Source organism: Adiantum capillus-veneris, chromosome 3 (assembly GCF_014529385.1).
Source record: "Adiantum capillus-veneris isolate H3 chromosome 3, ASM1452938v2, whole genome shotgun sequence".
NCBI lineage: Eukaryota > Viridiplantae > Streptophyta > Polypodiopsida > Polypodiales > Pteridaceae > Adiantum > Adiantum capillus-veneris.
In genome coordinates, this window is record NC_140933.1 from 6871116 (window position 1) to 6943204 (window position 72089).

Here is a 72089-nt window from a genome sequence, read left to right on the forward strand (position 1 = left end):
AGCTTTTCGTCGATTTTCTTTCGCATGAGCAATTGCCTCTGCATCTCGAACTTTGTAGATGGGATCTTTGTGTTGTCTATCTTACTTTCGAGACCTTCGTGACTGTGAACCCATGCTTAGTTAGAAAAATGAGTGTTAGAATAGTTAGTGATTAAATCAAAGGGGCATAAAGGCTCCAAAACTCACTCACGCTCAAATTCTCAAATGAAGTGCGCTAAGAAAAAGGGAGTTTTACATACATTGGCTCCCTAATGTAATCCAAAAAAGTGTACATCTTGATGAGATCACACCAATCAAATTTTAGAAAAATGATTTATATAAAATTTTAGTTATCTTTTGAGTTAAATAATTATCTTAAGTGAATTCTTTTTAAGAAAAAAATCATATGCTTAAGTTCTCATCCAATAATAATGTTAATCAAATTAAAAAACCATAACATTATAAAATAACAAAGTAATAAATAAATTAAAGTTAATTTATGTTGAATGGCACTTTAATAATTATGCTATATTATTTATATATTTTGATCATTTTTAAAACTTATTAAAGTTAGAAATAAATGACGTGGCTCTTGAGGTGGCCATGCATGGATGACATGGTCATTTATGTGGCGAGGTTATGTCAATGGTTGAGGACATGGACTGCAAAGGTGGCAAGATGATGTGGCAGTGGGGATCCCCCTCAACTGCCATGTCATTGTGTGACATGGAAAAATGGTGAGATGGAATGTTTAGGTGGCAAAAAGGTGGATGGTGAGTTGGAGAGTTGGTGATATGGCATGCTTAGTGGATTATGAGGTGGTAAGTGATGTGGCAAGATATGAAAGCACCACAAACAAGTGATACAAGAGGTGGTGGATGACATGGCAATGAGGTGGAATTTAGGGTGATGTGGTACACCAAGGGTAAGGTCAAACTTTTGACGGTGATGTGAAAGGTGACATGGACTAGAGTACTTTTCAATTATCGTTGTAATGACATGGACTTTTGGTGATGTGGTAGCCTCCTTGTATGAGGTGGAATAGACAAGTAGGATTGGGAGAGAGAGACCGAACCATGGTTTATGGACAAGTGTCAAAATTCTAGGCTTCACATTGTACCAAACCTAGGTGGCAAAAAGGTGGATGGTGAGTTGGAGAGTTGGTGATGTGGCATGCTTAGTGGATTATGAGGTGGCAAGTGACGTGGCAATCCATGAAAGCACCACAAACAAGTGACACGAGAGGTGGTGGATGACATGGCAATGATATGGCATTTAGGGTGATGTGGCACGCCAAGTGTAATGTCAAACTTTTGACTTTGGTGATGTGGAAGGTGACATGGACTAGAGTACTTTTTAATTATCTTTGGTAATGACATGGACTTTTGGTGATGTGGTAGCCTCCTTATATGAGGTGGAATAGACAAATAGGATTGGGAGAGAGAGACCAAACCATGGTATATGGACAAGTGTCAAAATTCTAGGCTTCACACTGTACCAAACCTAAGGAGGCACACCTTAAGTGAATCGTGCAAGTAAACAAAATTAAAATAGTAAAAAAGTATCTTTGTCTAACTCAAATTGACTCAATTTGTTTCCCATGAGTATACATGAAAATCAAATTGATTGGCAATATACATTATTTATTATATATTTTACAAAAAAAACTTCCTCAAGATCCTCTGAGCAGTCTTTGTTATTTTTCAAGCTAGATCTAAGAAAATGAACCGTTGAAGATTCTGCTTATTTGCATGGTCCCATTCGATGGGTCATAATCTATCAAATGGATCTTGAAAAATTATCTATACATCATTAGAGATCTGGTGTAAAAAATTGAGGCTTTTCTAAATAGCAATTCTAACAAAGAAAAATAAACAATAATTACATAGAGACCCAAAAAATTATCAAAAATTCAAGTTAAATTAATCGTTAAGTGAAAAATTGATGTGCAAGGGCAAGTTAAGCAAACAAATCTATATAAAGATATAGGCAATTGTTCATCAAGGTCATAGTGTTGTGACATGGCGTGACAAGCTAGACCATAGTACTTCTTGCACACTAAAATTTCAATTGTGGTTTTGAAAATTGAAGGTTAGAACTTTTCATAGTGTTTAATACTATGTATTTTGTGGGGCCACTAAATCTTGTGGTGAGGGAGATTGTTGAAAGTGGGTACACCTTATCATGCATACACCCATTTGATTGTACAATTATCAATCAATAATTACTATAGCTAATTCTACTATATATTGGCGCTTCCATAGAACCTATTTTGGCTATCTACATCCTCCTCCCCTTTCTTGAATTTTGACATATTTCCAAAATTACATATTCTGCCCTAATATCAGTTTCTACCTTTTCACATTTGATGACTACCTCGGCTTTAACTCATGTTGAGAACGACATGAAATAAGAGGGGGGGAGTGTTTGAAGATTCCAACAACAACAAAGACCAACTATGTAAAGAAGGTGCCAAGGAGAATTTTCATCTTTTAGTGGAAGCTCGTTGTTGTAATATTTTTGCCCAAAATCCTTACCCCGTGATCATCTTGGATTTATGGAGAAGTTGAGATTATGAGCCCCAAGGTGTAATTCTTGCTATTATTAAAGCAAATTCAGTATTTCTACATAAAACTTGAAGCAGGGGTGTAAAAAGAAATGTTGTAAAGTTTTGGAATTATAAATAAAATGAGCAGATAAGGTCTTTTTTTTTAGACGTCATGTGCTTTTTTCTTTCTATTGTGACCTTATCCCTTTGCAGTACACCACATGATTGTTGCATTGAAATTTTGAGGGCACCACTGTTTTAGTCTCATTGAGCTCTATGCATGGATATCTGCATTGCAAGCGCTTTCGAGATCCAAGCAACGACTTCCTCAACTTTCCAGGTGACTTATCTCACCACTTGAGTGTTGTATTGAGATTTTATTGATTATACAAGGTTCTCAACACTTAGGAGAACCCAATAGGCATGTCTAGTACTTGATTTGATGACCTGCAATCAGATTGCAAAAAAAAAAGAAGGTTTTTTTTCTCTTGCTCTGATTGTAAGTCTGATGACATAGATGTGTTCCTGATAATGTAAGGATGTTGCCTATATAGTTTGGAGTTTTTTTGCTGGTGGATTTGCATGTGGATGGAATAAGAGGGAAGAACCTAGATTTTTCGTAGATAAAATGCACATTGACCATCAAAGTGAAGTGTATTGTGTTCAGACAAGAGATTGAACCTCTTGGTGTGCCTCCATGCCCTAGTCAAGTCACTTGCTTCCCGAGATTGACATTTTCATCTTGGTTCCATCTCTTTCCAAGATGTGATAGGTGTTGACCGTTTGGTTTCAAGACATTGGTACCATTGCTGGGGAACAAGTACCTAGACTAGTGTAAAGATGTATCCAATAGAGTTGCCTTAGGTAGATTAGTAGATACATTAGAAGGAGAGGAGATTAGGGTTTACTTGGTCTTTGTGTTGTTGTGGTGAGTTTCTTGCTGCAGGAGTTTTAAATAGTTAGGGTAAGTGTTTTTGATACGTTTAGAGCCTGATGGAAGGCTTTATTGGTTGTCAAAGTGGTGAAGTTTGCATTAGGCAAGAAAAACGCAAGAAAAAGAGCTTGAGTGTGTGAATGCACAGCCACAATCCGATTCCTATAGAGATTAATGGCCAATTTTTTGTAAAATCAGATTGTGGTTGTGCATTCACACACTCTAATGTAAGTCACAAATTTGCAAAGATGCACTATTTTCCTCGGAATTTCACCACTTACACAACAAGGTCTTTTTAGTATCATGCAGATCCAAAATGATGTACTTGTCAAAAACTGTCTACTTACTCTACTCCTACACCATATGAAAATAAATCAAAAGAAACAACTCAAAATTATTGCAAGAAAATCTCTAAAGTTTGCATTCTCTTTCTTGCACTTTTTGCACCTAATGAAAACTTCACCGCTTTGATAGCCCCATTAAAGCCTTGCACCAAGCTCTAAACACATCAAAATTATTTACCCTAACTGTCTAACACTCTTGTGGCAAGAAAATCACCACAACAACACAAAGACCAAGGAAATCTTGATCTCATCTTCTTCTAATTTATCTACTAACCTACCTAGGGCAACTCTGTGGGATATGTCTTTCATCACACTAGTCTAGATACTCGTTCCTCCCTCGAAATGGCGCCAATGTCTAGGGACCAAATGGTCAACACCTATCACATCTATAAAATAGACATAACCAAGACTAAATCCCGAGAAGCAAGTGACTCAACTAGGGCATGGAGGCATGCCAAGAGGTTGTCAGTCTTTCGTCTAAACATAGTACAGCCCGCTCTGACAATGAATGTGCATTTTATTTATGGAAAATTTGGGCTCTTCCCTCTTATTTCTTTACACATCCACATGCAAATCCACAAGAAAAACAACTCCAAATGTCTTCAAACATAATAGATAAGTTATGACATCCTTACATTATCAGGAATACATCTAGGTCATCAAACTTACACTTTGAGCATGGGGAAAAAATGTGATTCTTTCTTGCAGTCTAATTGTAAGTCACCATATCAAGTACTAGACACACCCAAATATTGGGAACCTCTTATAATCAACAGAATCTCAATACAACACTCGGGTGGTGAGATACGTCACATAGAAAGTTGCGAAAGTCGGTGCTCAAATCTCACAAAGTGCTTGCAATGTAGATATCCATGCGTAGAGCTCAATAAGACTAACATAGTGGTGTCCTCGGAATTTTGATGCCACAAATGTGCAATGTAGTGCAAAGAGACAAGATCACATTAGAAATAAATAAGCACATGACATATAGAAGAAGACCTTATCTGCTCATTTCATTTATAATTCCAAAACTTTACAACATTTCCTTTTATACCATGGCTCCATGTTTCATGTACAAAGGCTGATTTTTCTTTAGTAATTGTAGGAATTACAACTTTGGGCTCATAGTCTCAACATCTCCAGAATTACAAGAGGATCATGGGGTAAGGGTTTTGGGAAAAAATATTACAATCAGTTTCCCGTACAAAGATAAAAATTCTCCTCGGCACCTTCTTTACATAGTTGGTCTTTGTTGTTATTGGAATCTTCCAACATGCTCTCTCTTTAAAAAGAAGCCGTCGATGAAGTCTTCCGTCGCCAGACAAAAGTGTTGAAATGAAAATGTTAGCAGATGAACCCAACGTGCACCCTCCTGGTCGGCCACATCACCACGGGGCCAATATTTTTTTAATCCTGTTGTTTTTTCAAGAAAGCCTTGTAAAAAAGAGCAGCTATGATTACTGAGCCACATCATTGCAAAATTTGAGTTGTAATCTTTTTGTTTAAAGCTCTTAACTTTGTAAACCGTCCACTGACCAAATGAGCCCTAAGTTTAAGTTTCAAATTTTCAAGTCTGAACAACCTTTTGTATCATTATCTAAAGTTTGGGAGAGCTTTTTTGCTACAATTGAGAGCAGCTACTCTCAAGCACTTTGTAATCCATTTTTCTCCAACTCTGGTAATCAAATTTTGATTTTGTCAAGTGCATCGTTTTCCTTGTCTCGTGTTCTTTAAGTAATCATTCGCAGTTTTGTTGTGGTTTGTGATTGCCTATCTACAAGATAAATCTACTATTATGTGTGCATAAATGGTTATTTTTTGATGTTTCAACCATAAGAGAGTGTTCCTAGACCATAGGGAAACCTTTATGGATAGTCCTATTGCAGTTTTCAAGACCTTGATCATGATGAACTGTGATTTTGATACCTTTCCAGATTGCGATCAGACTTTGTAGGATAGTGTCCCTAGACCTCTTAAACCTCCTCCTAAAGTTTCATTGCATTTCGAGTTCATTCTAGTGCCGAAATGGCATGAGGACCAAGAGCTGTGAGCTAGGACATATGAAGATTGCCTGAGTAGAGAGTGATAGGTTTCCTAGTGCTAAGGATAGCTTCATTTTGTAGGTTCGTTTCTTGAGTTTGACACCTTCAAAGAGTCTTCGTGCCCCATCAAGTCACATCAAGTCACTTCCTTGAGTATTAACAATATATTAGTGCCAGAAAGCTATGCTACAGATGTTCGATCGTGACAACCCGCTAGCATTGGCACCATTGTCGGGGACAATGATCCTTAGGTGGTGAGTGAACTCGTTGTAGCCTTAGCCTTTGTCTCTTTAGAATTTAATAACCATTTCATTTACATCTTAGCAGTCAAGCAACTAGACAAGGGGTTTAGTGCTTGGTAGAGGCTAGAATTCAAAGACTTGCTAGATCTACTCTTGAGAGGCATATGAGTTGTGAGTGAGTTATGAAAGGAATTTCATGCTGCATTTTTCTCAATGCTTTGAAAGTATTGTTCCATCATCCATTCCACTTTCAAATTTGCATTGTTTGTTTGTTTGTTTTTGTTCTTAGTTCATTTCACCACTTAGGAGTAGGTTAAGTAGCAACTATAACCATCAAATTGGGCTGAAAAGTTCTGGGCAAAAATTACACAGATCCATATTTTGGTAAGTGAGACCATAACTCTGAAAATTTGAAAATTTGATGGTCAAATCTTGAAAGCTGATCAAAACCAAAAATTTGTGCAAAAAGGGGATAACAAAACCCATAAGTAGCAATTTGGAAAGTTTCATCATGTTTGGTTGAGGAACATGGATCATGATCCATGTACCTTTGTGTCACAGTTTGACCAAAGACTGATACAAGTGGGTCAAGTCTGGTTCCTAGCAACTCAATACTCAATTTTAGAGTGAAATTAACACTAAAAACACTCTCAAAATCAAGAAATTGGACAAAATCTACAAAGGCTTTGAAATTTGACTAAAATTTGAGGGGTTTCAACTTTAGGAGATCCAAAATCAAAAACACATGAGAATTGACCTCTACAGGGTATAAACATTCTTTTGACCAAGTTTCATGCCAAAAGGCTGTCAAACATAGATCATGATCCATGTACGTACCTTTTGAGCATCTGAGGCTAAGATTTGAGCACTAGATATCGAACATCTTTTCTAACAACTTTCTTAAGAGGCTTTATAGCAAAAAGTGCAAAAAATTTGGTCAAATTATCAAATAGCTACTCAAAAACCATAGGCAAACTCAAAAATCTTCTTTTGATTGACAAAAAGTTGTTCAAATCCAAAACAAAGTGGTGGAATAGACTACTAACACTGCAAATAATCATCATACCAAATTTGGGGTCCAAATCTGAGGGAACATGGATTGCATCCATGTACCTTTTCTGATGTTGGACAGAGACCATACAAGCTTGTAGAAGAGAACATTACAAACAAAACTTCCAAAAGCAAGGTAGCCAAAAAAGTTCAAAAAGTGGATCAAAAGGGGGGTAAGAGTACTTCAAGACCAAAAAATTGCCAATCAGACCTAGGGTTTGACTTTTGGGTGACCAAAATTGATCCAAATCACATAAAAATCATATACTTGTGATCAATTGACCAAGGGAAAGTTGTGTACCAAGTTTCAGTAAGTTTTGACTCAATGGTACATGGATCGCAATCGATGTTCCGTTGTCACAGATTGAGCTTAGACTTGTACCATAGCTAGAACTAGTCTTAAGAATGTTAGCTGCTCAGCTAGAAAAAGGACATCATTCTTATTTTTACCCTCATTGATTGTATCACAACTTTATCTATTAATGAGAAATCCCGTGAAAGTCCAAAGCCGTTGTATTATCATTGACTGTTAAAGAGTGTAAAAGGGAAAAGGGCTTCCAAATTTGTAACTATATTCAGTTCCTAAGCCTTGTTATTGAGCCCAATTAGCTAGGAATCCATTTCTTAAACCTTGGCTAACATATAAAAGCCAATTTTTGGAACCTAAGTTTTTGGATAATCAAAGTGAACGTACGCTGTAGTCGAGTATTGTGAGACCTATGTTTCTTTTGATTGTTCGTGTCTCCCTCGTGCGGTGTTGCATTGTAAATCTGAGCATACCAACGCGCTCGCATGAGAGAGCTCTCTCATTCTACGTAAGTTTCTCGTGATGAAGTTGTGCTTTTAGGTGTCCCCTCTATGAGCTATTTAAATTTCCTATGCACAATACACGCATCTAAACTTATTTTTTACCATAGGGATAGATAGAGAATGTCCTAAGGAAGCTATAGAGTGCTTTGGGAGCTGAAACTAACCTGCCCATAATATGTTGTTTATCTTAGGCACAATTTTGAGCATATGGGGATGTTGAGGATACTCTGCACATTCTAGGTAGTAAGTTTCATTACATTTGGAGAATCATAGCTATACAAAATCATTGGGTAAAGCTTGCAATAAGGAAAGTTTCTTTTGATGTTTCTGAGATTGATTTAGACAATAGCACATAGGACTTGGGTTTTTTGAGAGATTTTCTATCTCTTGTAGCCTCCATGCACTAGTTGGTTCAACTACATCCCACAGATTGACATGTTATGTTTGTGGTTCTCGCTTTTTTATCATCGATATGGTGAGGTTTGGCAGCCGACCAACATTTTAGCATTGTTGTGATGGGGACGAGGCAACCTAGACTAGAGAAAAACCCAATGCATTCACTTGAAATTCCATTACTTCCTCTAGTTTTGGCTAGAGTAATACATTTTTTGACTTTATCATGATTGAGAGGTGCTTGAGAGTAGGGATACTCGGTAAGTGCTCACTCAAATGTGGGATATTCCCGATCTGACCTGCCAGATTCTCACAAAGATTGCCAGGATGATCATAACCTGCATGCAGGCATTTGAAGATATAGAGGCCTTTGAACACCCATGGCAAGTATTTCTCAAAGTCACGCAGGGCATTGCATGGAGCCTGGCGATCGAGATACCCAGGAGAAACATCATTATGGGGATGTATGCTCGAGTCATGTTTTTGCCTTTGCACTACATGTAGACCTTTGATGAGGCATTCACATGACCTGGTTTTTTGAGATGGACTCCACCATCTTCAACCAACTGACAAAGGATCTGCAAGGGTACCACATAGCTTATCATAGCACAATACTCAACAACCCTTTCAAAGATCTAGCCATTCAAGTAGATATGGTGGCTTGGGCAAAGAAGTTCAGGATGTTTACCAAGACACTAGAAAAGCAAGCATTTGACTACTGAAGCTAAATTCAAAGCTTGTATGAGGACATGCAACGACTAGGAAGAGGGGAATGTTAGCAGATGGACCCAATGGGCACTCTCCTAGTCGACCACATCACAACATTTCCTATTATTTTTTTGAGAAAGAAGCTATGATTATTGAGCCACATCATTGTTAAATCTGAGTTGTAATCTTTTTTTCCTAAGCTCTTAACCTTGTAAGCCGGCCACTCGCCAAATGAGCCCTAAGTATAAAGTTCAAATTTTTAAGTTTGAACACACCTTTTGTATCATTATCTAAATTTTGCGAGAGCTTTTGAGCATATGATTGAGAGAAATTATCCTCAACAAACACTTTGTAATCCGTTTTTCATCAACTTTGGTAATTAAAATTTGATTTCATCAAGTGCATTATGTTCCTTGTCTTGTTTTCTTTATGTTTCGCCCATACGAGAGTGTTCATAGACCATAGGTCAACCTTTTTGGATAGTCCTATTGCAGTTTTCAAGACCTTGATCATGATGAATCTTGATTTGGATACCTTGCCAGATTGTAATCAAACTTGGTAGGATAGTGCGCCTAGACCTCCTCCGAGAGTTTTGTTGCATTTTGAGTCTATTCAAGTGCCGAAATTGCGTGACGATCGAGAGTGGTGAGATAGGACATAGGCAAATTGCTTGAGTAGAGAGTGATAGATTTACCATTGCTAAGGATAGCTTCATTTTGTAGGTTCACTTCTTATCTTTGACACACTCAAAGAGTCTTTGTGTCCCATTCAAGTTTCTTCCCTAAGTATTGACAATATCTTAGTGCCAGACAGCTATGTTGCAGACGTCCGATCACGGTGACCCGCTAATAGCCAAGTCGGTAAAGAATCTATGTATATGTGTGCAGGTTGAAAAAAAACACAATCTATGCGCATCTGTTGCATGTGTCAAAGCAAGGGGCTTGCCATACACTGTGTGGGAGCCACAAATGGCTGCAAGCACACAACCAGATTAATCTAGCAAGCTCAAGAGAGCAAGGGTGTGTCACTCACTGTCCTACGCTCGCCTTCATGGAGGATTCCTCACCGCAAAGAAGAGGGAGCTACCGCCGTGCCGCGATCAACCGCCTCGCCGCCGTCGTGCCGTCACAATGCTTGATTACACTCTCTCTCTCTCTCTCTCTCTCTCTCTCTCTCTCTCTCTCTCTCTCTCTCTCTCTCTCTCTCACGCATACACCCACACCCACACAAGGAGATGAAGAAGAAGATGGAGGCGGAGCAAGAGCACTCTTCAATTGCACAAATGAGAGCATGGGTGATTTTTAGGTTTAGGTGACTTTTATACGAGCTCGTCCATTCACACTTGGGCGCCCATGTTGAGCCAACTAACCCTTGAATGTTCCAGTTAGAGTGCGCCTCTCATCGGCGATCACTCTTACCCTTTTCCTATTGGACCAACAAGCCCGGTCCATGACTACTAGAAGTGGACACTGGTGGTTAACATTCTCCCCTTCTTGATGTAGATTCCACCCTCAAAATATAACAATGCATCATTGGGATCCACGATAGGAGTACCTATAATAAAAGAAGTAGAACAACATTGTGAAAGCTCAAAGGTAGCATGTACGGGCATGCAATAAGTGAGATGCATACATGATATTCTAGGAAATACAAAAAAAAAATCATGAATTGTAACATTTCCAACTAGAACAAGCATAGTACCTTAATGAAATGCAATTGAGTTAAGGTCTATTAGGTTGACTCTAAGAGAAGTACACAAGATCTAGAACTAAAGTAAGTACTAGATTGACCAACATTAATTTTAAAATGTCAACTAAAGAGTAGTTAACCCTAGGAATGTTCGCCGGGGTCTAAAGACTAGTGATCTTGTCACTTATACCACTTAAGTGTGATCAACATAAAATACAAGGAAGTTTGTGCTATTTGCTTTCTCTTTTTTTTCTTCTTTTTTTTCTTTTTTTGTTGTTGTCATAGTTGCTACTACAAGTAGCTGGGGGACTCGAGGTCTCAAATACCAGCAGTTGGGAGACTCAAGGTCTCAAATACCAGCTTGAGCATAAACTAGCCGGGAGACTCGAGGTCTCAAATACCAGCTTAAAACATGGACTTCCACAACACAAGTCACACTTAGGTGGAATAAGTGAGAGATAACTATATCCTCATAGCCTAAAACATTACTAAAGTTACTACAATAAATAGAATATTTAGGAATTAAAGTCAGCAATTAAGTGGCCTAGTTTACCCTAAGGTCTTGATACCTACTTAAAGCCAACTAATAGACCAAACTCAAAGAGAAGAACAAGGTACTATAAGTTTGAAAAATTATAGCATCTAAATTGGCAATGTTACAACTTCATAAATTTTATGCATTGTTAGAAACTCAAATGACAAGATACAAACATGTAACGGTGGAAAGCATAGATAAAAAGAAGTAGTACACCTGATATAATGGAGAACATCCGTTGTAACATGTAAACATCCATTGTCGTTGTCCTTCGAAGGCATCCTTATGTAGTCACAAACTGTACAATAGTCACCACCAAACATCCACCTTCCAGAGGCACATCAGTGGGAAAAAAGAACTTTGCTAATCACTAAACTCTAAAACAGAAACACTCCTACCATACTAATCCTACCTACCCTCCATCACTTGAGTGATGAGGATCAAAGTAAGTGGAGGTTGGAGAGCTCGGTCGGTAGCTCTAAGGCAAAATCGCCATCCTCATCATCAAGGTAGGTGTAATCCTCTTTGGTAAGTCTGTGTGTCTTGTCTGTCCAATCACCATTATCATCCTCGTCCTCTTCCATGCAGAATAGTATTAGGAATGTCACGAGACGTGCATACTTAGCCTGGGCAAAAGGGTAAACTTGGGTAATTGGGCAAACTTCGTGGATAGAATAGGGATACGTCATAGTCAAGAGGCGAACCAGCCACTCTAACTCCTCAACATTTCTCTCACAAGCAAGTGTTTCAACCGAATCCCCATTCAGAGGAAATATGAGGATAACCTAAATGCATTACTTGGGACAGGTAAAAAGAATATTCGTAAGAATTAGCCATATCTGTGAACACAAATAGAGGATGGTTAGGTGTTTGATGACATAGGTTTCTATTTCAGTGTACCTGATGTGACATGTGTAGGTCTGGGTCAATGATTTTGACTACTATTGTGCACACTTGTTTGCTAATTGCTCTTGCTCTTTACTTCTTTTCTTTCTTTAAAAAACTAGGGTGGTTAGTTACTATATATCTATATATATACAATCCGTAAATTCGGAAAGCTCAAGGGTCAAGGAAAGAAGGGTAAGAGGAAAATAATTCAATAGGTTGACGTGAATGAAGACTCCCCCCTTCCTTGGTTAGATCATAACTTAAAAGGATGTCATCACCTTTTGGAACCAGTTATTCCAATCGGTAATAGGTGAGGATTTTAGCCAATAGTTCTCTATTACCTTGGATGCCTCATTGAGTTGCAAGGGTGGTAAGGTACTCTCCCATGAACAAACTTGAAGTAGTGCATCAGGTAATAATTGAACAATGGGAGGTGTCGAATCTTTTGTAGCTTCATGGAGGCTGCCTATGGTAAGTGGAGGTTATGTAGAAGCTTTTACCTCTATGGATGCATTACATTAGCAGCTAGAAGCTTCATGGAACTCCCCCTTTCCTGAGCTAAGACAAATGGATTGGTTTTGCCTTGGAACCCAAACTAGCTCTGGACTAGGTGTGTAGCATTATGTGATCTTTCCCTTCCCACGGTCTTCCAACGGCTTTGGAATCACAAGGTTTGACTCACATGGTTTTGTAGTGGATAGGGAAGGACACAATTTACATTTAGGTACCCAAATTTGATCATTTCCATCATAGTATCCTTGGGCTTCTAATAGTTGTTTGGGAATCCAACATGATTTGGTTTTCACCTTCTTAACCTGAGTGGACGGCTTCCTTTGAGGTTTCCTTTGTGAATCAACTTGAACCATAGGGGGGTCCGATAACAATAGCTTGGGGACCAATTGATATATACCCTTGGTCAGATCACGTGGAGCCTTTGATGTAGCATTGTCTGTCATAGCCATGGAAGTTGAAGCTTTAGAGGGTTGTGCTACTGGCAAGGATGTTGTGACTTTTTGGATTGGCAATATTTTTTTGTTTTTTGTGTTATGAAGAGGTGAGATTTCAGGTGTTATTCCTTGAGCCATAGGGCCATGAGTTGGTTTCTGCGTCCTGATACTCCCGATCTCCCAATCAATATTACATTTGACTGCAGACATCCATTTGCACCCTGGGTTTATATTACCCTCCATAGTACCAGCAGGCATGACCAAAAAGCTTTGAACCATGGCTCCATTGTCATAAATAACAAGAGTGTGTAGGATTCCAAAAATAGTGGTCTTCTTCTTATTGACACCCTTGACTTGGATGGTGCTTGTGGATAGGGGTGGTTTTCCTAGTTGACACTAAACTCCATAGGATAACAAATTATGTTGAGCTCTTGTATCCAATGATGTGTTATATAGTACTCTCCCATAGAGGCTATTTAGTTCAATTGGGTATCGTAGAAGTGGCTCAGATTCCAATGAATCATCATCAGTGTCTTCAAAATACACTTCCGTGATTCCTAGATTAGCCTCTCGTTGGAGTCTAAGACGTTGTTGTCTTTCTCGAGCCTCAACTCTTGCTTGGATCTTTTTAAGCTCTGCATGTTCTTTGGCTGCTTTCTTTTGATCTATTCTAGCACGCACATTTGCTCGATATCATCGCCTCTTATATCTCTTACTCTTATTGTCTAATTTTTTATTACGGCCGATCTCTAGTGAAGAGTCACTAGATGAATCGCTACTTGTGTCTTCTGCTCTCCTGGATAGATTGTCATCTAGGGTACCACTGGGCCCTGAATGGTTTGTCCCCACGTTTGCACTAAGATTTAACTCAGATTCTTTGTCCTCAGAGTCAATTTCAACTGATGATTCTAACCCCAAATCGTGTGGGCTATAGTCTTGTGAGACTCAACTCGTTCCAATGCCAGTCAAACCTTCATCTTGTAGGTCATCAGAAGCTATATGCATTGCTTCTAGTATATTTAAGGGTACAAGTGGTGGCATTTCATCCCCCTCAGGTATTACCCAGGTCATCCCTCTGTTTCCCCAAGTGTCTATGGTTGCTACTAAGTGGACCCAATCCACATTGTCTGACTCAGTCATCTCAGGTAGTACATCCATATAAGGAGAATCTTCCTCAACATCAGTGTCCATTTTACATGTGTAACAATACTGCAATGGGGCCCAGTGAATTGTGGTGTCAGATCTATGATCAATTATAAACCTGTTTCCTAGAGTATATGCTCGACCAGTTACAAGATCCACTTGAATGACAGAATCTTGAACTGCAAGTAGACATGGTTTTTAGACCAGTCATGCACCATTTTTGGTGCCCTCATGAAAGGACGTCCTAAGATCATCTCAGATGCCATAGTGTGCTTGGACAAATCCATAACAATGAAGGTATTTATAACACTTTGTTGCCTCTTTTTGAAGATGGAAACTTGAATGTAAATTCCAATGAGGCAAATGTACAGCCTATAGGGTTTTTTTAAAAATGCTATAGATTAGCCTATTATTGATGTAGAGGTACATGATGTACTTGATGTGAAAAGGATTGAGAATGAGGTGTCTAGAGGTATGCATACATGACTGGTGTATACTTTTCTTGACATCAAAGTGAATGCACCTATGTCTAATTGTACTTGTTCAAGTTCTCCCCTTGGACCAAGTAATATTGTCCATATTTTAATAGACTGTTGTGAGGTCTCACCTTGTTTTGTTGAGTCTCTAACCAACGCAATTGTAAGCAGAGCTATACTTTTCCTGAACATTGTTTTATCTTCCCCTTTTCATTATCTAACAATCGAGTTTTCTTTTTTGCAGGGCAAGAAATCTGAAATACGTCCCACCGTAAGTACATCAAAACCCCTCACCATAAGTTTTTTCTTCCCTAAAATATAGGGTTCATACGATCGAAATGGAAACCACAGAAGAGGATGGTAAGGATGTAATGAGTGTTACATCCTATTACAAAAGTATACTCTCCAAGTTCAAAAAATCATTGTCGAACAACCTCTTAGAGAACTACAAAAACAGGGTGAGTCCTATGAAGGGCCTGAGAACGCAAAAAAGATAGACTTGGCTGAACCAGGGGAAGAACCTAGGCCTGCCTACATTGCAAATGACCTAATAGAGGAAGAAGAAGAGCTTTTGCTAAGCTTGCTAAAAGAATACCAAGATATCTTTGCTTGGCCTTACAAGGATCTCAAGGGTGTTGATCCAAAAATTTGTCAACAAACCATACCCATGAGAGATGATGCAAAACCAAGTAGACAAAGGCCAAACACATATAATCAAACATTTGCCAGGAAAATCAAAGAAGACATTGAGAAACTAAAGGAAGCCGAATTTATTTACGAAATTGAACACACAGATTGGGTGTCTCCAATTGTGGTAGTACCAAGAAGATTGGAAAATTACGAGTGTGCATCAATCTTAAAAAAGTGAATGCAGCTATACCATTAGAGACAACTTTCCTCTTCCAACCACTGAGCATGTTTTAGAACGAGTTGCAGGGAAAGAAGCTTACAGTTTCTTAGATGGCTTTTCGGGATACAATCAACTTTTGGTTGACCTAAAATATCAACATAAACTACTTTTGCAACGGAATGGGGTATTTTTGCCTATCGAGTTATGCCCTTTGGTTTAACTAATGCTCCAGCCACCTTTCAAAGATTGATGAGCCATGATTTTAAAAAATATCTGAGAAAATTATTGGAAGTGTATATGGATGATCCATGTGTACATTCATCAATCCGAGCGGATCATTTTGAACATCTCAAAAAGGTATTCGAAAAATGTAGACTTTATAGGATCATTTTGAACATCTCAAAAAGGTATTCCTAAATCCTGAAAACTGCACATTCATGGGTAGACAAGGAAAAATTCTTGGACATATAGTTTTTAAAAATGGCATAGCTACTAATATTGACAAAATTCATGTCATTCCTCATTTTCCTAGACCAACAACAGTCAAGGGGGTTCAAGCCTTCATGGGGCATTGTGGATATTACAGACGGTTCATTTACGTGTACGCTATAGTTGCAAAACCCATGTATAGCTTGATTAGACACTGAGGCGGTCCGGGGCGGGCAACAAGAAGAGCAACCTCTAGACACCCTTCAAGGCTCCCGTGCTGCTCAATGGGGCTGGGGCACAACACAACACAAACCAAAACAACAAACCCACAGCCAAATCCCAACTACACAAGGGGCACCACCTAGTTTAAGAGCGAACTAGGACGCAAAAGAGGAGAATCGTTAGAGCAACCCACAAACAAGCAAGGAATTTACACTAACCCTAACCCCAATGGAACACTCTCACACACTAAAACACGAGAGAGAGAGAGAGGGAGAGAGATAGTGCTCGGGCTGCTTTGAAACGTATCGACAATGATCAAGCAAACACAACTATATATTTAAGAAAGAGAGAGAAAGGGGGAGGGGGTGCTTGTTGCATTAATACCTTCTTACAAATCTGTCATGACAAATCAAAGTGAGATTAGTATTTGTTCAACATGGCTTGCGTAAATTTCACCACAACACATCACAAGAAAAGCCACCCCAATCACTGTCTTAAAGCCAGGGGAGTCCTCTCCACCCTGTCGCCCTCTTACAGTATGTGGGATTTATGGCTAGATTGATGACAACACCAGAGACAAGCTATCAAGAACTTAACAAAAAACACCAAGACACTTACGCATCATTGTTGTCCATTTCCTCACGTTGGAAGGGAGACAAAGTATCCAAGCTTAGTCCAAATCCACCCTCCTTGATTCAGCAAATGTTGGGCTTACACTAGTAGGAGAAACGATAGATTTCCTACTCTCAATTGAATGATCACTCTCTCTCTTACAATGGCATAGAGTTCCCTTGCTAATCCCCTATTACAACACATGCACATGCATAAGACAATGAGCTTCCACTCAAGAGCTCCTTCTAGAGAGGTTGAGCTTGGCTTCTCAAGCTATAGCATAGTGCTCTTGCTTATGGCTCTCCCCTTTTGTGCTAGCTACACCCTCCTTTTATAGCAATTTTGAAGGCTAGGGTTACTCCTTTAACCATGGTTGGGTTAGATTTTCAGCAATTTATCTAATTTCTTTTGCTTGGAATTATCAAGAAGTTGGTGGGGAAAAGAGAGAGGAGAGAAATGGAGGTGATAGGACTTTTCATAGTGGGTTAGTGTTAGTAGAGTTAGTATTAATTTACAAATGGAATTGGATATTTACAATGGGAGTATCCATGTAGGATACAAATAAGGAAGAAAAACTCTTAAGAGGTAAGAAAAGGTGGATTTCTTACAAGGTTGATGCTCCAAGTGTCTTGAGTAGGGCCAATTTTGACGCTTGTTGACGGTCCACTAGCTTTGACGGTACATTTTTTCTCCACTCTTGACCTTCCTTGAGAGACAAGGTAATTGAAGCTGAGTAATCAACCACCATGATGCTGTCTTTTAAGAGAAGAGGCTGAATTTTGTGGTTTTTTTTTTTGATAGATATGGGTAATTTGGAGGAGGAAAAATGAGACTAGGTGGTCAATTTTGGAATGGAATTGTGTGTGGGAGGTATGAGTTCACCATGGTTTCTCTTATTCTTCAAGGTTGAGGAGAAGGTGAGTAGTGTGCAGAGAGGAGTGGTGAGAGAGATGGGGATGATGAGTGGAGAAGTGTGTGTGAAAGAGGAAAATGATAAAGTGGAAGAGAGAGTGTGGCTGCATAGCATGGGAAAACTGGGGTCCACTAATAAAATCATAGCTCACAGCTCATAGCTCAAAAAAATATGAAAAAATTTGAGGCAAAAGTTCAGCCCACGAGCTACAAATTTTGTTTGTATCACCTTTTCAAATTCGGAGAGCAAGTGAACTTTAAAAATTCAGCAAAACCGACCGTTTTTTTCCATTGCACAAGGTCCTTGTGGGGTCCTTCTTTGGATGATTCTTTTGAATACCTCCAAGAGTGAGCCCTCCATAGTGCATGTATGCATGCCACCTACCCTTGACCTTATTTGGTAGGTCTATAATTGAAGATATTGTTGAGATTATGATATAAGTGAATCGTACAACTAAGAAAATCAAATATTGAGGGGTCTAAAAAATATGTACATGTCAAATATAAATAATATAAGTGGAAAAAATATAAAGGGGTCAAAAGAAATCTCTCTCATTATGAGGCTATCATAAATATTTTTGGTGTTCTAATTTTTTAGAGAAAAAAAAAACAAAATAGATGTAGGAAGGGAAAAATCACAATAGTGAAAAAATATACACATAAATAAAACTAGTTTTTTTGGATTTTTGTTGGGGTGGAGTTACACCAAATATAAGAGAAGCTTACATGAAAATATTTCTATATGGAATAAAGAGTATGAAAAATGGTAAGAAAAAATTGTGGTAATGGTGAGGCAATGTACAGAGCATAAATAACACACACCTAGGTAGAAATATTTAAATAAATACCAAAATAATTATGAAAAAATCTTTTATTTAGGCCCTATATACAAAGAAATATTTACATACGCATGGGCCATAATATACTTATATTTTTTATTTTTTTTATTTTTTTGGCTCAACTAGCCCAATGACTAGCTAATTGAGGGTTTTTTAAGAAGATATGGGAAAAGTCCCGTGACTCACGCACGCCTATGTACAGTGAAATGGTAGGGATAGCCACAGTGTTTGGGTGATTTTGGTAGGGTGAGGTAACTCACTGTGGCAATTACAAAGAGCCGAAAAACGGCTATCATTAGCCCTCCCCCTGGATGATGGTATATTCATGTACCATCATAGAGCATCTTTTTCAAAGAGAGTGCTTCAGAGTCCTTGACGAGATCTTTATTGTTTGGCCCCTCAGAATTTTGGCTAGAGTTACAGTCATGCTTCATGTAACAATACTTACATGAGACAGTGGCCTTTTGACAGATCTTTGGTAGATCCTTTGGTAGAAGGCGACTCAAATAGGGCTTCAAGCGATACCCGTTTACTTTCCTGGAGTGCTCTTTACCATTCAAGTCCATAAGCTGATAGTAACTTGAATTGAAAGCCTTCTTGACTATGTATGGCCCTTGCCATCTTGTTTCAAATTTGGCATCAAAACGATTATCGAGTCGATTGTCATACCTTAGCACAAGATCTCCTTCATTGATGCCTTTGTCCTTCAGTTTCTTGTCAAGCTTCTCCTTTGTCTGTGTGGCTTTCCTCTTATAGCACTCGTATGCTGCTTCTCTTTTCCACTCAAGCTCAGCTAAGGTAAGAAGTCGATCCATCCATACCTCTTGATCATCTTGTGCTCCTTTGCCATGAAGTCGCATTGTTGGAATGTTGAGCTCGATAGGCTGCAAAGCCTCTTGACCATAGACCAAGTGAAATGGTGTGAACTCCGTGGCTTCCCTATATATGGTTCGATACGCCCACAAGGCACCATCCAAGAAGTCATCCCACAACTTTGTCTTGTTTTTCACCATCTTTCTAATGATGCCTGCAATGACACCATTAGCTTTTTCTACCAAACCATTTGATTGGGGATAGTAGGGTGTACTGTGACGATGTAGAATGTGAAGTTCTTCACAGACTTCTGTGAGCAAGCCCTTCCTAAACCCTGGACCATTATCAGAAACAATCTCCAAAGGTGTGCCAAATCTACAACAAATGTGATTGTACACAAACTTGCTAACTGTCCTCTCATTTACCTTTGCCACACTTTGTGCTTCCACCCACCTAGTCATATAGTCTACAGCCACTAGAATGTAGAGTTTACCATTTTTTGTCCTAGGCAGAGGACCCATAGCATCAATGCCCCACTTTTCAAAGGGTCCATTTGCAAGCACTATTTGCCTCGGGCCATGCACCAATCTTCTATTTCCATTTATCTGACAATTGTGACAGCTTTTACACCAATGTTGAACATCCACATGCAAGCTTGGCCAAACATACCCCGCAAGCAAAATCTTCTTCACAGTTAATTCTTGGGCAAAATGACCACCACATGCTTCTTCATGCAAACCTTTTAGAATGGCTGGAATTTCCTTGATAGTTGGTACTCTTCTGCACACTTGATCCTTCCCTCTTTGATAGAGGGAGCCTTCTAGGAAGAGATATGCACTTGCCTTCTTCATGAGTCTCCTCTTCTGAGCCTTCGTGAAGTCTTGTGGAAACTCACCCTCCAAAATGTAGCCAATAATGGGAGCCAATGACTCCAATCCCTGGTATCTCGGTTTCTTGACAGCTGCTGCCACCATGATGACCTGCACTTCTCTCTCAACACATGTAACTGCTTGTTGTGCAAGTAAATCGGCATCTTCATTCTGTTTCCTAGGAATATGATATAGTTGCACTTCTTCAAATTGATTAAACAATCTACGAATGGCATGAACTTTTGTCCGTAAGCTTTCATTCTTGCATGCCCAAATGCCTAAAATCTGTTTAACAATGAGAAGTGCATCTCCCTTTACCATGAGGCGTTGTATACCATGGCCAATGCATATTTTTAAACCATGAAGTAGTGTGTCATATTCTGCTTCATTGTTGCTAGCTGAACTTGGTAGATTGAACTTCTCTTTCATGACCACCTCTCTACTTGGGTTGAGCAACACTAGCCCTCCCCCAGCTTTTCCTGTGGCTCGACGAAAAGCTCCATCAAAGAACAAGGTAAAAGCATTAGGAATACTTTTTGGTGGTGGCAATGGTAGGGTCTTTACTTCAGGCACCTTAATCTCCTTTTCATGCACCCTATAAGTGAGAATCCCTGCCAATTGTGCACGCACACTATCTTCTACCTTGAAAGAGTATTGAAACTCTTGCAACTCCATAATCCACTTTGAGATCCTAGTACTAAGATTCATTTGAGATGACACCCAAGGGAACAAATTCTCTGCAGTGAGAATTACAAAAGGTTTTGGTAGCAGGTAGGATCTAAACTTTCTCACCGCAAACATGAGAGAAAGCATTATGAGTTATGCTTCTGTGTAGTCTCTCTCCAAAGCATTCATGACCCTACTAGCAAAGTAGATGGGTCGCATCCTTGTACTGTGGGGATCTTGTTGTAGCAACACGGCACCAATTGTTTCCCTTCCAACACTAGAGCTAACAAAGAATGTGTACTCCCAACAAGGAGGCATGAGTGTTGGTAGCTCTGACAAAATGACTTTAATGTTACAAAAATACTCTTCAAGCTCATCAGACCATGCAAATTCTACTTGTTGTGTCAACTTTTGCAAAGGATGAAGCAACTCCGAGGCTAAGTGAATGAAGCGTGACATATACTTCACCTTCTGAATGAAAGAGATGACCTCCTTAAGACTCTTCGGTGATGGGAGCTCAATAAGAGCCTTTGCCTTTGAAGGATCCACCTCAATGCCTTTATAGGAAACCTTGTGACCGAGCAAGATCACTTCATCCTCACCTATGTGGCACTTGTCGGGGTTGAGTTGACCTCCCATGTCGTAGAGCTTCTTTAAACCTTCTTCTACCCTTTGTAGATGCAATGATTTTGAGCTATAAATGCAGAAATCATCAATGAACACCCTAATTGACTTTCCAAAGAATGCTTGAAACACCATGTTCATGAAACGTTGGAATGTTGCAGGAGCATTTGTCAGACCAAATGGCATGACTCTAAAAGAATAACAACCCTAAGGAGTGATAAAGGTTGTTTTCAATTGATCTTCCAATGCGATACCTATTTGAAAGTAGCCTGAGTAGCCATCACACACAGTGTACTTCTCATGACCAGCTACCTCATTTAGTATCTCATCCTGAAATGGGAGGGGAAAGTGATCTCTTTTTGTTGCCTCATTGAGTGGACGGTAATCCACACACACCCTCCACTTTCCGTTTTTCTTAGGAGTGACAACAACGGGAGAGACCCACTCTGAATTCTCCACTGGATAAATGAAACCTGCTGCTAGAAGCTTTCTTACCTCCTTGAGTAGAGCCTGCTCCTTAATGACTCCTAGCCTTCGTAGCTTTTGAGCCTTAGGCGTGGCCTCTGGCTTCAACTCAATCTTGTGTTGAACAACATCTACTCCACGCACATCGGTGTAGTCTTTAGCAAAAAGCCTCGGAAATTTCCTTAGCACACATTTGAACTCCTCTCTTTCATCCTTTGTAAGTGTTGTAGACAACATACCTTCTAACATTCCTTCATCTTCCACCTTTTGGTTCTCTTGGGAACCTACCTCTTCCAAACCTCGAGAAGAGGTCTCCTGGTTGTTTGGCTTAAACCTTACCCCCATGACTTCAATGGAGGACTCCTCTTCAGTAATGCTGCCGCTACTTTCTTCTTCTGAAGTGTTTTCAGTCCAATCTTCTTCCGTCTCACTTCGAGATGATTCTTCATGGAGCTCCTCTTGGCGTTGCTCCTTCATGTCAAAGACAACCTTCTTGTGATTGTCATTCCTGCAAATTAATTTCCCACTCTCCCAATCCTGCAAAGCTCGCATTTTCATTAGCCATGGTCTTCCTAGGATAAATGGATAACCACTTCCCTTGGTCAACATAACATAAAAATCCACTGCCTTCTTAATGCCAAAGGCCTCCACAAAAACATTTTTATAAATGCCTACGCACCTAGCCTTGCTATTGTTTGCCATTTTCACTTTGATTTCAGGTGTCTCATGGACGTGCATGCCTAGTCTTTGCATGAGCCCTTCTGTCATGATGCAAATTTGTGCACCCCCATCCACTAGACCTTTCCTAACCAATCTTCCTTTGATGTAACAGTCTAGCACCGGTGTAATGTCCTCATTCATTTCAGCATGTGCAATTTTTACAACATGAAAACTCTCTTTTACCTTTCTCCTAGTGCTAACTGCCTTTGTTAAATCCCTCCTAACTTGTGGGCATAATGCAAGAAACTGAGGCCATGAGATATCAGGACCCTTACCTCGCATGTCTTCCAACAGGTTGTATGGAGCCATACCATGTCTAAGAGGGAAGTCTTGGAGATTGATACGACGTCGAGTCCTCTTAGCTTCCTTAGTCTCCTTTGCCTTTTTGCCTTGTCCATGGTCACTCTGTGATGTGACTCCTTCTTTCTCTTTACCTTTCCCTCGGCCACGCTTAATGCCATTGGCTTCCATGTCAAACTCATTTGAATTTGTCACCTCTACCACATGCACATTTGGATCTGGCAAAGGTGGAACTCCTTCTACCCCTTGTGGAGGTGGTCTTGGTCCATTTGGTCTTTGTAGAAGCCTTGGTTGTTGACCAGTTCCTTCACCTGCATTCATCACTGGGTAATTCAAGTTAGGTCTCCCTGGCTCCCCACGGGGCCAAGGACAATTATACATCCCATGTCCAGACTCTCCGCAATTCCAACATTGCAAGACTCTCCTAGGTCATGGATCTCGCTCTTCAGACTTCTTTGCTTGTCCCTTTGGACCTACAGCTTGTGCAAGGTGAATTGACAGGCTGCTTAAAGATTCGTTTAACTTCTCAATTACTTCCGCCGTTACCTGAGGAAGCTCCCTCGATGTTGATGCTTGTGACTTACCTTTGGGTCTAAGACCTTCTATTGGAACCTCTCCCCTTAAGCACTTGAGTTTCCTATATTTCTCAGCAACCCTAGTTTCAGCTGCATCAAAGGTAACAGGTGCACCCGCCTCAACTTTTACCTTAAGGTCAGGAAAGAGTCCGGGCTATGAACCTCTCCTTCTTTAAAAATTCTGCACCATCACCAGGGTTAGCAACATTTCGTATCCATAGAGCCCAAAGACGTAGAAACTCTTGCTTGTACAAGTAGTAGTCATCTAAGTCTTTTTGCTTATGAGAAACAATGTCTTGCCATAGTTTTTGAGTGTTTTGGGGATCAAAGAAGTATCTCTTAAAACGATTCAAAACTTCTGTGTAATTCCCCTTAACTTCCTCAGGCAAAGAGTCAAACCAAGTACTAGCATCTTTCCTAAGGACCACCTCAAACATTTCTACACGTTCTTGATCGGTTACTATCCTCTTGATACGGCAAGACATCTTGAAATTTGCTAAAAATAATTCTGCATCCTCTCCAGGCTCTCCAAAGAAAAGAGGATATCCAGACATTTGCTCTCCATTATTATGAAAGATTACAACACGAGTTACAATAAGGGATACAATAGAGATTTAGAACCACTCGCCTGCAAATGAAGAAGTGAGAAAACACCACTCTAGGTTTTCTTCTTCAGCTATCCAAGCTTCAATAAGGTCTCGATTTGTTTGATCAAAACAAAAGGGTAGACTATTGATGAGCTCTAAGAAGGGTTGAAATTCTTCAAAGCTAAGGCGATAAACAAAAATCTCTAGAACTTCATTTTCTGGATCCAAAAGAGCAACCACGTCCCAAGTGATAAATTGCACTTGCTCTACAATTCCCAATGCACAAGTGGTTTGTATAAAAACTAGATCTTCATGCTCGTCGAAGGCTGTGAGAAAGTAGCAATTGACTAGGAGCTCCTTTCCTTCGAGTTCCACACAGTCGGAGTGAGGCAACCTTCTCACAATTTCATAAAGAACATCCTCATCAAGTCCAATCAAGTTTGCAAGATTTAAAGACTCCACTTGTGCTACAAAATTCCTGGACAAAAACTCCTTAGGATTATGGTTAAATCATTCAAAAGCATAAAGAGATTTACAATGTCTCTATGAACAAAGTGTCATAGAAAGTAGAGAAGCATGAGAATTTATACAAATTTGCAATCTTCTCTATGCTCTCTTTATTAAGACAAGCTCTGAATAGCTCCCTATCTCCTTTGTTGAAAGCGAAAGGAAGACTATTAATAAGACGCAAAAGAGGGAAAAATTCACCAAATGTGAGTCTATGAAGCATGAACTCTGGCCGCAAGTTTCCTGAAGAGTCTTCCTCAATGGTAAAATGCACTCACCAAACAAGAAGAGCAACCTCTAGACACCCTTCAAGGCTCCCGTGCTGCTCAATGGGGATGGGGCACAACACAACACAAACCAAAACAACAAACCCACAGCCAAATCCCAACTACACAAGGGGCACCACCTAGTTTAAGAGCGAACTAGGACGCAAAAGAGGAGAATCGTTAGAGCAACCCACAAACAAGCAAGGAATTTACACTAACCCTAACCCCAATGGAACACTCTCACACACTAAAACACGAGAGAGAGAGAGAGAGAGAGAGAGAGGGAGAGAGATAGTGCTCGGGCTGCTTTGAAACGTATCGGCAATGATCAAGCAAACACAACTATATATTTAAGAAAGAGAGAGAAAGGGGGAGGGGGTGCTTGTTGCATTAATACCTTCTTACAAATCTGTCATGACAAATCAAAGTGAGATTAGTATTTGTTCAACATGGCTTGCGTAAATTTCACCACAACACATCACAAGAAAAGCCACCCCAATCACTGTCTTAAAGCCAGGGGAGTCCTCTCCACCCTGTCGCCCTCTTACAGTATGTGGGATTTATGGCTAGATTGATGACAACACCAGAGACAAGCTATCAAGAACTTAACAAAAAACACCAAGACACTTACGCATCATTGTTGTCCATTTCTTCACGTTGGAAGGGAGACAAAGTATCCAAGCTTAGTCCAAATCCACCCTCCTTGATTCAGCAAATGTTGGGCTTACACTAGTAGGAGAAACGATAGATTTCCTACTCTCAATTGAATGATCACTCTCTCTCTTACAATGGCATAGAGTTCCCTTGCTAATCCCCTATTACAACACATGCACATGCATAAGACAATGAGCTTCCACTCAAGAGCTCCTTCTAGAGAGGTTGAGCTTGGCTTCTCAAGCTATAGCATAGTGCTCTTGCTTATGGCTCCCCCTTTTGTGCTAGCTACATCCTCCTTTTATAGCAATTTTGAAGGCTAGGGTTACTCCTCTAACCATGGTTGGGTTAGATTTTCAGCAATTTATCTAATTTCTTTTGCTTGGAATTATCAAGAAGTTGGTGGGGAAAGAGAGAGGAGAGAAATGGAGGTGATGGGACTTTTCATGGTGGGTTAGTGTTAGTAGAGTTAGTATTAATTTACAAATGGAATTGGATATTTACAATGGGAGTATCCATGTAGGATACAAATAAGGAAGAAAAACTCTTAAGAGGTAAGAAAAGGTGGATTTCTTACAAGGTTGATGCTCCAAGTGTCTTGAGTAGGGCCAATTTTGACGCTTGTTGACGGTCCACTAGCTTTGACGGTACATTTTTTCTCCACTCTTGACCTTCCTTGAGAGACAAGGTAATTGAAGCTGAGTAATCAACCACCATGATGCTGTCTTTTAAGAGAAGAGGCTGAATTTTGTGGTTTTTTTTTTGATAGATATGGGTAATTTGGAGGAGGAAAAATGAGACTAGGTGGTCAATTTTGGAATGGAATTGTGTGTGGGAGGTATGAGTTCACCATGGTTTCTCTTATTCTTCAAGGTTGAGGAGAAGGTGAGTAGTGTGCAGAGAGGAGTGGTGAGAGAGATGGGGATGATGAGTGGAGAAGTGTGTGTGAAAGAGGAAAATGATAAAGTGGAAGAGAGAGTGTGGCTGCATAGCATGGGAAAACTGGGGTCCACTAATAAAATCATAGCTCACAGCTCATAGCTCAAAAAAATATGAAAAATTTGAGGAAAAAGTTTAGCCTACGAGCTACAACTTTTGTTTGTATCACCTTTTCAAATTCGGAGAGCAAGTGAACTTTAAAAATTCAGCAAAACCGATCGTTTTTTTCCACTGCACAAGGTCCTTGTGGGGTCCTTCTTTGGATGATTCTTTTGAATACCTCCAAGAGTGAGCCCTCCATAGTGCATGTATGCATGCCACCTACCCTTGACCTTATTTGGTAGGTCTATAATTGAAGATATTGTTGAGATTATGATATAAGTGAATCGTACAACTAAGAAAATCAAATATTGAGGGGTCTAAAAAATATGTACATGTCAAATATAAATAATATAAGTGGAAAAAATATAAAGGGGTCAAAAGAAATCTCTCTCATTATGAGGCTACCATAAATATTTTTGGTGTTCTAATTTTTTAGAGAAAAAAAAAAACAAAATAGATGTAGGAAGGGAAAAATCACAATAGTGAAAAAATATACACATAAATAAAACTAGTTTTTTTGGATTTTTGTTGGGGTGGAGTTACACCAAATATAAGAGAAGCTTATATGAAAATATTTCTATATGGAATAAAGAGTATGAAAAATGGTAAGAAAAAATTGTGGTAATGGTGAGGCAATGTACAGAGCATAAATAACACACACCTAGGTAGAAATATTTAAATAAATACCAAAATAATTATGAAAAAATCTTTTATTTAGGCCCTATATACAAAGAAATATTTACATACGCATGGGCCATAATATACTTATATTTTTTATTTTTTTTATTTTTTTGGCTCAACTAGCCCAATGACTAGCTAGTTGAGGGTTTTTTAAGAAGATATGGGAAAAGTCCCGTGACTCACGCACGCCTATGTACAGTGAAATGGTAGGGATAGCCACAGTGTTTGGGTGATTTTGGTAGGGTGAGGTAACTCACTGTGGCAATTACAAAGAGCCGAAAAACGGCTATCAACACTTTGAATGGACCGAGGCATGTGAAAAATACTTCATGAAGCTTAAGCAAGCTCTCACCTCAGCTCCAATATTGAAAGCACTAGATTGGAATAAGATATTCCACATACATGTAGATGCTTCCAATTTTGCTATTGGTTGTATACTAGCTCAACCAAGAGATGAGAAAATTGACTTTCCTATTTCTTATGCTAGCCGACAATTGAACATGGCAACAAAGAATTACACTACCATAGAAAGGGAAGGATTAGGAATGATCTATGCCATAAAAAAGTATAGACATTACCTATTAGCCAACAAGTTTGTGTTCTTTGTAGACCACCAAGCTTTGTTGTATTTGGTCAACAAGCCATGCAGTACAGGAAGAATACTGAGATGGTTCATCATTCTTCTGGAATTTGATTTCACTGTGGTTGTAAAAAAGGGCACTACACATCAAAGAGCAGATCATTTGTCAAGGATTATTTCAGGAGAATCACCTAAAGGGGTAGACGATGATCTACCAGATGCCTATTTATTCTCCATGGAAATGATACCTTGATGGTAAAAAAACATGGTATCATTGATGACCATAGCTCAAGTGGATTCACAAATACCACTTCCTATTTTTCATGAATTTAAATAAAATGGTACATGATATCTAGAAAACATCACAAGAAATGCTTTCATAGAGTCATAAAAGATTATATAAATTACCCATTAAGAAATATAATCCATCATTTTTGTGCACAACCTCAATAATAACTACACTCATGAATAGCACCTATGCAAAACAACAGTCGATGTTTCACTAGAACTTATAATGTAGTCTAAGAAAAAAATGAGCATGGTGCATGCAATAATTGGAAAGGTCCTATATTATATTATCATTATGTAATCAAGAAGTAGTTAGTCAGAAAATTAGTAAGTTGTTAGTCAAGAGTTAGTCAATAAGCTTTCGAGTGATAGTTAGTCATAAGTTAGGAAAGGACATATTTTGAGGGGTGTTTCTTTTGACAAAGAGTATGTATCTTTTGGCACCCTAAGAGGGGTTATGATGTATGTTGGATGGACAAAAACTAACTAAGATAGGTGGCAGTTATCTATCAACATGTATACCATGTTCTATGTTTTGTGTTCTTCCTGATGAGTTCCTGTTTGTATTTAAACTTGTCTTCATTGCAATTGTACAAAATGGATGTTGAATGTTGTAGTGGAGAGAGGATAAGCGTATGTACATGTATTTCCTTCATGTAATTAGGGTTAGAGGTTATCAAGAATATGTCAAAGGCACTATAGAGACAAATCAGGGTCCCTGTCTATCAACCCCATTACACTTTGCAATCCTACAAATGTATCAAAGATGGTCCTTGCCTATTGCATGATTGCAGGGGTAGCCATTTGTCAGAGGGTGAAAGTAATGAGTTACTTTATGAATTCCAACATTGAATGTCAGAAGAAGAATAAAGGGAGGAATACGATAATATCTTCTTGCAAGAGTATTATCCATTGTTGCCTAGAGATGTGCAGGCGGTGATCAGGAAAAAAAAGAAGTTTCTCTTTGGATGTATGGTTCCATTTGGTATTTCCAATCTTCTTGTGAGGTGGGCCTTTATGAATCTGAGATTGGTGCAAAGGTATCTTGAAATTCGAAGGTAGTACACACTTAGGTGATTCGTGTCACAAAGATAGGCTTTAATGGTTTACAATAGTAAACCGGTTCTTAGACCTGGTAAATTGAAGCTCACGTTTGTAGGCCCCAATCAGGTTGCTAAAGTACAAGGTCAGGGAGCATTCCTTCTTCAAGATGGACTTGGGAAACCATTTGCAAACCAATCAATGGTTATAGATTGAAGCTAGTTGTTGGGACCGTACCTCAAAGTGGTTGCAGTGATGACATGGCAGTTGATTTTCATAAATTAGGTGTTAGAAGTATGATTATAAGCACACCCCCGCAAATGTATTCTTCACCATCACTTGATTTTGAAAAAGGAGGATGTAGCATGAGTGGGTTTGAAGTGCTAGCGCAAGACATGCAAGGACAAAAGGGGTTTCTCATGAGTGAGAGTGCTGTTTCACACGGGTCGCCTATGGAGAGAGAATCTACAGACCAAAACGGTATGCAAATTAGGCAAAGCTTGCGTTCTTCATGCCTCATGAGTCCATTAACTATGGTGGAAATCAATGAAGAAGAGGATGAGCCAACACAGCAGCCATCCCCGCTATATACAAAGGATAAACAAGTAACCGAACATCAATTTGTTGATTTTAAAGTTGAGATTGATGCATTCTAGTTGCATCATAAGAAGTGACTCCAATCAATAGCGCTACTGGATTACACCCTCTTGTCGTGGACACATTGGTAGTTTACAACACAAAACATCATATTTTTGAAAAGTATGGTAGAATGTAATGGAGTTGTGGAACATGAGGCTTACCTATCAGCTGCATTAGTGTCTACTATCTTTGGTTTGCCAGAAGGTGTAAGCAATGCAATTGACAAGGCTTCAAAAGAGTTAATGGATGAAAATTTTGGAAAAAGTGAAGGGACTCAACACTATTTTGCGTTGAAGAATGTTCAAAATCCTGAATGGATGCAGCAGTTGAAGTGGTTTTTGGAAAGGGTTATGTTGCGGGTGAAGCTGGATTATATTTCTAAGGAAAATTATGCTATGTTGAGTGAAGCAGAGAAGGGGAGGAAATTTGGATGGGCTACAATGCTCTATGAGCGCATCCTTTAGGAGGTGTTTACTAAAGATCAGAAGAAGGTGCAGAGGTCAGCTAAAGTTGGTCCACTCATTGCAATTGTTTTCATGCATGTCCAGAATAATGTTGTACTAAAAAGTTTGACACCTCAACCTGTTTTAAAGGAAAGCGGGAGACATGAAAGAGATGATCAAGTTATAACAAAGAAAGCAACAGACAAAAAAGGGAAAAGTACCATGAAACTCAAAGGACTTGTTGGAAAAGGTTCTATTGTGAGGACATACAAGGATTTTCTTAATGTAGGTTATTCTCATGAAGATTGTATGGAAAGCATGGGCTTGGATATTGGGCTCGCGAATCTTTGGGAGGCAAATCTTTTGTCTTCAACAGAGGAAGCTACATCGACTCCGAATTCTATCAGAAGTCAATCATGCATGTCCAGAATAATGTTGTACTAAAAAGTTTGACACCTCAACCTGTTTTAAAGGAAAGCGGGAGACATGAAAGAGATGATCAAGTTATAACAAAGAAAGCAACAGACAAAAAAGGGAAAAGTACCATGAAACTCAAAGGACTCGTTGGAAAAGGTTCTATTGTGAGGACATACAAGGATTTTCTTAATGTAGGTTATTCTCATGAAGATTGTATGGAAAGCATGGGCTTGGATATTGGGCTCCCGAATCTTTGGGAGGCAAATCTTTTGTCTTCAACAGAGGAAGCTACATCGATTCCGAATTCTATCACAAGTCAATCAAGATTAAGAAGAGATGATTGGAAGATATGTCAAAGCTGGTGAAAGAATCACATGTAGCAAGTGTTGAAGTAGAAGAGAATGTGGTACAGTGGAACCAGTTTTCACTGATATCTCATACTCTAAAGTGCTTGAAGCATCGAATGCGTTGAAGGAGTTTATAGATCAGCAAAATGTCAATGCTACAATTTTGCTTAAGGCAAATGAGAAGTTAATTGTGGAAGTTGAAGAACTAAAGTATGTGTTTAGAAACAAGACTGTGAGCAGTGATGAGTTGGACAAGTTGCAATAAAAGCTTAACAAAACAGAAGAAAAGCTGCAGCAGTAGGAATAGGGAAGGAAAGAGTTTTATAGTAGTCAACTGAGCAAAAGGGAGAGTAATGTTGAATTGTATAAGGAGGGGCAGCAGGAATGGACTAATGTGTTAAAAACAAAGCTCAATTTGTTGGCATCCATCAATGCTACGTTGGAAGTGGATAATCGTGTGTTGCTTAATTGGGTAACTACATGCAACGATGTTGAGAAGAAAATTTGGCAATGCACAAATGATGAATTGGAAATTGATGGATGGTATCTTCGTGTTGAGGATGTGGAGCACATGAAGATGGAGCTTAGGAAGCAAGGGGAGCAGATTTGGGTAGAGTTGGGTAAGAGGATGACAAATGTTCTCTCTAATCCCTATAAAGTGTTTCCAGAAGAAGAGGAGAATAAGGAAGAGTATGAATTATTACAAGTGTAGTATGACGAATTGAAGCAAAAGTATGGCTTTCTTCTTGAGAAGTAGTCCAAAAAGAATAAAGAGTCTTTTGGTTCTCTTGAGACTTAGGATTTCTTCTTGAAAGCCAAGAAGAGCTCTGTGGATATTTTCAATTTCCCTAATGTGATGAAGATCTAGAAAAGACTCCAAAAGGTTCAAATCTTGCTTTGTTGGTTGAAAATATTTCCACCTTTGTGGCTGGAGGTGATTTTGATCAAGAAGGGAATCTGTTTGGCACTAACGGGGCTGGGGATGTTCCTAATGAAAAACAAACGGATTGTAATCACGAGTCAAACCTTCAAGTGCTTTCCAGAGTTGCAGATGAAGCCGAGGACATGAACAATAAAGAAGTTGAGCAATCATTGGACAACCTGACACATGATGTGATTACGAAGGATGGTCCAGAGGATTTGCAAAAAGAGTTTGATACAGGTGGCACTATCCTTGATGACAATAAAGAGGACTCATCAAGGGATAAGTGGGTCTGGGTCTCCAAAAATTTCCTTTTTGGGTCCAACGAGTGTTCCAAGTGGAAAGGGCCTATATTATGATTTTAGTACGTAAACAAGAAGTAGTTAGTCAGCAATTAGTAGTTGTCAGGAGTCAGTCAGTAAGCTTTCAAGCGATAGTTAGTCATAAGTTAGGAAAGGACATATTTTGAGGGGTGTCTTTTCACAAAGAGTATGTATCTTTTGGCGCCCTGAGAGGGGTTGTATGCTATATGTTGGATGGACAAAAACTAACTAAGATAGGTGGCAATTATCTATCAACCTGTGTACAATGCGTGTTCTTCCTGACGAGTTCTTGTCTATGTTGGAATTACGGTTGCAAGAAAACACACACAACTTGGAGAAGATGAAGGAAGCTCAAGGCACACAATAGAGAGTGTATTACTTAGTGTGCAACAAAAAGATAAGTTAGCCCTAGAGTGATGGGCATATATAGAATGCACGGGGGAAAAACCTCCTAGAAAGGGAAAAAATGCCCCGGTGGTCCTAAGTGTGTTCACACACATCACTACCACATGTATTCTCCAGGAGTGATGCGGTGAATGAGAGCTGGCACATAGGTAAAGAGAAGTGCCATGCCCTGAGGATATGATCAGTCCACAAAGGGGAGTAAGACCAAAGCTTTGCAGAAAGCTTCGAACTTCTCACGAGACAATGCCTTTGTGAAAAAATCTGCAAGGTTGTCCTGTGTTGGCACATAAGCCAAGCTGATCTCTCCTATTGTGAGACTCTCCCTAACATAGTGGTAATGCACCTCAATGTGCTTTGTGCGAGCATGAAAAACTGGGTTCCTCGCAACTGCAAATGCGCTTTGACTGTCAGTGTAGATAGTGCTGGCAGTGTCCTGTCCAACACCCAAATCATCCATAAGGCATCTGAGCCATACACGCTCAACCATAGCTGTGAAGACAGACTTCCCTCTACTCGTTCTCATAATTATAAGTGGCCACATTAGGTTGCTTCTTGCTCAACCATGATATGCATGAGCTGCCAAGCATGAAACAAAAACCACTTGTGGACACTCATGTGTCAAAACAACTAGCCCCTAATCCGAGTCTGAAAAAGCATGTAAGTCTGGAAGAAATGATCCCCCTTGGGATAAAACAAGCCAAGATGTAAAGTGCCACTCAAGTAGTGGAAAATCCTCTTGACAACCTGCCAAGCTTAGACCCTGGGTTGTTCATAAATTTTCTGACATGTGAGACTGGAAACTGGATATCCAGCCTCGTGTTGCATACATAAATGAGGCATCCAACATCAGTTTGGTAAAGAGTGACATCAACAGGATCATCGGCATCATGAAGATGCAATTTCAAACCTATTTCCATGGGAGTGGCAATAGGTTTGCAATCCTCAAGTCCAAACTTACATAGCAATGTCTTTATGTAACTTTTCTAACACAAGGCAATACCACCATCACAGTGCTTAAATTGTATACCCAAGTAATGATGCAACAGGCCCAAATGTTTCATCTTGAAAGTAGCATTCAAATCAGCCTTAAATTCAGCAATATGTCTCATATTTGGTCCAATGATCAGCAAATCATCCACATAAAGAACCACAATGAGAAGTACATCACCCTCACGCGTTACACACAATGTGCTTTCTATTGTACTGTTACATAAGCCTTGTTTGACCAAATGAGTGTCAGCCTTCTCATACCAAGCATGAGGAGATTGCTTCAACCCATACAAAGCTTTGTTACATTTGCACACTTTACCTCTTGTCCTTTCTTGACAAAACCACGAGGCTGCGCTACATAAACCTCCTCAAATATGTCATCATTCAAGAAAGTAGTAACAATGCCTGATTGATGTTTATCCCACCCAAAATGAGATGGAAATGCACATAGAAAATGCACAGTAGTCATACAACAAGTGGGAGCAAAAGTCTCTCCATAATTTATGCCTTTTTGTTGTGCATAACCTTTTGCAACAAGTCGAGCAATCTCACCATCCGGCTTGCGTTTCAACTTGTAAACCCACTTTGTACCAATGGCCTTTTTGCCAGGCGGCAAATCACATAAAGTCCATGTGTCATTTTCTATAAGTCCATAATTTTTTGATTGCATGGTAGTCACCCAATTTTTTGAATTCTGTGCTTCATCAAAAGACATAGCCAAAGCATAACAATCTAATTTATAAGATGCATGGTGAGGCGGTCCGGGGCGGGCAACAAGAAGAGCAAACTCTAGACACCCTTCAAGGCTCCCGTGCTGCTCAATGGGGCTGGGGCACAACACAACACAAACCAAAACAAAAAACCCACAGCCAAATCCCAACTACACAAGGGGCACCACCTAGTTTAGGAGCGAACTAGGACGCAAAAGAGGAGAATCGTTAGAGCAACCCACAAACAAGCAAGGAATTTACACTAACCCTAACACCAATGGAACACTCTCACACACTAAAACACGAGAGAGAGAGAGAGACAGAGACAGAGAGAGAGACAGAGAGAGAGAGAGAGAGAGAGAGAGAGAGAGAGAGAGAGAGAGAGAGAGAGAGAGAGAGAGAGAGAGAGAGAGATGGTGCTCGGGCTGCTTTGAAGTGTATCGTTAATGATCAAGCAAACATAAATATATATATGTAAGAAAGAGAGAGAAAGGGGGAGGGGGTGCTTGTTGCATTAATACCTTCTTACAAATCTGTCATGACAAATCAAAGTGAGATTAGTATTTGTTCAACATAGCTTGCGTAAATTTCACCACAACACATCACAAGAAAAGCCACCCCAATCACTGTCTTAAGGCCAGGGGAGTCCTCTCCACCCTGTCGCCCTCTTACAGTATGTGGGATTTATGGCTAGATTGATGACAACACCAGAGACAAGGTATTAAGAACTTAACAAAAAACACCAAGAAACTTACGCATCATTGTTGTCCATTACTTCACGTTGGAAGGGAGACAAAGTATCCAAGCTTAGTCCAAATCCACCCTCCTTGATTCAGCAAATGTTGGGCTTACACTAGTAGGAGAAATGATAGATTTTCTACTCCCAATTGAATGATCACTCTCTCTCTTAAAATGGCATAGAGTTCCCTTGCCAATCCCCTATTACAACACATGCACATGCATAAGACAATGAGCTTCCACTCAAGAGCTCCTTCTAGAGAGGTTGAGCTTGGCTTCTCAAGCTATAGCATAGTGCTCTTGCTTATGGCTCCCCCTTTTGTGCTAGCTACATCCTCCTTTTATAGCAATTTTGAAGGCTAGGGTTACTCCTCTAACCATGGTTGGGTTAGATTTTCAGCAATTTATCTAATTTCTTTTGCTTGGAATTATCAAGAAGTTGGTGGGGAAAGAGAGAGGAGAGAAATGGAGGTGATGGGACTTTTCATGGTGGGTTAGTGTTAGTAGAGTTAGTATTAATTTACAAATGGAATTGGATATTTACAATGGGAGTATCCATGTAGGATACAAATAAGGAAGAAAAACTCTTAAGAGGTAAGAAAAGGTGGATTTCTTACAAGGTTGATGCTCCAAGTGTCTTGAGTAGGGCCAATTTTGACGCTTGTTGACGGTCCACTAGCTTTGACGGTACATTTTTTCTCCACTCTTGACCTTCCTTGAGAGACAAGGTAATTGAAGCTGAGTAATCAACCACCATGATGCTGTCTTTTAAGAGAAGAGGCTGAATTTTGTGGTTTTTTTTATAGATATGGGTAATTTGGAGGAGGAAAAATGAGACTAGGTGGTCAATTTTTGAATGGAATTGTGTGTGGGAGGTATGAGTTCACCATGGTTTCTCTTATTCTTCAAGGTTGAGGAGAAGGTGAGTAGGGTGCAGAGAGGAGTGGTGAGAGAGGTGGGGATGATGAGTGGAGAAGTGTGTGTGAAAGAGGAAAATGATAAAGTGGAAGAGAGAGTGTGGCTGCATAGCATGGGAAAACTGGGGTCCACTAATAAAATCATAGCTCACAGCTCGTAGCTCAAAAAAATATGAAAAAATTTGAGGCAAAAGTTCAGCCCACGAACTACAACTTTTGTTTGTATCACCTTTTCAAATTCGGAGAGCAAGTGAACTTTAAAAATTCAGCAAAAACGACCGTTTTTTTCCACTGCACAAGGTCCTTGTGGGGTCCTTCTTTGGATGATTCTTTTGAATACCTCCAAGAGTGAGCCCTCCATAGTGCATGTATGCATGCCACCTACCCTTGACCTTATTTGGTAGGTCTATAATTGAAGATATTGTTGAGATCATGATATAAGTGAATAGTACAACTAAGAAAATCAAATATTGAGGGGTCTAAAAAATATGTACATGTCAAATATAAATAATATAAGTGGAAAAAATATAAAGGGGTCAAAAGAAATCTCTCTCATTATGAGGCTACCATAAAAAGATAAATATTTTTGGTGTTCTAATTTTTTAGGAAAAAAAAAACAAAATAGATGTAGGAAGGGAAAATCACAATAGTGAAAAAATATACACATAAATAAAACTAGTTTTTTTGGATTTTTGTTGGGATGGAGTTACACCAAATATAAGAGAAGCTTACATGAAAATATTTCTATATGGAATAAAGAGTATGAAAAATGGTAAGAAAAATTGTGGTAATGGTGAGGCAATGTACAGAGCATAAATAACACACACCTAGGTAGAAATATTTAAATAAATACCAAAATAATTATGAAAAAATCTTTTATTTAGGCCCTATATACAAAGAAATATTTACATACGCATGGGCCATAATATACTTATATTTTTTATATTTTATATTTTTTTGGCTCACTAGCCCAATGACTAGCTAATTGAGGGTTTTTTAAGAAGATATGGGAAAAGTCCCGTGACTCACGCACGCCTATGTACAATGAAATAGTAGGGATAGCCACAGTGTTTGGGTGATTTTGGTAGGGTGAGGTTACTCACTGTGGCAATCACAAAGAGCCGAAAAACGGCTATCAATGGCAAGACATGAACGAGTACGACTAGACAAAGGTACATCCAATTTACTGTCATGCAATGTATGCACCATCCATTTTGGCATACCTCTAGCTTGCTCATTTTCAGTCCTTTCCTCATCAATTACATCATGTACATTTGCATCAGTTAATAGGCTGATCTATAACATTTTCAGAAACCCCCATAGGCTGTACTTTTGCCTCATTGGAATTTACATTCAAACTTCCACCACTAAAAAGAGGCAACAAAGTGTCATAAATGTCATGTGAGCTTACATACTGTCTCTAGTGAATGACAACAAGGGCTGAACAGAATCTTCCACAAAGACAACATCTCGGGAGACCAAAATATGTTTTGTTTTGAATGATATAACCTGTAACCTTTGCATTCAGTGCTATAACCAACAAAAACACATTTGATAGCCTTATCATCCAATTTTTTGCGTTGTGTTTGTGGCACCAAAGCATATGCTAAACAACCAAAAACATGCACATGCTCAATAAAAGGCTTTCTATCATGCCATGCTTCATATGGAGTAATAGACTGCAAAGCTTTTGCAGGACACCTGTTTTAGTACATAAGTGGCACACATGATAGCCTCAAGCCAAAAAAAATGCGACAAAGCTTGACTTTTGACCATACATTGTGCCATTTTCGTCAATGACCTGTTTTTCCTCTCAGCAACACCATTTTTTTAAGGTGTATAAGAGGCACCATACATTGGTGTTTTATCCCACGACTAGCTAGAAATGCATTAAATTCATGAGACATATACTCCCCCCTTGATCGGAACAAAGGGTGCCCATAGTACATTTTGAGACATTTTCAGCCATAGCCAAAAATTGTTTGAAGCACATAAACACTTCGAACTTTGCTTTAAGAGGATATACCCATGCATGACTGGAGTAATCATCAATAAAAATCACAAAGTAAAGGTAATTTCCCAAGGACGGAGTTTGCATGGGTCCACAAACATCACTATGCACAAGCTGCAACCTGCATGTGGCCCTAACTGAACCATCCTTTCAAAACTTCGAACGCTGCATCTTACCCAAAATACAACCTTCACAAACATGTTCGATAGGTGCTTAAGAGGTGGCCAAGAAGAAACCATCTCAAATTTTTGCAAACGTAGCAAAATGGAAAAATTCAGATGACCAAACGTGCATGCCAAAGTTTTGCATTTGAAATAGCCTTTGAATCCGCAACTGCATTTGTAAAATTCTACCCACACTTGTCATACAAAGTAAGCTTATACAGCCCACAACAAAAAATGTCAAATGCAACAATTTTATCACAAAACTAAGATCGTGTATTGTACATATGTCATCCACAAATTTGACTACGAGGCCAAGTCTAGCAAGTGCAGATACAGACAAAAGATTCTTCTTGATCTCAGGTACATAAAGTGCATCAACAAGTGTGAGAGAATTGTCAATTGCAACAGTAAGCACAATCTTTTCAACTCCCTGAACCGGATAAGAGGCATTGTTGGCATAAGTAGCTGAATTTCCATGAGGGACAGACTCAAGAGAGGTGAACAAATCACGATGTGAGGTAATGTGCTTTGTAGCACCACTGTCAAAATACCACACATGTGAATCTGCAGCAACACACATGCATGCATCATGGAAAGCAAGATTATAGGTACAGTCTCCACTAAAATCCCATTCTGCATCAACATCAGCATCACAGTCTCCTTTCACAGAAGACTCAACAATAGCTACATTTGTAGTGGAACCCGCATTAGTAGTGGAACCAGCCTCTTTCTTCTTAGCCTCTTTGGCCTTCAACTTAGGACACTACTGATCAAATGATCATTAGCTTTACAATAGTGGCAACGCATCTTGTTTTTTCCCTTATCACCAGAATTTCCAGACGAATTACTACCAGCAAAAGCATTAAGAACATGTGATTTTCCACTCAAAGAAGAAACATGAGAAGTGGTTGCATTACTATTATCACCTTTTCTTTGAGCAGCAATAAAGTCCTGTTAAATTATACACTGTCTAGTCCTTTTTTTTTGGAAAAGCCACTCTTGCAAACAGCAATGTGCATAATGCATCAAACTTGACAACTGCAGGATTTCCTTGGGTTATAAGTCTCCAAGTACTAGCAATAGTCTTGTAAGAATCTGGCAAGGCATCAAGAACAGTCTGCACAAGGGAACTATCTGAAATGACTTCACCTGGAGAAATAAGTTGCTCATTGATATCCTTGACACCATCAAAGAAAGTGTCCATATCATCTTCCTCATGCAAAATCTTTGATTCCATCTCTTTACGCAGAACCGCAATTTTAGCCTCATTGCGACTTGCATAAAGACCAACCAAAATATCCCAAGCCTATTTTTCATATTTCACTGAACAAATGTGGGGAGTAATAGTGTGCTTCACAAACAATGCAATCAATGTATGAGCCTGGGCATCTTTTACATCCCAATGAGCTTGCTCAGCTGTAGGCAAAACAACTCTAACATCAGCAATCCTTGCAGTAAGACCTGCAACGTCCTCAACATCACCCTTTGACACAAGAACATGTTGCATCTTGTAAGCCCACATAGGGTAATTGTCCCCATCCAATCTATCCTCAGCACCAAACATCTTGAACACATCTGTGTTGTTGTCAGCCATGGTGGATGCCTGCACCTCATGTGAAAACTACCCAAAAAGAGGAGAAACAAAGTGGGAACAACAGTGCTATATAGCACAAACCATAGAAGACTGTAAGGTACCTATTATGCAGGAAATGGCATTGACAAAAAATTTATACAAAATGATGAAATAGCATGTGTTGTACTGCCTGTAGTGGAAACAGAGGCCGAAATGAGCACACTATGCTCTTTGAGCTTTCCCAAAATTTGTGTCGACCTGTGAACGCTCACCGAACACTACAAGAGGCTATTCATATTAGCGACGCTCAAAAAAAAAATTCCCGGCGTCGCTATGAGCGTCGCAAATTTCTTTGTAAATTTGCGACGCTCATAGCGACGCCGGCTGGGCTAAAAAAATAACCGAGCGTGCCCAAAAACTCAGATCTCAGATCTGAGTTTTTTGGCGCCCTCAAGCAAGGAGCAAGTAACGCTCTCCCTCTCTCTCTCTCTCTCTCTCTCTCTCTCTCTCTCTCTCTCTCTCTCTCTCTCTTTTTCTTCTCCACACACACACACACACACACACATGAGGAGAGGAAGGAGAGCCAGGTATGCTCCTTCCCTCTCCTCATTCTCATGTTCCCTTCCCCTCTTTCTCTCTCCCTCTCTCTCTCTCTCACACACACACATACACACACACACACATAGTGTTTTTGAGAGAGAGAGAGAGAGAGAGAGAGTGTACAAACAAAAACAAAAACGCACACACACATACATAAACAAAGAATGCACACACACATTGAGAGAGGAAAAGAGAGAGAGAGCATGCATAAACAAAAAACGCACGCATTGAGAGAGGAAAAGAGAGAGAGAACATGCATAAACAAAAAACGCACACATTGAGAGAGGAAAAGAGAGAGAAAACATGCATACGATCCAAAAAAACGCACACATTGAGAGAGAAAGAGAGAGAAATTAATTTAACGTCGTAGGAAACTAATTAAAATTAAAAGACCTAAAGATCTAGCCGATGAGGAGTTGAACTCAAGACCTATTATTCAAGAGGGAAATGGCATAATCAATCTATCATACTTGGCATGGGTGATAGAAAGGTTATACCATTTATCTCTTTTTATTGGCACACACATCCACACACGCGCACACACACACAAGAAGAAGAGAGTTATAACGTCGTAGGAAACTATCTTAAAAGACGTTAAAGATTAGGTTATATGTAGACTTACATTAAATTAGATTTAGGTTTATTTTTAACTAGATTTACGTTTATTTACGCTAGATTTAGATTTACGTTATATTAGATTAGATTTAGGTCTCCATAGACTGCGATGCCTGCATGAAGCGGGTGAAGAAAGCCCTCAATGGAATATAGGGTATTGCTGCTTTCACTCATGGTGGGCTCCGTCGATCCAAAAGTACTGGTGAAATGTCTTCAGAAGATAGGGAAGAAGGTGGATCTTCAGGGTGGCAAGAGTCACTACATCCCCGACACAATGACCATCTAGACAACCTCTAGTCATTCAACAGCAACTTCAAAGTTAGTAACAAGAGCAAGAACGGTCTAAAGGGCCAATTGCTGTCGTCAGATGTGGATAGAGATGAGGCAGCGTCACCGCCGAAAGTTAACTCTCACATCTTTAGTGATGAGAATGCCAACTCTTGCCGAGTTATGTGAAAAATTATGTGTTAAATCAGTTTTAAGGTTCTTATAATCCCTGTTAGTTTAGTTCTTTGTTTTTAATATAACATAATTTACGTTAGATTTAGATTTATGTTATATTAGATTAGACTTAGGTTTATTTAGGTTTACCCACACACACACACACACACACACACACACACACACACACACACACACACACACACACACACACACACACACACACACACACACACACACACACACACACATACACACACAAACACAACAAGAAGAGAGTTTTAACGTCGTAGGAAACTATCCCAAAAGACGTTAAACATTAGGTTAGATGTAGATTTACGTTAAATTAGATTTAGGTTTATTTTTAGTTAGATTTACGTTTATTTAGATTTACGCTTATTTACGTTAGATCGACTCCACGCAAGAATTACTTACGGTTTAGGGTTTAGAGTTAGACGAACAGTGAAAAGATCTACTGTGAAAAGATGTTAAGATGCTGTGAAGTGCTACAGCTAGAGAAGAGGCAAAGGGGTTTTGTCCACTACATGCAGTATCATGTAGACGTGGGTGTGTAGATTTCTTGTACCCACAAATATAGGTATTGACCAATAAAGACGAGATTATAACCCGGTGGTTCTGATCTCCGTGCACCTCTAGACCGAGGTGTGCGGGGATTGGACATGACTAGAGAATGTGAGGTAGAGAGAGAGAGAGAGAGAGAGAGAGAGAGAGAGAGAGAGAGAGAGAGAGAGAGAGAGAGAGAGAGAGAGAGAGAGAGAGAGAGAGAGAGAGAGAGAGAGAGATAAGACGAAGAATGCCAATAGAATATTAAATTTATTGTCCAGGTTATAAGTTTTTTATCCTCATTATGAGTAGTGACGAGGATGTGGGACCGTCCAACCGAAACACCTATCTCTCAACGAGGGTCTTATGTCCTTGTAATCAATGCAAGCATGCTGTGCGACGGACAAGACGTGTTTCTTTGCAGCACGTTCGCGAATTTGGCGAGTTCGATCCATCTATTATAGATCGAGTTGTTGCCAATTATAACTCGTCGGACTCTGACGCTGGCCAACAAGCAGCAATCTTGCAACCCAATAGACGTGTTCGCAGGCGCTTTGGTCAAGCAGCGTATGTGAGGTCACAAGATGTAGCCTCTGACAGCTCGGGGGATGATCATGCAGAGCACATTCCCAACGAGGCAATGTTTGAGCCCGAGATTTGTAGACATGTAGTAGTGTTAGTGTGTATACGCGCTTCACCAGGGGCACTTTTCTCCCACTGGGTTTTTCCCCCTGGACATCCGGTGTGAAAGGACACCTTATCTCTTAGGGTTTCATATAAGCTTTGTAGCTCTGAGTTTGTATACACTATTATTCCAATACAGAGAGACAGACTACAGAGATCTCGTACACAAGCTCTGTATCTTCTCCTTCTCCATCTTCTTCCTACTCTGAGTTGATGTCTTCCTTCTGTTTCCTGTTTCATCATCTTCAACAAGATTGATGAAATGATCGAGACGATCATGGATTCAGAAAGGCTTATCTATGATGATATGAAAAGTGAAGCCGATACGCCATTGTATAATGGAGCACGTATGTCTAGATTGAAAGCACTCCTGGTTCTTCTCAACATGCAGGCAAAGTTTGGATGGAGTGACACTAGCGTCACAGCGCTTTTCAGGTGATCTATTACAATTAGTTTACTTTAATAAAACTCTAAATGTATAATGATCTGATAGATTTTTACACGACTGTATCATATTTTTATGTTGTGTAGATTGCTGAAAGAGCACATACTACCAGCTGACAATGTGATGCCAGATTCCCGAGATGAAGCAAGAAAGATTTTGTGAAACTTGGGGATGGATTACAATTCTATCCACGCTTGTCCTAATGACTGCATTCTTTTCAGAGGGGAATACATAGACATGGAGAAGTGTCCGAAATGTGATTCCGAAAGATATCGAGTAGATCTCCACGGGACAAAAATTCCACAAAAGGTTTTGCGACATTTCCCTCTGCTTCCTCGCATCAAGCATTTCTTCGAATGTAAGTCCATGGCCGCCCTAGCATCATGGCATGAGGAGAATAAATCTTCGGATGGTGTGCTACGAATTCCTGCAGATTGCGTAGCCTGGAAACATATAGATGGAACATGGTCGGATTTTGCCAGGGAAGCTTGAAATTTGCGCTTAGGCCCGGCTATGGATGGCGTAAATCCATTTGGTCAAAGATCAACATCTTACAGTGTATGGCCCGTTGTCATCGTCAACTACAACATTCCCCCGTGGTTGACTACGAAGAAGGGGCACCTATGGCTAAGCTTGATTGTGCCAGGGCGATATAAAGTGGGGAATATGGATGTGTATCTTCGTCCACTATTGGAAGAGCTACAACAATTGTGGATTGGCATAGAGGTGGTGGATATGAGCCGACACACAGGACGACCGAATGCTTTGATCAGAGGCATTCTAATGTGGACCATGCATGACTATCCCGGGCTAACAGAATGCTCAGGTGATCTATTGACACTCCTCACTCAGACACTGTAAATCTTGTTTTTTCCCATAGTTGATCTATTATCATGTGTATACATGCAGGGCTTCAAACAAGCGGATACAGAGCATGTGTCACATGTGGACCTAGACTGAATGCACGTAGGGCACCCTCACTGAAGAAGCAAATCTACGAAGTTCATCAAGCGTATCTTCCAGAGAATCATGTGTTACGCGACGGCTTTTTGGGAACAGAGGATTTTTTGTCGACTTGTTCGACGTGCAATGGTTCAAGATAATCATGGAGGGTCGCAACGCTACTGTGCGTAGAGGAGAGTCTGGTTTTCTTGAGGTGGATTCTACTAAGAAATGGACTGACCTAAGAGACACTTTCGTACTACCCGAGCATTGTGAACAAGTAAGTATGTAAATAGTTAACATCCCCCTTTTACAAGTTATGTGCTTGAAAGCTCTCATGTAAGTTATGTGGCTCTGGCAGGTAATATTTCATCCTACAAAGTCTACATCAAACTGGTGGTACGTCATAGAGGTAGCCCCTCGTAGTGCAAGGACGTATGAAGGCTACCATGTGCCAATCACAACGGCATCAATGGAGGAGATCAGAGAAGATGCTCAATCAGAAGCCGCTGCGGTGGTGCCAGACGAGCATCAAGATGCTACTACTCTATATGGGGTGCATGCAGAGGAGCTACAAAATGAAACAGAGGATATGTGTTTAAATGGAGAGCTCTATATAGATATAGAAAGTTATGTTGAGTTATGCGAGGATGAGAGAGAGATCTCTTAAAGCCACAAATATTGTATTTGAACAATTTTGCTCCGTGTTGTAAAAGCTCTGGCTCTCTAAGTACCTTCCATGGTGTATAACGCTCTTTTCTACTCGCCCTCACATCTTTTGATTGAAAATTCTGAGTTTTCGACTTGCCTCTTCTATCACTCAATTCATTGCGTCATTGTATTTATATGCGTCATTACGTCATTGTATTTAATGGTCTTTGCGTCATTGTCTACTCTATTCATACAATATTAAGTTTAAATATTCGTGTGTTTAATGCAGGTATGGATGATGAGGAGTTTCTTTCTTCTTTGTCACCGCAGCAGAGACAGTGGTACGTGGAGCGTCATCGCTCTGGCGCATCATCACGCGTTCCTACTCCATCCGCATCTCCCTCTCTTTCGGAGCATTCGGCGCGCTCCAAAGCTTCGGCGTCGATGAGACGAGCTTCACACTCGTCTAGACACCGGCGCTCTAGTGGTGGCGGTGGCGGTTGTTGTGGGGATTCCGCCACCGATGCCTCCACACCGCCTCGTGTTCGACGAGGCTCTTTACCCTCCCCTTCTTTGCCCGCCCCCACACCAGCCACGGCATCGCCATCTACGCCAGGTTTTGCACGGCTGACTGTTCCTAGAAGCTACACACCTCTACCTACTCCGCCAGGAGCCACCCCACTCGACACTCCTCGCTTCGGGGCCCAGACACCGGTGGAGACACCTGACGTCCGTACCCCCATCGACACGCCGCTAGAGACCCCTGCCGAGACACCCAGGTTCACGCGTCACCGGCCAGAGGGCTTGTCTTACTCCATCGACTTCAGCGGCGGCATCATCATGGATGATGACGGCAAGAAGGTGATCTCGCGCATGCGTGGTCTTTGCTCTCAGCTGTTTAGACACTACATACTAAACAAATGGAGTGAAGTACCAAGTGATTTAAAAAACAGAGTCATCAGCATACTTCATGATGAGTTTCCCGTTCCAACACGGGATCAGCGCTTCAATGAAGACTTGATGAAGATTCGAATGCGCGAATACTGCAAACACAAGCGTTCCAAAGTGCAAAAAGCAATCAAGAATGGGTGGAACAGGCCAGATTGGCTGGCCAAAGAAGATTGGAAGAATGCGAAGAAAGCAGCGCGCGAGAATCCTGACAAGTGGAAGCAACAAAAGGATGCAGCCTGAGCGCGAGTAGAGGCAGGGAGCTCGCACCACTTGGGGAGCGGTGGATGGGCATCATTTGAGGCCGATTTTGTAAGTGTTTTCGTATTGCTCTTTATGTTCGATAGTTTAGGGTTTATGAGTTTTTTAATTCTAACATAATGAAATCTTTGTATGTTTTGACAGTGGTCGATGACAGGACGTGATCCCACACCATACGAGCGCGAGTACGCAGGCAGGAAGGGCTTAAACGCCCTGATGGACATTCTCAGTTCTCGCGGCGGCATGGTTAGTATTAGGGTTTACTCTTTTTTATTTTTTGTATTGTTTTATAAATGTCGTTATATGTTTATACTTACTGAAAGCTGTCATATTGTCTTTTTTTGCAGAATCCGACAGATACGCCGCTTGGACGCGATGAGACGTCTGACTAGACGACGTCAGTTTAGCCGTAGCTAGATAGCATTAGTTTAGGGTTTCTCATAGCTTATGTATCATGAGACGAATTTTATACGTCTTTTTGAACCATGTATATTATTACATTTGTCACCGCAGTTCCTTTTGCCAATCAATTCTTTATGCCTATGATGTTGTACAATTGTCATTATTACATTTGCCAATCAATTCATTTTGCCTATGATGTGTACAATTGTCAATTTTGCAAACAATGCGTCTTGTGGGTGACTATTTTGGGTCTATTATCTACCCTTGCACTTTTTTTAAAAAGTGAATCAAGTACAATATGGTTGATGGGTGGCAGGGCATTCAATGCCCTGCCACCAAAAAAAAATTCTCTCGGGCGTCGCTATAAGCGTCGCTATTTATGGCTCTGTAGCGTCGCTATGAGCGTCGCTATAGTCTTCAGTGTAAACGTCGCTATGAGCGTCTCTATATAGAGACGCTCATAGAGACGCATATAGCGACGCTCTCGTAGCGACGGTTTTAGCGACGCTGGGGGTGATAAAAACCCAGTGTATTTCTGTCGCTAACAGCGTCACAAGAGCACACAACCTCTTGTAGTGGAAGCTCACAAAAATCGAAGAAAGTGAGTAGACGTGTGCTAGATCTTCTAGAGACTAAGCCCAAGAGGACGCAACGTGCTCTGAGACCAATTGTTGGAATTAGGGTTGCAGGAAAACACACACAGCTTCAAGAAGATAAAGGAAGCTCAAGGCACACAATAGAGAGTGTATTACTTAGTGTGCAATGGAAAGATAAGTTAGCCCTATAGTGATGAGATTATATACAATGCACGGGGGGAAAAACCTCCTAGAGAGGGGAAAAATGCCACAGCGGTCCTAAGTGTGTTCACACACATCACTACCACATGTATATGGTAACAGTCTATATTTAAACTTTGTCTTCATTGTAACTGTACAAAATGGATGTTGAAAGTTGTAATGGAGAGAGGCTAATCATATGTACATGTTTTTCCTTTATGTAATTGGGGTTAGAGGTTATCAAGGATATGTCAGAGGCACTACAGAGACAAATCAAGGTCCCTGTCTGTCAACCCCATTACAATAATCCATGGTAGCTACTTACATATGTGTTTGAAATTTTTGTAATTGTCATGTGAAAAAAAAATTGTGACTAGAATTAAATATAGAAATTTGTGTGGATCAAATTTTCCATGTTTATGAATTTAATTAACGACCATGTAAAACATTTAATTCATCTGAATTGGCAATATCTTATGATGCGTATATACTAGATCTATGACTCCATTGCATAAGGTGATACTAGTTGATTGATATGCAAGCCAAATTGGGTGATTTATGTCATATCCACAAGTGGCTCTTTGGACAACTCTGCTTGTCCAATATATCTGTGAGCCTGTCATCAATCCGTATCTGCAAAATGAGATTTATGTCAAAGTATGTGAGAGAACTTTGAAGTAGATTGAACTCGATGATACCAAAGGATGTTACTTGAAGCTGCCAATTTTATCCAAAGGTAGAGGAAGAGAGAGTCAGAAGCAATGGCAGTCGAACCTATCTAAAATTAAGAATGACAAAGTACGAGTCATGCAGGTCAACTACAAGGTGAGAAAACAGTGTGAACCATTTTCAGGTGTTATTTTTTATGGAGGTGTTGGAGTCAATATTTTGGGGAAGCATGTCTGGCAAAGACTAGGGATTCAAGAGGTGAAACCTATTCCTTTCAAAATCAGGATGGTAAACCAAAGAATTGTCCAAGCTAGTAAAATTATATACACACTTTTATTAGTCTTTCATAGCAATGTTTTTTATGCAAGAAATTACGCATTATAATTTTTTTTAAGTGAGCTTAAATTACAAGATACCAGTGAGTTAGAAACCTTGAAAAATGCTTAGTTGATTGGCTATATATACATTATAGACCTTAAGTTTTGTGCCATAACCTCATCATGTTAATGAAAGAGGCCTTGAAAGACCAAAATTTTCCTCTTGGCTAGCATTTTCAAGGTTTAAGTTTTTTCATTCTAGTCTCATAACTAAGTTATGAATCTCAAACTCTTGCTATAATAAGTTTTTCCCTATTCATACACGTTTAAATCTATGCAAAATCTTATTTTGATGAGAAGTTTCATTCACTTTATGGAAATCTTTTAAAAATTGCACTAAATTTTTATGATTTTTGCATCTTAAAACTTATCGCTATAATCTTAATTTGTTATTAATTTTGGAGAAATTAAAATTTGGCTATGTTCTTCATTTCATAACTTACCTAAGGTATGAACATGACCTATATATGTTTTTTCTAGGTTCACTAAATAATTATGACAAGTTGCTAAAAATACAGGACACTTGAGTGTCCGATTATCAAACTAGTGATAGGGACATTTTTGGTCCTATGCTGACCAAGGTTTTAGGGGGAGGTAGATATTTTGTGACCTTCATAGACTATTCCACCAGGAAGGTGTGGGTTTATCCTTTACAACCTAAGGCTCTTGTCTTCTCTAATTACCAAAAATTCTTAAAATTGGTAGAAAATGAGTTTGGCAAGAAGATTAAAAGCTTGAGGACTAATAATGGTGGAGAATAAGTCTCCAAGGAGTTTAAGAATTTTTTTTTAGGCCTTTCTCAAGCCATTGCAAGTTATCTCAAGCTAGTGGCTTAACTAGTCTTTCAACGTTAAAACTGGTTTTTTTTTAAAAAGCTAATCTTAGCTTTGTATCATTCAAAACATGGGGTACCATGTACGGATTCACAATATCAGGAAGGATGACCTCTTGCTTTGCATAACCCTGGGTTTTTTTAGGGGAACTGCCAATCTTTGGTTATTCTGCTTTTTATGAAGGGAAGTATATGGTTTTTTTAGCTTGGCATGTGGAAAGGAACTGAAAAATGACTCTGCACTTGAAAATATCTTGGCTAAAATAGGGCTGAACACTGTCGAACTAAATGGAATACTAAGGGCTTAATGAGAAACTCAAAGTTTTTGAAGGTAAGTATGTGGAGATTACTCTCAGCATTGAGTAAAAATTTGGCCTCTTTCTCATAAACATAAAGCTCCACTTGAATAGGTTTTTTCTTATATACTCTCTTTTTTGGTAAGTGAATGGTTGCTAATGTTAATTCAAAGCATAGCTACCGAGCTATGGAGAAATCTTGGGAAGTTGAAGGTAAGTATATGGTTGGTACTCTCAAAACTTGGCATAAATACCGAGATATGGCTCGAGGAATATGGTCTCACTTGGTAAAAATGGAGTTTTACAAAACTCTATTGACTATTAAGTATATGGCTGTTACTATGGGCTCAAGCATAGCTACCAAGCTATGGCTTAAACAAGTAAACCTCACTATTCTTTAAAAATCTAAATAACCTAGCTTGTCTAAAGTAATTAAATTCTATAAAGATGGACATGGATAACAACTGATATAGTCCATTAATACCTGTAAAACACATCCAAGGCTAACTAAATTGTTGTCTTGTTTGGATGGATGCAGGTAAGGACTCTATCTTATCTTGGAGGGTTTCTTTTCTTTGGCAATCAGCATTTCTGTTATGAAATATCCATTGAAAAACGGGGAAGTTTTTTTACTACCAACCACACTGAAAGAGGATCTCTTTCTTACAATCATTGTACTTAGATAATTTTGATACTGAGTTATTTTCGTACAAAGCAGTTCATTGATCCTTGGCCAGTTGTCTTTTGAATGTAAAAGTTGAATTATGTCTTATTAAGTAAGATTTAATACAGCTACACACACATCCTATACATAGGGTCTCCCCTCCGGGGATACCGGGATGCTGGCCTAGGATATTCTTAGTAGAGTAGAGTTCTATATTGGGACCCACAGTCGTTAAATCATTTTTTGGTAGGCTGGTGTTAGGTGGCCCCTTTGTTAGACTCTCTTCTGGTCCCCTGCTCACGGCTTCCATAGTCTCTGACTCAGCCGGTTTAAGGTTTGCAGGACCAAAAAAGATATTACCTTGAAAACACTTTTCTAATCTTTATATCAATTGTGTTTCAGGACTGCTCACAGTATAGACTGACAACTCGCATGAGTACAAATCACAACCCTAAAAATCACGCAAAGATCCTTTACCAGATCAAGCTCTTCATAAAAGACCATGCACCAAAAGACTCCATAGCTGCTAGATCTAGACCTTTCCTTCCTAGGAAAGCCAAAACATGTATCACATACTATGGCAAGAAATGTTTACCTGACCTCACCGTTTTTTGCAGACTCTTGCCCTTTCTCAAGGTTTGTAACTCACCTCGGAGCCCCTCTCTGTGGCCTCTTCTCTGGTCCTCAGATGTATTAGCAGTTTGGATGCATCACAACTTATTTATGACTGTGCCCTAATTTCTGACAAAAAGCTTTCAGTCTTACATATGTTATCTTTTAATGATCGGGTAAAAATTCTAGCTTCTTTAGACAAAGACCCCATAGAAGGGGTTAATCAGCTATCCCAGTACATTGCCCAACTTCCTGTCCTTGCTTCACAATATCAGCAAGAGCTTGCCCTATTCTCCTCATTTGGTGCTGAGCTGACAAATTTCCTTAGAAAACTTTGTGGACTTAACCCATCATTTGTTTGCACCCCTAATACCCCCGCCATCCCTTCAATAGGTGGCATCTTCTGTCGAGATAGTGCCGCTCTAGAGGCAGTAAAAGAGTTTCAATCTAACCTCTGCTCTCTCAATGATGTCAATCTCCTTGAGATGGTCCCTAAAATCTCAAAAGTCTTTCCTGTCTTACCATTAAGACAAATAGAAATTGAATCTCTCGGTGTAGACCATCAACTTTGGGTTCTACCAAAAAAAGCTTTCTTGGCTCCAATTCTCAGCAAAACTTGGGTTTACCTGGCCAACCTCCCTGCATCAACGGTGAAGGACTGCAAACTGAAAATTCTAAAAGGAGGACATTTTTTGGACAAGAGTGAACTAATTATAGCCCCTTTTAACCTACATCTGATCGATCACTTTAAATGCCCATCGAACACTGGATTGTACATACACACTAAGGGTAGCATGGAGTTTGTGAAAAGTAATCTGGACTTCTACACAGAGTCTATCTGGAACATCTTCCGTCCCTATGTAAAATGTGCTTGCAGATTTCTGGACCCCAAAGCCTCCCGTGAATCAAGCATTATGTGGTTTGACCATGCTATATGGTTTATCCTCAACCATTTGGAACTCCTATCCCCAGAGAAACCTGTTGACTTTCATCTATCCCTCATCTGCTCTTGGCTAGGTGGGCAGGCCAAGCAGATTGTGATTGCTCAAATTGCCTTTAACATCTTCCGAGGACTGATGCATGATATTCTGAAAGAACTAAAAGCTGAGGAACCCGGTCTGTACCTCACCACATATGAAAATTACAAAGGAGTCAAATTCATCACTAATCTGCTAAAACCTTGTATTGAAGAAGACGATTCCCCTGCTTTTAAAAGAGCTAACTCTTTAGCTACTCCCAACTCTTTTACCTCTTTTTTTTACACCTAGCTCCTCATCTAATCGAGGAAAATCTTGTAGCATTACTAGAGGGAGAGGCAAATTCCCGGCTATCAGAAACTTCCCTGAAATCTAACCCTTAAAATATATCGCAGGTATCTACAAATTCATGTGGAAGAAGAGTTCTCAGCAAAGTGGATTCGAATTTTGGTGCTACCTACATGCATTGTCTCTATCACAACATTCTCCTTGATTGGATCCCACCTAAAAGTCTCTTTTGTGAGTGTTTTGACATATTTTTTGGTAACCATAAACTACTTGACAACATTCTCATTGGATGGAGATATCACCATCCTTTAAACGGATTAGTTCTTAACAATGATTTTCTTAGACAAAAAACAATCCCTCACTGTACTTGCAATCATTTTTTCACATTCTGTAGGAATTTTAAAGAATGTGGCTACCATGTCTGTACTCAAGACCTCAACATTATCAACAATACTACAGTTCAAAAGCTCCTTGCCAAAGGACTCAATCACATTCCAAACTATCCAAAAAACCCCTACCTTGCCTTAACAACTTTACTTAGCTGCATCAGTCACCTTGTCAGTACTCTCCAACTGGAGATGACAGTCCTACCGGACTTAAAAGAGTTAGTTAAGGAATGCTTCCTTAAAAAAATCTCTCTACTTCCTAGAAAATGGCTTTCTTCTGATAATTCTTGGCTTACACCTCAGTTAGCCATCGACTTTCAACATATCTCAGAGAATTGGTTTGTAGTAGGGCTTGACAAAAGCTCCAACTACCCTACTATTATGTGTAAACAACTTGCTTGGAAAGCTGCACGGGAGCGGGTTGCAGGAAAAGAATTCGATCTTACCGATAAAACACCACAAGATATCTCCAACAAAATCTCTAAACATCTAGAACAGCTAGGCTACACTATCAGTAACGCAAAGTTACCAATACTATTTCCGACCTATAAAATCCACAAACATAAATTCAGGTGGATATCTGATGCCTCCAATTGTATCTTCACAGATATCACCAAAGATATTACTCTTTGCCTTGATGTTATTCTCACAGAATTTGAAATCATCTGTGCAGAAAAACAAAAAATTTGTAAGGACTTTCTTAATATCCGATGTAATCCCTTCTGGCTTACAAAAAATGCCACAGAGGTCACACTTAACCTTCCTCAGCATATTTTTCACATCTTTATAGCTGATATCACACAGCGCTATAAAAACATCCCACTGAACGGAGATCTTGGCCTTAAAACTGTACTAGCCAAGGTCATTAACCTAGCATTTACCAATGCCAAAAAAAAAAAACATTTCTTTATCTCTCTTGCCAAAAAACCAAGATGGATTCTAGCATCTCAATCCATTAACCCTTTACACTTTGATGAAACAAAACTATGCTCCTACATTTTCTGGTTGTTAAACAACTGTATTATTGTAGCAGGAGGCGAATGCTATAATCAATGCCTTGGAATCCCGATGGGTTTCTCTTGCTCACCACTTATGTGTAACATCTACTTAGCTTTCTTTGAGTACAAATGGTGCCTGAAAAACATGGAAACCAACCATAAAATTCTCCCACTATTCAAACACACCTTCAGGTATATGGATGACATACTTAGTGTCAACAACAGATTGTTCTCATCTGAGATTGATCAAATATACCCCCATTGCCTAAAAATTGAGCCAACTTCTATCCCGGAGGATTCAACTCTTGGGAATTTCTGCAAAACAACCCACTTTCTTAACCTATCGATATCCCTTCACTCCCCATATACAGGAAGATACGACTTGAGATTCATCTGGAAAAAGGATCTTCTCTAACTACCACACATAGAATTCATCAAAAGAAACATCAATAGGCCCTACAAATCTTCTATCAGCTCCTGTATTGGACTTCTATACTTAATATGCTACTCTTCTTCGTCACCTTCCATTGCTTGGGAGGAAATTTCAGTACTTATTAAAAAATACTGCCTGAATGGATTTAATTACAATCAAATCCATAATACCATCACTCAGGATCTCATTAGGTACAACTGGCCTGGACTATTATTCCAAAAAGAGAGTCTTATCACTCTCATAAGGTAGTAGGCCCATACACAATAGGTCTACTACTGACCCATTGTGTATGGTGCTTGGGTTAGGGCGGGTACACACACACACACACACACACACACACACACACACACACACACACACACACACACACACACACACACACACACACACACACACACACACACACACACACACTCACTCACTATGGGTGAACATTATGGGGTCATATATATCTTCCCCTCAATAGGGTTTCTTTTTTTGGAAAAGAAAACAACACCCCCCCCCCCCCCCCCCCCCCCCCCCCCCCCCCCCCCCCCCCCCCCCTTTCCCCCCCTATTGGCAAAGTAGGGCCTACATTACTAATATTGTGCCACCGACTTGGGTATTGGGCAAGGGGCTCGTAAAAAAAATCTTCAAAACTATCACTACAGAAGGAAGGCGGCTCCTTCCATCCTCGGACCGTGTAAAGGTGCTCTATCTATCCTAACAGTAATGGCGTTTGACACATGAGGGGCTCTCACAGCATGGGGCGGCTGTGCTCTCTTCACTTCAGACACTCAGGAAGCGTGCATACCAAACCTATAAATTCTAAAGGTGTGGGCACTCCTTAGCCCTCACTTAGCTTGAGATTCAGTGTGTGTATTGGGTAAACCCGTTCTGTGTTATTTCCACTTGAAATACCAAAAACAATGGAGCTTGCTACTCAGTCGCCACAGGTATTATAAGTTTACCTAAACTTTCTTTTTTCACTAGAAACCGACTGCTGTTTTTTTTTTTTTAAATTGTGTAGCATGAGGCCTGATCAAGCCTAATGGTTACTATCCCTTGACCGACTGTGGTTCTGGAGATGTTTTAGCATGGCATATGGTTGCTAAATACTACATAAAGCTCTCAAAGGCTTTGGAAATCGTTTAAATGAGTGCAGAATAGGCTTTTTTACTTGTTTTTTTTTGTTCTTTCTCTCTGACTAAACGATTTTTGTTTTCCCTAAAAGAAAGATTGTAGTAGCATATGGGTAGTACTACCTACCCTTGTGCCCTCAATTAGGGTTGGACATATTTAGATGGGCTGGCATCTCTTGGGCAGATCAAGGAAAATGACTGGATGTACTAACTAAGGCATATTTTGATGGATAGTGGTTGTTCTGCTGCTTTATCTAAAAAGGAACCTTGGGCAGTTTTAGCTCGTTACTGCATATAGTTTTTCATAACCAAGCTCCTATCTACTTGTTTGTTCTGCTAGGCCTAGGTATTATTGATGACCTTGGAATCACTTGTGCATAAGAAATGAAGGGAGGTGCTATCTGTTTTCGGGTTTTTTTTTATTGAAAGAAAAACTTCTTCATAGAAGCCGAGGCTTGCCACAGTGTGATGAAATGGCTCTTAAAAACAACCAAGGAAAGACTTCACCTCTGCATAAAATTATTAGGTATGTATGGGGTAGTGTGTTTGCATGTACAGGTGTATATGGTTGGGAGTATGTTGGTTGGCTTGGCTTCATGGCCGTTCTTAAGCATCTGTTTCACTGACAAAAAAATTGGTTTTTTTTTCCCAAATATGTAAATAGAGGCAACATTTGAGTGTGGACCTAATGGTCACTTGGCTCTGACTCTGGCCGGAAAAAAACTAGCATGTTGACTAGTTATGTCGTTGGTTTAAAAAAAACTGGTTTTTTTAGGCCTTTCTCAAGCCGTTGCAAGTTATCTCAAGCTAGTGGCTTAACTAGTCTTTCGACGTTAAAACTGTTTTTTTTTTTAAAAAGCTAATCTTAGGTTTGTATCATTCAAAACATGGGGTACCATGTATGGATTCACAATATGAGGAAGGATGACCTCTTGCTTAGCATAACCCTGGGTTTTTTTAGGGGAACTGCCAATCTTTGGTTATTCTGCTCTTTATGAAGGGAAGTATATGGTTTTTTTAGCTTGGCATGTGGAAAGGAACTGAAAAATGATTTTGCACTTGAAAATATCTTGGCTAAAATAGGGCTGAACACTGTCAAACTGAATGGAATACTAAGGGCTTAATGAGAAACTCGAAGTTTTTGAAGGTAAGTATGTGGAGATTACTCTCAGCATTGAGTAAAAATTTGGCCTCTTTCTCATAAACATAAAGCTCCACTTGAATAGGTTTTTTTTAATATACTCTCTTTTTTGGTAAGTGAATGGTTGCTAATGTTAATTCAAAGCATAGCTACCGAGCTATGGAGAAATCTTGGGAAGTTGAAGGTAAGTATATGGTTGGTACTCTCAAAACTTGGCATAAATACCGAGATATGGCTCGAGGAATGTGGTCTCACTTGGTAAAAATGGAGTTTTACAAAACTCTATTGACTATTAAGTATATGGCTGTTCCTATGGGCTCAAGCATAGCTACCAAGCTATGGCTTAAACAAGTAAACCTCACTATTCTTTAAAAATCTAAATAACCTAGCTGGTCTAAAGTAATTAAATTCTGTAAAGATGGACATGGATAATAACTGATATAGTCCATTAATACTTGTAAAACACATCCAAGGCTAACTAAATTGTTGTCTTGTTTGGATGGATGCAGGTAAGGACTCTATCTTATCTTGGAGGGTTTCTTTTCTTTGGCAAGCAGCATTTCTGTTATGAAATATCCATTGAAAAACGGGGAAGTTTTTTTACTACCAACCACACTGAAAGAGGATCTCTTTCTTACAATCATTGTACTTAGATAATTCTGATACTGAGTTATTTTCGTACAAAGCAGTTCATTGATCCTTGGCCAGTTGTCTTTTGAATGTAAAAGTTCAATTATGTCATATTAAGTAAGATTTAATACAAGTACACACACACACACACACACACACACACACACACACACACACACACACACACACACACACACACACACACACACACACACACACACACACACAACACACACACAAGACCTGACAAGGAGAACTACTGCATAAAAAACCTCCGTCCTACTAATTACTGATCATGTTGCCATAACATCTATTGAAGTTGAACTCCAATAGGTTAGTTCACTTTTTAAGCAAATCTCTTTATGTGGTGATTGATCAATTGTTGGTGGTTAAAGTTGAACTACAGTGGATGTTATCATGACGTTGTGAGGCAAGGGACTGTGGGATAGCAAGGGGAGGGCAAAGCTGTGTCTGTAGCAGCCTTCGTGCTACAACCAAGAACTAGTAGCACGAGACACATGAAGGTAGCCCAAGTTGGTGGCAAGAGCTAGTTAGTTGCCTACAAGGGCACCATGAGCATAGCACACATCATCCTGTTTAACTGACGGAAAACTCTCTCTCTCAAGGTTGCCTCTTCTTGGATTTCAAGAAGGCAAGCCTGCGTTAGCACCTGCAACCATGTGTGTGGCCTACAAGCCCCTCTGCGCCACCTGGTGCCACAAGTAGTAGCCAGTGCCCGGATGCCTCTAGCACACCATGATTCAGGTTGCCATTGAAGTGGTTGAGAAACCTAGGATCAACACTAGCAGAGGGTCCTAGATAAATAAGGCTAGTGCCTGCTGCCTCGCGGCCTGCTCTGTGATGCTTACAACTCCTACCCCTACACTCGGTGACTCTTGCCTGATCTCGACTCGGGGGAGGCTGCAACAAGGCTGTATGACGAAGCCCTACCGTGATTTTTAGTTCCTGTCACATGCTGTTGCATGCTAGCAAGACAAGGCAAGGTTATATGAGGAGGCATGAGCACACTGCCCATCTGTGCGCACGCGGACGGCCAGCGAGCTCATGCTATTAAAAACATTTCATTAAAGCCCCATCAAGCAAAATTCTTGCAGTAGCTACAATGCAAGCACATGTTCCCGCAGCATGCGGTGACGAGACCTCACTAGCAATGGCCACGTTATAAATCAGTAGTCGTAATGTGCTACCACCCTTCAATGAGAAATTGTGATCGTCTAAACAATGAAAGCACTACAAAGATCTTGTCATAAGGTGGGCATAAACTCACATGAGGCGATAAAAATGCTCTCGGCTTAGCCTTGAGCAGGTTGAAAAATTAAGAAAAAGGAAATTTCAGCTTGGATTTCAACTAAAAATTGCAAAAAACCCTTGTGATTTTATTAAAGAAAAAAGTCTGTTGACAGATGAGCATGCAGCTTGTCTGCGCGCGCGGACGGACTGCGTGCTCATCTCTCAACGTGCCTTTTGGAGTGACATGAACTGCACACAAAAAGGCACATTGGAAAATGAGCACGCAGTCCGTCTGCGCGCACGCAAACAAGCTGCGTGCTCATCTATCAACATGGCTTTTTTTCATTAAATAAAGTCACTCCACTTTTTGCAAATTAAACTACACTTTTTGCATACTCGTAGTATCTTCATGCAAAATCCAAACAAAAAATTTCATCCATGCACACACCAGCAGACTTATATATGTGATCGCTACCCTAGTATGTTCTTCTAGTGATAGTAAAAAATGCTTTATGTTCCTTGCACAATTCGAACCGCCGGCATGCAATTAGGGGCAGCAGGAAGCATTGGAGGCATGCGAGTCAACTAGATGCTCAAGATCTTGTCAATGCCAGGAGGCATGAGAGTTGGAAATGCCAAGCATCCTGTAAGCGTATGTCGCACGTGTCAATGCAAGGAACTTGCCGATACACCGTGTGTGAGCCACAAATGGCTCCAAGCACACAACAAGCCTAAACTAGTAAGCTCAAAGAAGGCGATGGTGTGTCACTCACCGCTCTACGCTTGCTTCATGGAGGATTCCTCGCCGCGAAGAAGAAGGAGATGCCACTACAGTGCGCTCAACCGCTTCACCGTCGTCGTGCCTTCGTAATGCTCGATCGCCCACACACACACACTCTCTCTCTCTCTCTCTCTCTCTCTCTCTCTCTCACACACACACACACACACACACACACACATACACATACACACAAGGAGGTGAAGAAGAAGATGGAGATGGAGATGGAGCAAGAGCACTCTTCTATTGCACAAATGAGAGAATGAGTGAATTTTAGGTTTAGTTGACTTTTATATGAGCTCGCCCGATTTACACTTGGGCGCCCATGCTTAGCCAACTAATCCCTTGAATGTTCCAGTTAGAGTGCGCCTCTCATCGGCGATCACTCTTACCCTTTTCCTATTGGACCGACAAGCCCGATACGTGACTCTACCAAATAAATAATACAATGGTTACAACGTCCGTCGTAGGTGATAGGGTGTTCGTGAGCTGTGAGGGTTAACATCCCCCCTTCCTGATGTAGATTCCGTCCTCGGAAGCTATTGAGTTGAAGCTCGTTCGTCGAGGTGGAAGAGCATTTGAGATGAATGTCCTTAGCCTTCTTCAGTCACTGCAAACAAACAACATTGGCACAGTAATTGCATTCTCATATAGAATTAAAAAGCATATGCAGTTGTAGGCAAACAAGGTGATTGTAATAGAATTTTAAACCATTTGTCAGCAATAAAAATTAAATTGCAATGTAATCAAATGCATAAACAGATGTAAAGGTAAAAAATTAAACAAGTCTGGGGTCGCTAATTTAACAGTCGAAAGGCACTAGAGATCGACTATTAATACCATGGGTAAGCTTCTTAATTTTCTCTGGTCAATTAAGTTGTTTAATTGCGAGAGCCAAGTATTTCATGTTCGAGGGCTGACTAGAGGCTATACTTAGAAGACCTTGTAGTTAAGCTACAATAAAAGGAATTTCTCATGAAATCATAGCCTGACTGATTACCTGTTCTTTGACCCCCCAAAGTCTTTTCACAGTGATTCAATTTTGATGTGTGTGCTTATATTGTATGCCTTGGGTTTTTTGCTTTTCAAGGAAAAACGCCCACACTGGGAACCTCTAGGGCTCTAGTACCATAGGCGATACATGTGAGTGAAGTACCCAATCAAGCTGAGATTTCTCTTTCAGCTTAAGATTTTACATTGTGGCACTTTGATTTTTTGTTTGTTCGTTTTCAACATTTTAATTTTGTAACTTTGGGGGGTCATATAACACTGTTACCCTCCCCAGGCTCATCACATTAGTAAACTCCCTTTATAATACTTAAGCTAAAGGTCAATAGGGTCAAGCCCACTAGAAAGCCCTGGTACATTTCACACAATGCTGCCTAAATCGGATTAAGAACCTAAGTAACCATTGATTATTAGGAAGGCATTCCCCATGGTATTAAGAGAAGATATCTAACACCTAACTTGGTCAAACTAGCTTAGTCAGACTGCTTGATTTTTAAATCTAGACAAGTGATTATGACAAAAAAATTCATTGAATTTAATGTTTGGTACTAAGCAAATGCGCTAAATATTATGCTACCAATCACAATTAAAGCAGACAAACATGGATGCAAAAAGATAAGGGGCAATGCTAATGGACAAGAAACACCTGTTTGTGTTGATGATCGCGCTTGATTTGAAGAGTGAGTCGAGATAAAGATTCCATGAAGGTCCAAATCCTAACAACAACAACACGTTCCTGTACACACAAGGAAACACAAGGAATACCTCTAGGAGACACATCAGTGGGAAAAAATAACTTTGCTAATCACTCAACTCTAAAACAGAAACACTCCTATTGTATTAATCCTACCTACCCTCCATCACTCGAGTGATGGGGATCAAAGGTATTTTATGACATAGGTTTCTGTTTCAATGTACCGGATGTGAATGTGTAGGTCTGAGTCAATGTTTTGACTTTTATTATGCATACTCGTTTGCTAATTGCTCTTGCTCTTTATTATTTTTGTTTTTTGTGAGTATAAGGCTTTATATATACATTCCTTAAGATTGGGAGATTGAGAGGTCAGGGAGGAAGGTTGAGAGGGAAGCAAGTGAATGATGACTGTCAGCAAACACTCCCCCCTTCCTTGGGTAGATCATACCGTTTGAAATGAGCTTGTCACCCTTTGAAACCAATTATTCGAGTTGGTAATAGGTGGGGATTTTTGCCAGTAGTTTTCTCTTCTCTTAGGTGCCTCGTCAAGTTGCAAGGGTGGTAAGGTACTCTCCCAGGATCGAACTTGAAGTGGTTCATCAGGTGATTCTTGAACACTGGGAAGTGTGGATTCCTTTGTAGCTTTATGGAGGTGCACTATTGTAGGTGGAGGCTCTGGAGAAGCTTTTACCTCTATGGATGCATTACATGAGGAGCTTGAAGCTTCATGAGACTCCCCCTTTCCTGAGCTAGGTGGAACAAATCGTTCTTTCTTTGGTACCCAAACTAGCTCTGGAGTAGGTGTGTAGCATTCTGTGATTTTTTTCTTTCCGCGATTGTCAATTCATTTTGGAGCTATGGGATTGAGCTCACATGGGTCAGGTGACAAGTAAGAATGCAATCTACGTTTTGGCACCCAGATTTGATCATTTCCTTGATAGTAGCCTTGGGCTTCCAATAGTCGTTTAGGAATCCAGCGCCACGTTTTCTTATTTTTCTTGGAGCGAGTGGTACGTTTCTTACAAGGCTTTCGTTTTTTAGTACTAGCCATGGTCTCTAAAGAAGCTTTAGGGACCCACTTGTATGTTTTCTTCGTTACATTAGGATGAGTCTTGTTAGAAGCTATATGCATCGCTTCTAGCATATTTAAGGGTACGGGCATTTCATCCCCCTCAGGTGTTACCCATGTCGTCCCCCTGTTTCCCCAAGTGTCTATGGTTGCTGCTAGGTGGACCCAATCCACATTGTCCGATTAGTCATCCCAGGTAGTACATCCATATAAGGAGAATCTTCCCCAACATCAGTGTCCGCTTTACACGTGTAACAATACTGCAATGGGGCCGAGTGAACTGTGGTGTCAGATCTATGATCAATTATAAACCTATTTCCTAGAGGATGTGCTTGACCAGTAACAAGATTCACTCGAATGACAGAATCTTGGAACTGCAGGTAGACATGGTTTTTAGACCAGTCATGCACCATTTTTGCTTCCCTCATGAAAGGATGTCCTAAGATCATCTCCGATGCCATAGTGCGTTTGGAGAAATCCATCACAATAAAGGTAATCCTTATTTTATGTCCAAAGACCTTGATCTTGAGATCTTCTAGCATCTCAATAGGTTTAACAATAGACCCATTGGCCATCTTCACTACTATGGTTGTGGTCGCAAGGTGAGGTCTTCCCATAGTTTCCCAACAATTTTTAGTCACAATGCTAACCCCAGCGCCACCATCAAGGATTCCCTTCACAATTAATCCCTTAGTAGTGATTGGTATATTCGCATTAGATTCATCACCCTCAAAGTATTGTCCCAACTTGTTAACAGGTATTTCTATAACAAGGTTCTCATCTAGGTTGGGTTGTGGATCTATGTATTCCTCCTCTATTGGCATCTCCTCAGCTCCATCCATCTGTGCAAATTGTGGTAGCCCAAACTTCAGTTCTCCATTGAGGAAGGCTTGAAGAGCTGAGACTAGCTCAGGGTCTTTATATAGTTTGGACATGATGGTGGTTCTAACTTCTGAAGACATGAAATCAATCAATTTGGCAATGTTTAACGACACCTTTTGGCCTTGAGTCCCTTGACGTGGGGAAGATGGGATCTCCATTTCTTTGATAGGATCAAGTAGTCCCTCTGTAAACATTCTTTCCATCAAGAAGTGAGTACGCCCACTTTCCCATGACTTTAAGTCACTTTCTTCTTGTATGACACTAGGTATGTCCAAGGGTCTATGGACTTGGTGAGGTTGTTGTTGCGTAGGGAACACGGTGTCTGTAATCTGGATCTTCCTAGGTGCTGGTTCTAGATCCCTTTGGGTATCTTCTACCAAACTCCTTAATTGCTTGACTCGCTCAATCTCCTCTGTAGGGTTTGGGCAAGTTCCTATCTTCTTTTTGGATCCTGGCCATTGTGGCTCATGAAGATCTTCCTTGTTGGTTTCTATGTTAGTGGTCGTTTTGGTCTCCATGGTTTCACCTGAATCAGAATCTTCTTCAGCGTCGTTCATATATACGGGGTCGTCACCAGTCCCTATGTTGGTCTTTGAACTAGGGTCTGACTTCGCTACTTTTTGCGATCTCTTTCTTCGTATTTTCTTCTTTTTCTGAGATTGGGCAATTGATGCCGTGTCTCTTTCCTCAAGAATATAATTTTGTTTTTGGAGCATCGATCGTGTGAGTACGTTTACTAGTACCACGGGTGTACTTGGTGATGGCTCCTCGGTAACTTCAATCAAGTTTAATGGCGTGATCTTCGGTGCATTTGGATTATTTGGACATTGGGCAATCAAATGATCTATGCCACATCGATTACACATGAGTATCGGCATTGTAGACGTGCTTGCTTGATTGGTTTGCATTAGTGTGGCGTTCTTTTGTAGCCTAATAGGACACTCGGCTACACGATGTGGACCTCCACACTCATAGCATTGAAGAGGTGGTCTCTTAGTAGTGTAGTTGATATTTTGGCCTCTTGCCGCAAGAGCAGCTACTTGATATACAGGTTTGACTTGTCCCCAATAGTCCTCCGTGTAGTATTGTGGACTTTCTTCAAGCACATCCATCCCATAGGCGATATAGGATCTATATCTTCCTCATTCCAAAAAAAAAAAAATGAAATTACTCACAACCCACTTGATTCACAGAAGTGATTCTTGGATGTGGTGGTTGCGGTCCTAGCACTGGAGGTGGTAAGGGTGTTGTTTGAACAACATTTTGGGCCCTAGGGACCATATGTTGTGCTGTTTGTTCAAGAGGTGGGGCCGGCATCAATGCATGCACTCGCGGTGTGTATGTCCATGCTGAGGTTGGTCTATTGTCCATCGCGCGCTTAAATACTATGCAATCCTTAGCTTGATGACCATGTTGGGGTATAAAGCCCAATGTGGTCGCCCAGGTAAGTGGGCGGGCCGCCAGGTATGTACACATATTATTTTGTAAAAACCTAATAAGAACTCACTATGCTCTACACATTACAGTAGAGCGAGTTCACCATATCATCGTGCTCTTCTTCTCGCACTCTTTCTCGCGTCGCACTTCCGCTCGTACTCCTTCAAATGGTATCAGAGCTCAGATCGAGGCTCAGGGCAGCACTGCAGGAGGCTAGAGTCACCAGCTTAGATTGGAGTGAAATTCGACAGGCGAAGACACGGCCCCAAATCCTGTGGGTAAGCTCGAAGGGCTTGGTGTTCTCAGAATTTCATTCTGACGTCATCTCGGCCACCGTTCGGCTTCGACAAAGGTCTGCGCAGGCCATTTTCGACTACGTGGTCTCGGCGGGTGCAGATCCGACTCTGCAAATTTGGGGTTTTCAGCCTACGACTGTAGGTGATGAGGATATCGACACTCCCAGAGTGTTGATTTGTGGCTGTCTACACATCGAAGGACGGCTCACAGTTCTTGGAGGCGTGTCACATACGACACGGGTGCATCTACACACAGACTGTAGGCGACATCCACTAGTTCATCAGGTAGCTTGTGTTTGCTGCTTGATATTCTAGATTTCATCCTGACATTGCAGGTACTTCCACATGGGATGTATTGTCAGAGATGATGTATGTTTGTTGAGGGTTTGCTGGCTGTGAGTCACGCAGCAAACAACCGCCGCAACGGTTACAACATATAGTGGGAAATTTGTGGATGTATGACTTTGTGGGAAGTCTATGTACTGTCAGATTTACTGCAGCCTTTGTTGAGGGTCGAGTGAGGTTTTATTGAGCTGGGGGATTCTCGAATGTTGAGATCCTTTCGGTGATACAGGTGTTGGAGTGATCCCTCGAGCACCCTTAGATAGGCAGCTAGGATGTATTGATTGTGAGTTAGACAGTTGGGATTGCATCTTTGCTTTACTGCCGTTGAGGCATTGCCACAGTCTATGCTTACAGCACAGTGAGAGACTGTACATGTGCAGGACATGTTTACTCGCAGTTTATAGTGTCAGAGAGACGGTGTTTTTTGAGCTGTTTTTTGGTCTGTTTTTGAGTACACCAGAGCCATTTTACAAAGGAGACTCTGTCGAAATTTATGCAGAATCTGAAGCTTTCTTGGTTCATTTGACAGGTTGATATTGGTTCAGAGGTCAGTTTACAGGGGAAACTCTGCCAAATTTTTCCCAGGAAAGTAAACCACTGTGAAGTGTAGCTATGGCTGGATCACAGGACACTACTCTTTACAATATCAAGAAGCTAGATGGAACCAATTTCCCATTGTGGAAGAAGCAGATTTGGCACGTGTTGGTACAAAAGAAGCAGATAAAACCTATAAAGCTCAAGGGGATAAAACCAGAAGATATGGACGAAGATGAATGGAGCGAAATGGATGAATTGGCACTTTCTACCATTATGCTGACTTTGGCAGAAAGCGTTTACTTCAATGTAGCAGACGAGATGTCGGCTTATCAAGCATGGTTAAAGCTGAGTGATCTTTATGAGAAGCAGAGTGCAGCTTCACAGGTATACTGGCTTAAGAAGCTTGTTGACTTGAAGATGAAAGAAGGGACACCTATGTCCAATCATCTGAATGAATTCAACACAATCCACAGTCAGTTGTTAGCTCAAGGTGTCAAGTTTGATGAACCTGTTAGAGCTATGTTCCTATTGATCACATTGCCGGAAAGTTGGGACACTTTTTCGCACAGCTTTGAGTAATTCTGCACCTTTGAGTAATTAAGCAGGTGTAGAAGGAAGTCTGCTTACTGAAGAAACCAATAGAAAGACAATGGACAAAGGCAAAGGAACAGCCTTAGTTGTCAGGGGAAGGACCAAAGAAAAGTACAAAGGTGGAAAGAGGAATCAGTCTTGTAGCAAGTCCCGCAGTGCTAACGGCAAGAGTGACATAGAATGCTACCATTGTGGCAAGAAGGGTAACATGAAAAGAGACTGCAGAGAATGGAAAGCAGAAAAAGGCAAAGAGAAAGCTGAAGACCATGGTGAGAAGAACAAGTCCTCAGTGAAGATTCAAGAAATAAATGTGACAAACACTATTGTAGTGGGTGACAGTCTAGTGTCAGGAGACATCTACTTCTTGAAGAATACAATGGACTCAGCTCTTCTTACAGCATTTGATGGAAATGCACTGAGTGACTGGATTATAGACTTAGGGGCATCACTTCATGTGTCTCCAAACAAGGAGTGGTTTACCTCTTATGTGCCCATTAAAGATCATGTTCGGCTAGGCAATGGGCAGACATGTGAGATCTTAGGTGTTGGAGATGTTCAATTGAAGTTTCAGAATGGCTCTTCTTTCACACTGAAGAATGTGAGGCATGTTCCCGCAATTACAAAGAGCTTGATCAGCACAGGTTTACTTGATGATGCTGGCTACGTCACCACTTTTGGACAGAACATGTGGAAGATATCCAAGGGTTCTATGACAGTAGCACATGGAGTAAAGTCTGGAGGACTTTACATGATTTATGTATCAAATGTCTCTAAAAATGTAATCAATGTAACCGAGTAGCCGAATGTTTCTTTGTGGCATAGCAGGTTAGGACATATGTCCAAGAAGGGAATGGAAATCTTGTCTCGTTCTGGTTATTTGCCTGGCTTTTCATTTAATGATTTTGAATTCTGTGAACATTGTCTGTATGGTAAGCAAACACAGCAGCCACATAAGCATAGAAGCAGTAGAAGAGATACACAGTTGGCACTTGTTCATAGTGATTTTTGTGGACCTATGCCTAACCTATCTCTAGGGGGAGCTTCTTACTTTATGACATTTATAGATGATTACTCGAGGAAAGTATGGGTTTACTTTCTCAAGCACAAGGATGAAGCGTTTAGTGTTTTCAAAACGTTTGTGACACTTGTGGAGAATCAGAGTGGCAAGAAGCTTAAATGCTTATGCACTGACAATGGTGGAGAGTATGTTTCAAAGGCCTTTCAGGACTTTTGTGAGTCAAAAGGTATAAAACGTGAACTTACTGCTCCTTACAATCCTCCTCAAAATGGTGTTGCTGAGAGGATGAATAGGACCATACAAGAGAAGGTCAGAAGTATGTTGTCTAATGCACAGCTGCCAAATGGGTTTTGGGCTGAAGCTGTATCAACAGTTGTTCATCTTGTAAATAGATCTCCTAGCAAGGTTTTGCAGAAGGATTCAGTGCCAGAGATGGTATGGTCAGGCAAAATGCCCTCATACAAGCATCTGGGAGTCTTTGGCTGTGAGGCATATACTCACGTTCCAAAGGAATTTAGGAACAAACTTGAGCCAAAGAGTAGAAAGTGCATCTTTCTAGGCTATGGTAATTCTGGTGAGATGGGGTACAGACTTTGGGATCCCAAATCCAGAAAGGTTGTCCGCAACAATGATGTTCACTTTAATGAATCCAAATATCATTCTAAACCAGAGAGGGTCGAGGAGATTAGAAGAGTTGTCTTCCAAGAAGATGGACCTGCACGTGCAAGACAAAATGTCAGGGCTCAAGAGGAGCAAGGACAGGATAGAGTGGAACCACAGGTTGTGGCTGAGCCTGATCCACCTATTGTGCGTAGATCTGGACGTGTCACGCGACCTCCTGATAGGTTTTTTCCATCTATGAACTATGCCATGTTGACTGATTGCAATGAGCCTTCATGTTACAAGGAAGCAGTGAAAATGAAGGACTCCGGGAATTGGCAATTGGCCATGCAGTCAGAGATGAAAGATCTGCATAAAAACAAGACATGGAAGCTAGTTAAATTACCACAGGGCAAAAAGGCTCTACCTTGTAAATGGGTTTACAGGTATAAGATCACTGCTCATGATAGTCAGCCAAAGTACAAAGCAAGGCTTGTTGCCAAGGGCTTTAAGCAAGAACAAGGCATTGACTTTGATGAAGTCTTCTCTCCGGTGGTCAAGATGATTACATTGAGATGTTGTCTTGCATTGGTTTCCATATTAGATTTGGTGTTGCACCAAATGGATGTCAAGACAGCGTTCTTGCATGGTGATTTAGATGTGGAAATTTACATGCAGCAGCCAGAAGGGTTTGTTGAGAAAGGCAAGGAAGATTGGGTATGCCAGTTGTTAAAGAGTCTTTATGGCTTTAAAAAATCACCGAGGGCATGGTACCATAAATTCCACAAGTTTATGCTTTCTCAAGGCTACAAACGTAGTGAGTTCGATCACTGTCTATATACAAAGAAGGCTAAGGATGGTAGTTGGCTGATCCTTATTTTGTATGTGGATGACATGTTGATTGCTGGCAAGCACTTGGAAGAAATTTCAGCTTTGAAGTCAAAGATGGCAAAATCGTTTGACATGAAAGACATGGGTGAGGCAAGTCATATACTTGGTATGCGCATTGAGAGAGACAGATCAAAGAAGTTGATTTGGTTATCTCAAACAGAGTATATTGACAAGGTTTTGCAATGTTTCAATATGGAGAAGGGAAAGGCACTTAGTGTTCCATTGCCACCATATCTGAAACTTAGCAAACAAGATTGTCCTGTGTCTGAAGAAGAATAGGCTGAAATGGATAAGATTCCATATGCGTCTGCAGTGGGTAGTTTGATGTATGCAATGATTTCTACTCGCCCAGACATTGCATTTGCAGTGGGAGTAGTAAGTCGATACATGTCAAACCCAGGCAAGAAACATTGGGAGGCAGTGAAAGGAATATTGAGATACCTGAAAGCTACAAAGAGTATGCGTATATGCTATGGGAGTCAGGAGCTAAGTGTAAAGGGTTTTACAGACTCAGATTATGCAGGTGACTTAGACAATCGAAGGTCTATGTCAGGGTATGTCTTTACATTGGCTGGTGGAGCAGTATCATGGCGTTCTAGATTACAAGATTGTGTTACTCAGTCTACTACAGAGGCTAAATATGTTGCAGAATCAGAGGCATGCAAAGAATCAATTTGGCTTAATCGACTAGTAACAGATTTGGGAATCAAAGAAGAGATGCCTGTGTTATATTGTGATAGTCAAAGTGCTATACAATTGGCTCTCAATCCAGTTTATCACTCAAAGACAAAGCATGTGGATGTGAAGTATCATTTCATCAGGGAAATGCTCGAGGATAAGCAACTTCATGTTGAGCCAGCAGAGGATCACACCCACATTTTTGCTAACACTCATCATTTTTGTAACCATTGATTGTAATAAATGTCTTTCGACATTGATTTTGATTTGAGCCATTCATTAAGTAACGGGACTCAATTGAGTTTTCAGCTTGTAATCCCGAAGTAATTTCACTTGATGATGTAATTAGTTAGAAGATGTTCTCACCTCCAAGGTTGAGGTATATAAGCCAAAGTTTTTGTAACCTAAGGGGAGATTCAGATTATTAATCAAAGTGAGTTTTTGAGCGTCGTGACTGTGTCTGAGAGAGAGTGAGAGAGAGAGAGAGAGAGTCTCATCTACTTGCTACGCAAGCTACGGAGCCGCCATTGGAGAAGCGACACCGCCATTGTGTTAGCAACGGCGAGAGCTACGCACAGATACCAAGAGTGCGCGCTATCGGCTTCTATGTGTGGTAAGTTCGTGCGAGCTTCGGTGTGAGTTTTCTTCCAACTCGTGTGTCGGAATTGAGCGTGCATCATATCTATAGAACCACAATGAGTAGAGCTACACATTAGTACCATCGGGGTCGAGTTTCGATCACCTGTAATTTTTGGCCTGTCTTCATACGCGTTTACCGCACGGAGTGGTTATAGGTTGATTTTGCAGTTCAAGTCTTTAGGGTGTTGTTCTTACCTAGTGTATAGACTTCCCCTTGAGTTTGAGATCGATTCAATGATTCTAGATCCTGTTTCGTATACCATTCGTTCGTAGTACGGATTTCAGTCACTTGCGTATTTTAGAACTTAGATTTGATTTCCTTAGTAGTGATTGTCATCAGAAGGTCGAGTAGGTGATTTGACACCCACCTAGTTGTTTCCATGTGCCTGCGGGTCAAGCTCCGTCCTCGTCTGACAAATTCTGTTGTTGGTTGAGTTCTCGCTATTTAGCTTCCGCTAGCGGCGTAACCGCCTTAACATTTGGCGCCGTTGCCGGGGACGAGAGCCCTAAGTAGGTGACCTTAGACTAATCCTACGAGGTGAGTTGTATAAACTACTTTGTATACTTTAGTTAGAAAAGATCTAGGAGTGGTGGACTCCGAAGATCTCGAGAGATACTAGGAAGTGGGGTATTCCTGGGTCTTCCGTGTTGACAGTATTTTTAGTTTAGCTTAGATTTGTTTGTTGTTTTGTTGGTGTTGAGTAGTTGTTGATAGAAGAAGAATTTGCTAGTCCGTGAGTGGCAGTGGATCTCTTTAAAATCACAATTACCAAACCCATTTTATGATTAGGAATAGCTTAGGTAGGACTTCATTTGATCCTGATCTAGAGCTAGTAATCATTGGAGTATTTGCTTGATATGGTTAATTGCATGTTAGATCACTAAACCGTCGAGTTAGTAGTGAAACTTGCAATAAACAAAAGTCAGAGAAATTTTTTGTGTATCTGTGAGTTGCTGAGCACTTGAGAAAGCTTTAGGAAGGATTTTGTGCCAAAAAACTGGAAATCTGCAACTTTAGACATCATACGCGTATGATGTCTAAATGACCAAACAGAGACCAAAACAAAAATTTTGACTTTACTAGAGTGTTAAAAAGGGGGGTTATACCCTAATTTCAACTTAAAACAAGAGCATTAACACTCAAAGAAACCCAAAAAGACAAGTCGGAGTCCAAGAAACGCAAAGAAGAGGAAATTTTGGATTCAGATCTTGTTTTTATATTCAAACCTGACAAAAACACTTGAAACTCAATTATAAACATTGGAAAAGGCTTAAAACCAAGAATAGTCAAAATCTGGGACAAAAGACATCATACGCGTATAATGTCTTTTGACACATCCACTGCTTATTTTTGATATCTGACCTGACAAGATTGTTACAAGCGCTGTAGGAAGCATAAATATCAAGTTTTGACCCAAATTGATGAAAAAGACATCATACGCGTATGATGTCTTTTACCTAATTTTGGACATATTTTGATACTTTGCCAACACAGATCCATTGTAATAGCTGTCTAGAGGTTATATTTCAAGTTTCATCCCATTTGCATCACAATTGACCCAAAAAACAAGTTAAAAGCGGAAAATTGCCAAGAAAAGCCTAAATTAGCCATAACTTGCTCAAACAGAGTTCAACCTGAATTTTGTGAGTGGAAAGAGCATAAGGGGGCTACTGAGAGTGAGCATAACCAAAATAGTCTAAATCTGTGAAAAAAAGACATCATACGCGTATAATGTCTTTTTCAGCATAACTGCAACAAAATTCTCACTTGATGAAACAGAAGTTGTCCAACTGACAAGATTAAACAATTGACCAAGTATCAATCAGTTTGGATCAATTCTGACCACAAAAACTTGGGGAAAACAAATTGCTGAGATGGAAAAGTTAAAGTCCTTTAGGGGAATTGATGAATTTGAGATCGGGCAGGAACCTCCAGAATAACCAACCAAAACAAGGGGAACTAGCAAGTGTCATATCAACCGAGGGAAGTGTAAACCAAAGTTGGGTGCAACCATTAGAGCCGATCTTTGAAGGAAGTGTCTCTGATACTTCTTCGGAGAGATCTTACGAGATTTTCACTGAACACTTGGAACACTTGAACCTGAACAACAAAGAAAATATGGCAGCAGGATCATCAAACCCTTCTGCCACAATGAAGCTATTGTTCATAAAATACCAGTACGACAATGAGCAAGGTGCCAAGATCTACAAAGATGGAATGGACCGCTATTGTGTAAAGATAGAGGAGAGACCTAGTGAGTTCAAGGACTTAGTGCCTGTGAGCTATAGCGGAGATAGATATCTAGATGACGAGGGTACCATGTACTTGGTAGTCCTAAACCCTAACATTGTGGACAAGTGGGGATTGATGGGCACCAAAGCCAAAGTAGATGAAGAACTTGAGGAGAAAGCACCAATAATGAACTTCCCTGATGCGAGGTTAAGAAGAGAGAATGAAACTACAAGGATCAACACTGATAACATCTATGTGGGGCTATACAAATATAATAATGGGGAGCAAGATCTCTATTATAGATGTGAAGAACCCTACACCGGAGAGTTGACAGACCAAAAAAGACTTTATGTCTTTACCTACACAGAGGGATCGGAAGTGAAAATTGCCGCTTACGACAAGTATGGCAGGCAATACTCAACAATGGGCAAGAAAGAATTAGAAGGATATACATACTTTGGGGGACCACTACATCAGTATTATGTTACTTCTAGCTCACAAAGACCAGCACCAACAAATGG

General features: G+C 40.3%; 1 protein-coding gene across 1 annotated transcript; it reads left to right on the forward strand.

The window, feature by feature from the left end:
- The first annotated feature begins 30767 nt into the window (after positions 1 to 30767).
- On the forward strand, positions 30768 to 32396 carry LOC147460465 (uncharacterized). The gene is made up of 4 exons (XM_086498626.1): positions 30768 to 31083; positions 31181 to 31325; positions 31461 to 31735; positions 31978 to 32396. The coding sequence occupies exons 1-4, from the start codon at positions 30768 to 30770 to the stop codon at positions 32394 to 32396; spliced, it is 1155 nt and encodes a 384-aa protein (XP_086354752.1).
- Positions 32397 to 72089: the final 39693 nt, after the last annotated feature.

Coding starts and splice junctions, on each gene's coding strand:
- LOC147460465 (XM_086498626.1), top strand. CDS start 30,768: ATGCATGTCCAGAATAATGTTGTACTAAAAAGTTTGACACCTCAACCT. Junction 31,326..31,460: donor GTGGAAGTTGAAGAACTAAA/GTATGTGTTTAG, acceptor ACTGAGCAAAAG/GGAGAGTAATGTTGAATTGT. Junction 31,736..31,977: donor GCAGATTTGGGTAGAGTTGG/GTAAGAGGATGA, acceptor AATGTGATGAAG/ATCTAGAAAAGACTCCAAAA.